The sequence below is a fragment of the Balaenoptera ricei genome, chromosome 1 (genome assembly GCF_028023285.1).
Source record: "Balaenoptera ricei isolate mBalRic1 chromosome 1, mBalRic1.hap2, whole genome shotgun sequence".
Taxonomy (NCBI): Eukaryota; Metazoa; Chordata; class Mammalia; order Artiodactyla; family Balaenopteridae; genus Balaenoptera; species Balaenoptera ricei.
Window position 1 is genome coordinate 170059496 of NC_082639.1, and position 62170 is coordinate 170121665.

Here is a 62170-nt window from a genome sequence, read left to right on the forward strand (position 1 = left end):
CCAGTCTACTCGGCATCTCCATCTGGCTGTGCCGTAAACATCTCAAAGTAAAATATCTGAGATGAGACTAATTTTCTCCCTCAAACTTCCTTTTCCCTCTTAATGAATGACAACTCCATTTTCCCATTTATCAAACCAGATTTTTGGAATCATCTCTAATTCCTCTATTGATCTCACTCCCTTCACCCAGAGCATTAGCAAATCCTGGTGCCTTTACCTTCAGAGTATCCTCAGAATCTCACATTTCTCATCATCTCTGCCACTACTGCCCTGGTACAAATAGCCTTCATTTCTCACCTGGATTATCACAATAGCTTCTCAATGATCTCTCTGCTTCTATAATCTTACTTTCAATTTAACAGCTAGAGTGATACTTTAAGAGCATGACTCAGATCTCACTTTGTTCAAAACTCTACAATAGTGTTATTCAGAGTAACATCCAGAGTCCTTACAATGGTTTTGAAGGCCGTATCACTCCCCTTTTGTGTACTTCATTCTAGCCTCATTGGCTGTGTTGTTGTTCCTTGAATGCTCTGAGTTCATTCCTGTTGCGTTTTCTCTTGTCTCTGTCTAGAATGCTGTTGCCCCAGATAGCCACATGGCTCATTCTCTCACTTTCTTTAATTCTCTGCTCAAATGTCACTTGATGAGAGAGGCTCTCCTTGACTATGTATATTAAATAGATTACCACCACACCCATCCGCATATCTTATCCCCTTTACCCTGCATATCACTACTTGACATAATATATAATTTGTTCATTATTTGTCTTCCCCCACTAGAATGTAAGCTTCCTGAGGCAGGATCTGTATTCACTGTAGTATTCATGGTAGTATTCCAGCACTTGAAAAGTACCTGGCAAATAGTAGGTACTTAATATTTGCTGAATGAATGAATGGGTCCCATTGAAATAGCTGTATGATGTGGTTCAGAATGAATGTTCATAGTTTCCGCTTCAGGAAGATGCCGGCAATGCATTTTTCCTTTCTATTCCTATTTAGGTCTCTCTTTTCTTCATGTTGCAGATTTAATTGTCAACCTCCTAAGTTCCATATAACTTTGGAGAATACTACTCTCTTGTCTCATTTTATGGCATTAGAAACTTGTTTAGAAAGACTTACAGTTTTTATATTTTCTTTTCATCATTTGATCTGAGAATTTTTTTGAAATACATAGAGTGGGTTTGGGGGAGTGTACTTGGGCTTCTGCAGTGATTGGCTGGAACTCAGGGGGATGCTGGCAGAAGAGATGAGGCACCAGCTGCCAGCTGGTCCTAAAGCTGTTAAAGCTTATGTAGGTAGTATATTAAAAATCATACTTTTGTCTCCTCCTCTCCCCTCTTCTTATCCCTATCTACACTTTTCAAGATGTCACTTTTAAACTTGGGGCCACTCAGTGTTCAACTTGATACTACCTGTTTTAAAAAGTCAGAGGAAATGGGACCTTCAGAGTTACTAGATCTGAGCCCTGAATAGTCTTCTACCTTGACCCCTATTTCCTATTAGAGAAGGAGAAAGAGTAGGTTTTTTGTTTCTGTTTTTGTTTTTGTTTTTAACATTTATTTATTTATTTGGCTGTGCCTGTCTTAGTTGCAGCACGTGGGATCTTCATTGCCGCGTGTGGGCTCTTGCAGCATTCGGGATCTTTTTTTTAAGTTGCATCATGCAGTATCTTTAGTTGTGGCATGCGAACTCTTAGTTGTGGCGTGTGGGATCTAGTTCCCTGACCAGGGATCGAACTCGGGCCCCCTGCACTGGGAGTGTGGAGTCTTAGCCACTGGACCACCAGGGAAGTCCCGAGAGCAGTTTTAATTTTCACCCAAAAGGCAGAAAGTTCTTCTGTATATCATGATTAAGTATTAGGAAGAAATCGTACCTAGAATACATCATATAAAATGAGTTTTTTCTCTTAGTAGTTTCCATTTTTGCAATTCAACAAATATTAATTGAACACATACTATCTCCTTGTAACTGAAGTAATAAAAAGATAAGCTAGGTCTCTTCCTGCAAGAAACTTGTATTGTCTCATAAACAGTATTGAAAGAACCCCAAACTTGTCTCTAGGATGTTCCAGTGGAATGCTACTTTGTGAAATGCAATGGATCGCTCGTTAATACCAGTGACACAGTGCAGCATGGAGCTGTTTATAGTTTGGAACCCAGACTTCGTGGTGGAAAAGGAGGTAGGACATGAATGTTGATGGCTTAGTTGTGACACATCTGCGTTCTGTAGCCATATGTATTAAATTAACAAACTCCTTGGTGTCTGTAATGTACCATACTCGATTTGCCTTGTGAAATCCTTTGTTTGCTTATCTAATTTTGCATATTTTCTCTTTTATTCTTTTTGAGGTAGATACCGTATGATAAAATTCCCACCTTCTCCAGCTGGATCGCTCTTAGGCACCCTAGGCTCTCAAACTCTAGGGAGGATTAGATGAAGAGAGGTGATTGTTATTCTGTCCAGTTTGCAGATGAGTGTCAAAACAATCAAATCTCCTTGTGCTTTTCTCAAGATTTTTGCCTAGTTATTATAGTTCCAAGGGAGGTCTAAAGTCACTTTATGAAATACAACGGTTTACAGATTGAGGTAGATTAAGGTCCTGGTTGTAGTAACTCATCTTAGAAGAGAAAAAAGAAACTAAAAGAGCAAAAACGGAATATGAACAGTTCTTGGTATTTCTCCTGATGCACTAACATATAATCCTTAGGCTTTCTCAAAATCTGTGGTGATTCGGTTTGGTTTTCAAAGAGCTAACATTTCAGATTATAATCATCCTGCTGTTTGAAATTGTGTCAATAAGAATGAAGCTTGTTGTATCAGCCAGTGACAGATTAAAATTGCCTCCTTGCAAAATCTCACCATATAATTTTTAAAATTCTTAATCGTGGAATCTTGGGATTTCTGGCACTGGGTAAAGCCCTTTAAAATAGCCCAGTGGTGCAGGTATTGATACAATATTGCAGAAATATAAGAGGAAATGTAAAAAGCATGAGATTGAATCAGATTTATCAGTACTCTTACCTTTGCTACCTGGGTTAGAATCTTGATGTACATTTCCTTTAAAACTGAAAAGAAAGTAGACATCACCTGTAGTCTTGTGATATAATACTATTTTCACAAATTTGGCTTTTGTCCATCCTTGAACACTTTTTTAACCTGCTTTCTCCAAACATATTTGCTCAGGTTTTGGCTCTATGCTCCGAGCACTTGGTGCTCAGATTGAGAAGACAACCAATCGAGAAGCTTGCCGGGATCTCAGTGGAAGGAGACTGCGAGATGTCAATCACGAAAAAGCGTAAGATGCCCACCTGTTTTTATTTTTTTTTAAGAAACATACTTTTCTATCATTAGTGATTGTACACATGCCATGCATATCAGAAATGTAAACTTGAAATACTTATGCTCTAATTTGTTGTTATCAGATTTAACTTTTTCTGTAATTTAATAGTTATCTTTGGCTTTTAGTCAAGCCCATAACAGTATGCTAGTAGTAAGCATGGCACACCTTTCTGAGGGAATATCACAGTATGAACAAGAGTGCATTAATTTGTCTGGGTGGGGTGTTTTATATATAAAAATACATGTGCATAATATAGCCATTCACTTACATCTCTTCTCTCCCATCCCCAGAATGGCTGAATGGGTAAAACAACAAGCCGAGCGAGAAGCTGAAAAGGAGCAAAAGCGCCTGGAACGATTGCAGCGGAAGCTTGCAGAACCCAGGCACTGCTTCACCAGCCCCGACTACCAGCAGCAGTGCCATGAGATGGCCGAGCGTCTGGAGGATTCCGTCCTCCGAGGTGAGAATGAGGATTCCATAGTGCCATCAGCAGGCGTCCCTGAAGCCAGCTGTTCCACACAGAGGGCAGTTTTTAAGCCTTTTTGGGTTACAGACTTCTGAGAAACTGATGAAGCTGTGGAATTCCTCCCCTCAGTAATGAATACAGTATATCTTACAACCCAGGGAAAAAACCCATACACTCACACAACATTTGACATACTTGACCCCTGAACTCTGTGGGCTCATGGGCCCCAGGTAAGAATACTTTTTGTGCTTCATGGGAATAAGCTAAGTCTTCAGGAGGTGCCTAGACCCCAACATTTTGCTTCCAGTTTTAGGTCCCTTTTTTAAAAAACGGTTTTTAATGAGAATGATTTTCATTAACTTTTATGTTTTTAGCATCCAAAGCATTATGCTAGGGCTATTGTGCATTCAATTGAATAAGGAGTCTTTTCTATCAAAAGGGTTATGGCATAACAGGGGAAAGACAGTTGTATGCAAATAACAAGCACAAGGAGATGAATCGTTAGGTTTGAGGAGAGATAGGTATGAATCTGTCAGCCTCAAAATTACAAATTGGACATGGTGCTTTAAAAATGCGGTTCAAGAGCCAGAATGCTTATCTTAAATCTGTGTAGGCTTCCCTGGTGGCGCAGCGGTTGAGAATCTGCCTGCCAATGCAGGGGACACGGGTTCGAGCCCTGGTCTGGGAAGATCCCACATGCCACGGAGCAACTAGGCCCGTGAGCCACAATTACTGAGCCTGCGCGTCTGCAGCCTGTGCTCCGCAACAAGAGAGGCCGCGATAGTGAGAGGCCCGCGCACCGCGATGAAGAGTGGTCCCCACTTGCCGCAACTAGAGAAAGCCCTCGCACAGAAACGAAGACCCAACACAGCCATAAATAAATAAATAAATAAATAAACCCAAAGTTTAAAAAAAAAAAAAAAAAAAAAAAAATCTGTGTAAATTTGAGATTAGTCTCATTTTAACTGGATTAAATTTTGGTATGTTAAGAAATTTAAATCTAGAGCTTTAGATTGCAGCTGTTTTGCAATCCAGATTATTTATAAATTCTTTAATTGAACTTAGTCCTGATAGTAGAAACTGAGTTGTTAAAATGTCTGGTTAGGTATGCGGGCTGCCTCCAGCAAGACGGTATCGGCAGAAATCCGTGAGAGTCGGAAACGGCCTAACAAATCAAAAACAGACAGAGCAGCCAGTGCAGAGAAAAAGAAATGCTTTTGGTAAGTATGTTCATTTTCATTTCAAATAGATCTTTGAGGACTGAAGAAAAAAAAATTTTTTTTCCTTCTGTTTATCCCTCTGGAATATCTTGTTCTGAAACTTACCTACTCTATTTTTTTCTTATCTACCTGGAATAAACATACTACTATTAAGTAAAGTCTGATGGAAGCTCAGAAATTTTCCAGAGTGCTTCAGTTCAGGTTTCAGTGATTCTCACATTGTATACATTAGTAATGGTTTCTGCCATAAGTGCCATTCATAGAAACTAAAGGATAATTTTTTTCCTTACAGTAGGAAATCACATATTTATACTTGAATTACTGTTAGGTGTTGAAAGAGTTAACTTTCAAAAATTCCAGGTGGAAGCCATGGCTTTACTTTCCAGGTTGTTCTCTTTTCTCTGTGGTTTTTCGTAGTCGTCACTGAGGTCTTTGGTCACTTTGCCAGACCTCTCTTCACCACTTTTGCACTTGCAGGTGAAAAGCACAACAGTACTTTTTCTTACCCATTCTTCTTACAGTTCTCCCACCCTTCCCAGTTGGTCCTCTGGTTACCAGCTCAGTTCCCTTGGGCCGAGTTCTAGAATATGATAAGTGCAAATGGATCTTGGTTTCCTTGTTGGCCTCCCCTTTGGGGATAGAAAAATAATTATTAACTAAACACCATGTAACTCTTGTGAGTCCAGCATAGAATTTTTTGTGTTCTTTCTGAAATGTGAATTAAATGTTCCTGAGAGAAAAGATAGTAGTATTTCCTGTGGGTTTCTCTTTTTTAAGCCAGGTTTATTGTGGTATAATTTATATGTGGTAAAATTCACCCTTTTTGAACAGTTCTACAAGTTTTGAAAATTTTATAATATACAGTCATGTAACCATCACCAAAATCAAACTATGGAATATTTTCATCACCCTAAGAAGTTCCCACATGTCCCTTTGCAGTTAATTTTCTTCCTCCACCTCCATTCCTGGCAACCCCTGATCACTGGTGTGATGTTTGTTCATATGGTTTTGTCTTTTCCAGAATGTCATCATGTCTGCTGCTTTCACTTACAATAATGCTTTCGAGATCCACAGATGGTATTATATGTATCAGTAGTTCGTTCCTTTCTATTGCCAAGTATTGTTGCCTGGTGTGGCTGTACCACAATTTGTTTATCATCCATTCTCTAGTTGTTAGAGGTTTGGGTAGTTTCCAGTTTGGGGCAATTATGAATAAAACAGGATTTTCTTTCTTTTTTTTTTGGCCGTGCCATGTGGCATGTGGGATCTTAGCTCCTTGATCAAGGATCGAACCTGTGCCCCCTGCAGTGGAAACTCGGAGCCCTAACCACTGGACCGCCAGGGAATTCCCAGGATTTTCTTTTAACTGTTTATTATTTTATCTAATTTCCAACAGTTAAAATTCATACAGTATTGGGGGAAAAAGTTTTAAGCAAAACCAGTTTGTTTTAAGAGAGTCACAGCTTTTAAAAAGAGATCCTGTTGGATCTTTGGCATGTTGCTTCCAGTCTCACTGAAGTTTTTTTTCCTTTTATACCTCTGGAATATCTTGTTCTGAAACTCACCTACTCTCCATCTCAAGCTAGCCGATACCTTTATTCAGAGTCTGTTTCCTGGACAAACTGCAACTCTTTTTTTTTTTTTTTTTTAAGTAGAAGCTGTAAGTGGTGTTAAACCTTTTTGTTGCTTCTAATAGGTTGGGCATGGAAGGACTAGAGACTGCAGAAGGGTCTGGCTCTGAGAGCTCCGATAATGACAGTGCAGAAGCACCTAATACTTCAGGAGTGAGCTTTTACGTTCCCCAAAATGGCAGTGATGGTGTTGAGATGGCAGCCGAATTTCCTAGTAGCTCTCAGCAGGCAAGAGTATTGAGTGCAGACTCTAGATCACGAGAAAAACTACAGACCCCTGTGACGGACTCTGGGAATGATATTTCAGAAGACTTGTATGCTGAGCTGGGAGAGGCATCTACCCAGGAGTACATGGAAAGGAAGATGGCTATAGAAACAGAGAAAACCCAGGAGAAAAATGAGGCAGAGAGTAAAGAACCCTTAGAAAAGGAAGCAGCTGGAGTTGGACTGAATAAGGAGCAGGAGACCAAAGAAATGACTGATGGGGAAAGAGCTGCCAAGGGAGCACCTGGAGAAGATAGGGAAAACATACCTGTTGCCAAGCTGGAGGAAAGCCAGTCAGGAAGCACAGTAAGTAAATTTGGAGAGTTGATGTCTAAAGCCAAATCAGTTTAATCTCTGTAGTAAGTCATTAAAATGAAAAGATGTGCTTTTTCCCATCAGCTGCTTAGTGGAAAGGCTTGTTTAATAATCAGAAGTACAGATGATGGTGAAACTTGCCATGTCCCCCCAAAAAATCCTTAGTTTTTATTTTTTTTTAAAGCTCTGGAATTGGTACTATTTTGCCACTAGGTGGTGTCCTTGGTTCCGTGTTTCATCAATTCTAAGATGCACGTTTTTCACGTTTTAATACCTCTGAATTTGGATATATATCACGTTATAGTTTAATTGGTATTGTTATTCTTTCTTAATAATGCATGCACTAATAAGGCATATTATGATAGATGGCATTTTTAGCTTTGATAAAATTTACTTATTTTCCTATCACTAAATTTCTAGTTACTTAGTTTTTCTTTCTCATGTGAGTTACTTGTCAGTTGGATGTGAAGATCTTTCCTGTAGAAGAGGAGCAGCTTCTTTTTAATTTATCATTAAATCTTAAGCCCCACACTCAACATTTTGAAAATTTATTTTCATTGTGCATGCTTTTCCTTAAATAGTTATTTGCCGCCTTTAGTGGACTTAACTTCCAGCAAAAATCTTTAATGTTTACTCTTCAGTCTAATGATTTGCTTTTTAGGATAGATGAAACCTGAACTACTTGGCTTCTTTGGTAAACACAAAGCTTATCATTATTTATTTAACCAGCACCTTCCCTACTTGTGCCGGTTAAACAAGCAAAAATGCACATATTGCCCTTTCTAGGGAAGATAGTGACATTTTTTATGCTAAGGGCTTTAAATTGACCCTTACACCACCTCTGGAATTATAAGCATGTAGCTTTTATGTTACTCATATATGCTAGGAGTTTATCCTAACCAAAGTCTTGGAAAAATGAAGAAAGGAAAATAGAATAAAACCTGATTTGACTTTCAGTCTTTGAACTTTTAACTGTGGAAATTTTGTTCTTGATGTTGTTGTAGCTGTTGTATTCATAATAATCATGTACAACCATGTGTGATTCTCCAAAGACACACAAGTGGTGATTTAGGATTTGGCCATATATAAAGAAGCCAAGATTCACTCCAGATATCTTAACAAAATGGACTTTTTAAAAAAAAAAAAATCACCTAGAAAGATAGTTTGTCCCTAGAGTTCTTCAATATTTTTAAAAAACAACTTACTGTGAGAGAAAATTACTGACCTTTGAATATGTTTTTTAAAAAAAACCCCTAGGTGGTGAATGTTTTCATTCTTTGCAGAGCACCTGTCATTAGAAATATTTAATTAAAAAAAAAAAAGTATTTAATTTTGTCTTAAAGTCTATAAAGGTACTTGGTGGATAGAACAGTTGCAAGTCTTTTGAACAGCATTTAAATTTGTCAAGTTATGTAAGTGAGAACTTTGATAATCACAGTTATTTGATTAAAATGGAAAGCTTAGGATTATGGGGTTAGTAGATTCACAGGCATAGGAATCTCATTAAAATGAGGCTTTATAGGGTGCTTTTCTCTGGTCATAGTATGGGGGTAGGGGTAGGTGAGGTACATTTTGCTGTTTGAATTTTTACTGGAAAAATCAAAAAAGAAAAGTAATATTAATCTGTTCAAGAATTCTGTAACTTGTTACTCTTCTGAATACTTGTTTCTAAGTATATAGATAAAAAATTAATATTTATTAATTATATGTATTGACAATGTGTAGAGAATAACATGATTATTAAAATTCAGTAGTAAGATATGGCATAGTAAATGAAAATTTCTTGAAAAACAGAAGGTCGATGACAATTGAAGAAAGTTTTGTTCAGAGGAATGGACGTATTTAAGATTTTTCTTTCTTTTTCTTCTCAGAATATTGGTCAGGAAACTGTAGATTTACTGGCATTCAGCTCTGTTGCAGAAGTGGAGTTGCTGGGTTTGGAGAAGCTCAAGTGTGAACTCACGGCCCGGGGACTGAAGTGCGGGGGCACTCTCCAGGAGCGGGCGGCGAGGCTCTTCTCTGTCAGAGGACTGGCAAAGGAGCAGATAGATCCAGCTTTATTTGCCAAGCCTTCGAAAGGGAAGAAGAAGTGAATTTCATCGGAGCTGATTTCCTGCTTCTTTATAGGCTAGCACTTACAACCTGTATAATGTTGACTCTTGGACATTATTCTTGTTGCTATTAAAGGTGACTTTTTAATAACCAAATTCTAACTGTCCTCTTTTTCATTATTAGATTTATAGAATTAATTTGTGAAACCCTCTGGGCTTGAAGTTTTTTTTGTGGGAAGGTTTCTTATAACTTATTTCTTTAATAAATATAGGGCTATTCAGAGTTTGGGTTTCATCTTGTGTCGTTTAGGTAAATTATAATTTCAAAGAATTTATCCATTTGACCCCAGTTGTCAGATTTGTGGACATAAAGTTATTCATAATAGTCCTTTCTGTCCTTTTAACATCTTGTAGGAGCTGTAGTGGTAACTTCTTTTTCATTCTGATACTGGTAATTTCTGTTTTCTCCTTCTTGATCAGTCTAGCTAGGAGTTTATTGTTTTGTTGATCTGTTTTCAAAGAGCCAACTTTTGGCTTTGTTGATTTTTAATTGTTTCTAATTTCATTGATTTCTGCTCTTTATCATTTCCTTTCTTCTACTTAGGTTGGGTTTACTTTGCTCTTTTTTCTTTATCTTCTTAAGGCAAGTCCTAGGTCATTGATTTTAGACTTTTTTTCTAGTATAAATATTTAAAGCTGTAAGTTTTTCTTTAAGCACTGTTTTAGCTGCATCTCAAAAATTTTAACATGTTGTATTTTCATTTTCATTCAGTTCCAAGTATTTTCTAGCTTCCTTCTGAATTCTTTGACCCATGGATTATCTAGAAGTATGTTGTCTAATTAGCAAATGTTAAACTTTCAATTTATTTAAACTAAGAAAAAAAGTTCACCCATTTCTCCCACCCTGTACCCCCCGCCTCTGACAACCACCAATCAGTTCTCTTTATCTATCAGCTTGAGGGGATTTTTTAATTAAAAAAAATTTTTTTTTAATTCCATGTTTAAGAGAGGTCATACAGTATTTGTCTTTATCTGACTTATTTCATTGAGCATAGTGCCCTCAAGTTCCATTCACGTTATTGCAAATGGCAAGATTTACTTCTTTGTTACAGCTGAATAATATTCCACCGTATATATTTACCACATCTTCATTCATCTGTCATCCATCGATGGACACTTAGGTTGTTTTCATATCTTGGCTATTATAAATAATGCTGCAGTGAACATGGGGGTGCGTATAGCTTTTCAAGTTAATGTTTTCGTTTTCCTCAGAGAAATACCTAGAAGTGGGATTGCTATACTGTATAGTAGTTCTAGTTTTAATTTTTTGAGGAACCTCCATACTGTTTTCCATTGTAGCTGCACCAATTCACATTCCCACCAACAGTGCATGAGGGAGGGTTCCCTTTTCTCCACATCCCTGCCAACACTTGTTACTTCTAGTCTTTTTGATAACAGCCATTCTAATAGGTATGAGGTGATATCTCACTCTGGTTTTGATTTGTATTTCCCTGATCATTAATGATGTAGAGCATCTTTTCATGTACCTGTTTGCCATCTGTATGCCTTCTTTGGAAAAAAGTATTCAGATCTTCTGCCCATTTTTATTATTAGATTGTTTGTTTTTTTGCTGTTGAGTTATATGAGTTCTTTATATATTTTGGATATTAGCCCCTTATCAGATACATGATTAGCAAATATTTTCTCCCATTCAGTAGACTGCCTTTTCATTTTGTTGATGGTTTCCTTTGCTGTGCAGAAGCTTTTTAGTTTGATGTATTCCCATTTGTTTATTTTTGCTTTTGTTGCTTTTACTTTTGGTGTCAGATTGAAAAAAAATCATTGCCAAGACCTACGTCAAGGAGCTTACCGCTATGTTTTCTTCTAGGAGTTTTATGGTTTCAGGTCTTAAGTTCAAGTCTTTAATCCATTTGAGTTAATTTTTATGGATGGCGTAACATAGAACAAATGTTTGTTTTTTCTCCTAAATATTTTATTGTTACTGGTTTCTACTTTTAATTCCACTGTGGTCAGAAAATAGCCTGTTTATGATTTCAGTCCTTTTAATTTTATTGAGACTTGTATTATGACACAGTGTATGGTCTGTCTAGATGAATGTTCCACGTAAACTTGAAAAAGCAGCCTTAGAATCCTTGTCTGCTTGTTCTGACACTTGGATCATCTCAGGCTCAGTCTTTGTTGATATCTCTTGAAAATGGATCTCATTTTCCTGATTGTTCACATGTCAAATAGTTTTAGGTTGTATCTTAGATATGGTGAATGATGTTACAGAGATTCTGGATTCTGTTATATGCCTTCAAGAGTATTGCTCTTTGTTTGTTTCCTATTAGGCATTTAACTTGGCTGGACTCAAACCCTAAACTCCTTTTCTAGGTGGGCAGCACCTCATATCTCAGTTGCTGCTTAGAGTCTGCCCTGTGCCTGTGTGGTTCAGGGGGCAGAGTTAATGTAGACAGAATTTTTGGCTTACCTACTCTGGCTCTGCCTTCCAGGACCTCCTCCCTCACTTTCCTGCAGCAGTGATTTCCCTGAATTCTTATCAACAATACTCTGCAATTTTTCCATCAGAGTTCTAGCTGCCTGGCAAGGTATAGAGTAGGGACTAAAAACTGTAAAAGTGGAAGACTTTCGCAGTGCTATTCCTTTCTTTGAAGTGTGAACTCTGCCTGCTTCTGGTCATTCTCCAGTGTATTCAGTTAGTTGTTTTTTGTATTTTGTCCAGAGTTTATACCTATTAACAACAGGAGGGTTGGTCCAAAAGAAGCTGCTCAGCCGTATTAGGAGCAGAACCTCTAGTACTGCATTACAGATGTGTGTGTATCTATATCTTTATAAACTGAATTGCAAGGGTCCATATATTTTGAGTTATGAAGGGATGATTTTATGTGATGAAATTGTTCATACACATGTATTAATGGTTCCTAACAACTCAGTAGGGTTGTCTATAAAACTACAAGTAAAATTATATGCACAATTTTGTGTGTATGTGCTTTTATTCTGGAGAAAATGAAGCATTTTAGTGTAGTGATGGAGAACTTGGATTTGGAGATATTTCCAGCCCTAGCTCATACACTTCACAAGCTATGTGGCTTTGGAAAAATTATTTAACCTCTCTGGGAATCAGTCTGTTCAGCTGTAAAAGGAATAATGGTAGGGTTGTGAAGATTACATAAGGCATAAAAGTAATGGGCTAAACTCTGCACAGCATTTATTAGACGTGCTTAGCTATTGATTTTGTCTGATTTTTCAAACGGTGTTCCTGTAAAGGAGAAAGCCACTGCCATAATTCCCTTCACGGTATTACCAGGGGCTCTCTGTTTATATAGAAGTGTGGTTATTACACAGAAAACAGCTGTTCAATGAAATGCCTTGGGCAAAACTGGACAGTAAATAGTTACCTAAGGAATCAAAAAGAAGTGCGTTTTTTTCTTTATTATCTTCTTTCAGGAATATTTTGGACATTACCTTGTTTCATGATGATAGAAACAACCTTACGGAGACACCACTCTGTTTTTCCTGGTTTCCATTAGTTGCTATTTTTTTTACTGTATCTTCACTCCACTCCCTTCCCTTCCCCTTGTAATGTGTCAGTTTTTATTTGGGCCCAAATTAATGTTCCAGTATCATACTACATAGTCTGGCCAGTTCTTTAATTATCACTATTTTTTTGTCTTCTACTGGTATTCTTAATTTCTTTCTTTCTTTTTTTTTTCTTTAAATAAAGAGTATATGGGTGGTGCACTTTCTGAACCCTCACATACCTGGCAATGTTTTTCTGTTAACTTTGCATATGTGATACCATGACTGGATGTCAAATCCTTAGTTTACAATCTTCTCCTTTAATTTGCTTTTGTTTTCTGGGATAGAGTATTGCAGAAGAGAAGCTTTCTGTCTGATTTTGACTTTCTTTTGTATTGTGTACGATGTGAATTTTTCTCCTTAGATAGATACCTCTATATCTTTTTCTTTATCCTTTAAATTTTAAAATGTCACCATGTTATTTCTAGGTGTGGTCTCTTCCTTAATATTTCTTGGTGTTGGGTAACCTTTCTGAGGTCTGAAGACTAGCCTTTTAATTTTAGACCATTATTTTCCTATTATTTGATTCTTGCCTTTATTCTCTGCTCTGTTTCCATGGAACCTGATATTTTGCCACATCCAATCTGCTGTTTACCACTCCTCCTGTATTTGTCAACAATTAGGCTTTTCCCTTAGAGAATCTTTCTCATTCTCAGATTAGTCCCTCTTCATGCTTCTGTTTTTGGGTATGTTCTCTTGAAACTCGGTATGCATATGCCTTAGGGTCTTCTATGTTTACTGTTTCTCTTTCATAAGGGCACCTTTCCTCTAATCCCTCAAATTGATTTCTTTACAATTTTTTGATTTTTTAATATGTCTGCATGTGCATGCATTTAGGTCTGCTAGGATGGGATTAGATATACAAGAGATTCATTGAGGGCTGGGGGCTGGTGCCAGAGAAGGTAGGGAGGGGCTTCAGATCTAGGATTGACACCCATGGAAGGAGAGGGAAGAAAGGAGATAGGAAGAATCTCGGACTATACAGTTCCAAGAAAGATTTGGCCAGGCGGATGGAGAGTCCTCAAGCCAAAGTCATCTGTTGGAATCCAGCATCTCGCTGAATGGGCCTGCCTTAGTACCCCACCATGCTCATTGGCTAGAAAGAGTCCCCGGGAAGTGTAGGCTGGGGTGAACTTGGTGGATCCAGGGGGCAGCCAATGGGACCATCAGTCAATGATGCTCTCCACCAGGGGATCTGAAGGGTATTTATTCATGTTTGCCACAGTATGTTCTTCTGTTGCTTAGGATTATTTTTCTAGTTCAGGTAGTTGAAATCCGTTTTCTTCAAATTATGTGGGTACCTGTGCAAATCTTAAAAAGCACACTCACAGGGGGAAGGGGAGAGTTTAGATTTAGTGGAGGTTTACTTTGTCAGATTAGAGGTTCTTTGACGTGTGCGAGATTTGGGCAGCCATGTCCAAAGAAATTTCTGTTGTGGCAGCATGAAGTTGGCTGGGTCAGTGCCCCTTTCCCAAGTGACATGGTGATGCCCTTCAGTTGCCAGCTCGAGCTGTGCCCTGCTTCACTGAGTGTGGAAGTGTGAGCAGCCCTCACCCTGCTCCCCAAAGCAAAATGACCTTGACTGGCAAAGTAAGAAGATCATAATTCTGAAATTGCCCCTTGTAGCATTAAAGACCGGAAGTAAGGAGGTTCACAATGAACAGAGACTGACCATCTTGACGTCATTATATGTGGCTGTAGTTTGTCCAGCTCTCACTGGTCCACGGGTGGGGATGTTAATGAGCTTCTGCTGGGGTCCATTCCAATGGTTCACACTTTTATTTTTCCCGCTTTATTGAGAAATAGTTGACATACATCACTGTATAAGTTGTAGACGTACAGCATGATGATTTGATTTACATATATTGTGAAGTGATTACCACAATAGGTTCAACTAACATCCATCTTCCCAAATGTATACAATAAAAGGAAAAGAAAAAAGGAAAAAAAATTCTCTTTGTGATGAGAACTCTTAGTATTTACTCGTAACAACTTTCCTACATGCCACGCAGCAGTGTTGGCTATAGTCCTGTCATACGTTACATCCCTAGTACTTAAAAATTTTTTTTTTGATTTTTGATTTACAATGTTGATTACTTTCGGGTGTACAGCAAAGTGATTCAGTTATATGTATACATTCATTCTTTTTTAGATTCTTATATAGGTTATCACAGCCTAGTACTTTTTAATCTTATAAATTTGTACCTTTTAACTATCTTCCTCCAATTCCCCCTCTCCCACCCTCCACCTCTGGTAACCACAAGTCTGATCTCTCTCTCTCTCTCTTTTTTTTTTTATGAACTTGATTTTTTTTCCTTATATATAAGTCAGATTCTGAATTTGTCTTCCTCTGCCTGACTCATTTCACTTACTTGCTCACACTTTGATTTGAAGGTAGCAGCCTTTCTCTCTCCTCAGTTTCTAGTACTAATACAGAGTTTTCTTGTTACATTCCTTTGGTGACTTAAGTGGGAGTTTGCAAGAAGGAGTTAAATGTATGTTCTCAGATTACCATCCTGAATCAGCCCCTGTTAGTGGGTTTTCTAAATTAAAAGTGCCTCCCAGAAAGTCCAATATTTTAATAGCAGGTATTAACAAGTCTAGGCTGGCTCTGATCAAAATCAGGAAGGTACCAACTGTTAAACTTCATGACACTCCTTGTGTGTCTGAACTAGAACACGGGGAATCCAGGTGTCTCTGTGGCACACAGGCCCTGGCTCTAAGCCATCTGTCTGTCAACCTGTTTCTGGGGAGAAGTCCGATTCAGGTAAGGAATCAGGACTAGTAAGGAAGAGAGTGAGGAATTAGGAGTGTAGACAAATACTCAATGAAAATGGGCATTCAGTACGGAGAAGGCCCCCAGTGCTGGATACCTCAGTTAACCAACTAGATCACTTGCTACACTTCGAGGTTTAGCATAGGAATGACGATTAGTCTAGGAAGGCCTGTCATGTCTGCTTGTTGAAGTTCTCATCTTTCAAGACAGCTCAGGTTGCCTCCTCCAATGTGGGTCTCAGTGAAAAGAAACGGTGGGCTGATTTTAGAGTTCATTCTGCAGACCTATAGTTTCCAAACATTAATTGTGCACGTCTATCAGTAAAACACTTGGGGGTGTGTACCCCAGATCATGTCACTTATCTATTTAGAGCCCCATCTGCCTCTGAATAAAAAGCCCAAGTGCTTGCTTACAATCCCCCGCAACCCCTTCACAGTCTGTGCCCTCGCCCCTCTCTGACCTCATCTCCCTGCCTCACTCCACCTCAGCCAAGGCGTCCTCCTTGCTGTTTCTTGGACAAACCCAACACACCAAAGACACTCTGCTTCCAGAGCTTTGCACTAACTTCCCTCTGCCCGGAACATTCTATCTCCAGATATCCACAGGTGTGTCTCCTCACTTCTCTAATTTAAAAAGGCAACTACCCCTCCCCCATACACATCCCTACCTTTCTTTCCTGCCTATTCTTTTTTGTACTACCAATTTCATGCTATTTATTTTACTTGTTTATTAAATATCCCTCTCCCCCCTCCCCCCATAGAGAGAAGCTCCATCAGGGCAGAAATATTTGTCTGTTTTCTAGTACCTGGTACATAGAACCTGCTCAAAAAATATTTATTGAACGAATGAATGTACTACTGCCCTAATATGATGTATTTTATAAAAACAATAAGCATAGAATTCCGAATATATTCATCATCCATCATATGGCATATCCCATGGAGTGCCTTTGAAACCTTTGCTTGTAAACGTAGGTGCCTTTGAAGGTCGCTGTGGAAAATGACTGGAACTTAATATTTTATCAAAATAAAATCTGAGAGCAATCTGAAGTTGGGCAGGAAGGGCAACCCTACAGAAAGGGATTCTGTTGCTCACCGCCTGCCAAGCAACAAAACACTGCCAATTTCTGGAGGAAGAAAGACTTTTCTTGTTGCCAGTAGGGGGTGCTGGGCACCAACAAATGTGAGCAGGGGCAGGGGCAGGATGGGAACCTGCTCCGAGGTGAGGTGATGGACAGAGGGTCAGGTGCAGCTGGCCTGGATTTGGCCAGGCTCTATCCGTGCTGATTCTGAGATTCCCGTATTGCATTTCAGCTTTCACTCTACCAGGTGTTAATAAATCATTTACAGGCTTGCTGAATATCCCAGAGCTACTTCTCAACAAACAGCTCTCTCCTAATCATTTGCTGTTGTTTTCTGCCAGAGGAATTGGAGTATCCTTGTGTAACAATTGCTTTATTTTTGTGTTATAAATCAAATTAGGGGAGGCGGGTACAGCTGTATTTTGTACACCTCTGACATATTTATTTCTGCCTGGTGCAGAGCCGGCCTCCTGTCCTGAAACGCAGAGACACAAGAAAATATGCCATCTTCTCTTCCTTCTCTCTCATCTCTGCAGAAAGGTTGTTGGAAGGTTCGACCACAGATTTTTTTTTTTTAATTAATTTATTTTATTTTTTGTTGCATTGGGTCTTTCTCGCTGCACACGGGCTTTCTCTAGTTGCGGCGAGTGGGGGCTACTCTTCGTTGAGGTGCTTAGGCTTCTCATTGCAGTGGCTTCTCTTGTTGCGGAGCATAGGCTCCAGGCGCGCGGGCTTCAGTAGTTGCGGCACGTGGGCTCAGTAGTTGTGGTGCACGGGCTTAGTTGCTCCGCGGCACGTGGGATCTTCTGGGACCAGGGTTCGAACCCGTGTCCCCTGCATTGGCAGGCGGATTCCTAACCACTGCACCACCAGGGAAGCCCTCGACCACAGACTGAGTGAGAGGGGACTGCAGGAGAGGGACAGAAGGGAGAAATTAGGCTGGGGGTGGGGAGGACAAAATCCCAGCCTCTGCCCTGGAAAATCAGAGATAAGTGGCTGCCTTTGTTTAAAAGGTAATCCCCCAAGTCACCCTATGTGAGTGTTGAGGTAGATAGGGTTCCTCAGAGATGCCTCTTCCTCTCCTCCTTTCACTTGGTGGAATTAGGGAGGTTTCTGGAACTGCCTGGAAATCTTGACTGGTCACAGCCTGGCGTGGGGAGGGAAACCCATCTGCCAGGCTCCTGGGGAGCTGGCAGGTCTGTCCCCTTCTCTATGGAGCTGCCACAGAATCCCAGGGTGTTCAGGGTGCTGTGATTCTGTGGGTGTGGCTCCTCAGAGGCTGTAATATGGCCCCAGGCTCCAATTTTGTCTTCATCTAAATAGCCTTAGTGTGCGAATTGACTGACGTTACCACAAGCAAATACCAGGCTTTTGACTTAGAAAATGATTTTACTTGAATAAAGTGTTATCTCTTTGTATATTGGAGTTCTATATAAGATTCAATTTATAAAAACAGGGTTTATTGGTAAAGCAATTTTGAAAGCTTCAAGACATTAATTCTTTATATTGTTATTTTGGAAACATGACTTTTGGAAAAATGGATAATCCAGAACAAAGTGGGAAAAAAGAATGAAAACTGACCTTGAGATTTAAGAATGAAATATTGTAACAGTTGTAATGTTAAAAGAGGCCAGATTTAAAAACTGCATGTATAAATTACAAAATTGTTATGTAAAAACAGAGCACATCTAGGAAAAAATGACTGGAAAGAAATACAGGTTGGGACTTCCCTGGTGGTCCAGCAGTTAAGACTCCGCCCTCTCAATGCAGGGGGCCTGGGTTCAATCCCTGGTCAGGGAACTAGATCCCACATGCCACAACTAGGGATCCTGCGTGCTGCAACTAAAGATCTCGTGTGCCAAAACTAAAGATCCTCCACACCGCAACGAAGATCCTGCGTGCCGCAGCTAAGACCTGGCACAGCCAAATAAATAAAAATAAAATAAATAAATATTAAAAAAAAAAGAAATACGGGTTAATGTTTACCAAAATTATCACGGGGGGAAGTGAAAATGGATTACTCCCCTTTTTTCCCAATCTCATATATTCCCTAAATATTCTATGATCTATGATAAGGTTACTTTTTTTTTTTTTTTTTGGCAACTACTAATCTGTTCTTTGTACCTACAAGTTGTTGTTTTATTTTGTTTTAGATTCCATATATAAGGGAGATCATACAGTATTTGTCTTTCTCTGTCTGACTTATTTCACTTAGCATAATGCCCTCAGTGTCCATCCATGTTGTCAAAAATGACAGGATTTCCTTCTTTTTATGGCTGAATAATATTCCATTATGTATATATGTGTATATGTATATAATTTTTTAATATAATTTTTAAATTTTTTATTTATCTGTTTTTGGCAGGCTTCAGTAGTTGTGGCATGTGGGCTCAGTAGTTGTGGCTCATGGGCTCTAGAGCGCAGGCTCAGTAGTTGTGGTGCACAGGCTTAGTTGCTCTGTGGCATGTGAGATCTTCCCGGACCAGGTCTCGAACCCGTCTCCCTGCATTGGCAGGCGGATTCTTAACCACTGCGCCACAAGGGAAGTCCCATGTATATAATTTTTATAACAATGAAACATGTTATGGCTCCTTTGCTGGAACGCCACTTTGGTTTATTTCGATTTTATTTAACAAATACTCGTTGAGCACCTGCCCTGTTCTCTACTCTCCCCGGCCCTGGGGATACCTTTCTCACAGAGCTCAAATCCAGCAGCCAAAGTAGGTGTCTATAACATGGTTTAGTAGTTTTTTATCAATACAAAGAAGGTGCAATAATGAAGCGTATTCATAGGCGACACAGCACGAAGAAGGAGGACTCATTCCATCCGGTGGAGCGAGGCCAGGTCACTGGGGAGGCGACTGGGGGCCTGGGTTTTAAAAGATCTTCCACGCCAGACAAAAAATGGGTATAAAATGACAGCGTTCTTACTAAGAAGTAGCACGTGCATGCCACACAATGATTCATAAAATCCTTCCCTGTCCAGTGGTAGTGACAAGGCTGGCTGAGGTGGGGACGCTTAGCTGCTGTTCTTTGCCCCCGTAACCTCCAGCAGACCCTCCCAGGCCTTCCCAAATAAAGAGACAATCTGAGTTGAAAATGCTGTTCAAATACTTTAATTTGCTCCTCACCACAACCCTTCAAAGGATATTGTTATCATCCTTGTTTTACAGACAGGAAACTAATGCTTACAAATACGAAAGGCCCAGCACCAGGGCACACAGCTTGGAGAATGCCCAGCCCCAGGGCACACAGCTTTGGGACGCCCAGCCCCAGGGCACACAGCTTTGAGAATGCCCAGCCCCAGGGCACACAGCTTTGGGACGCCCAGCCCCAGGGCACACAGCTTGGAGAATGCCGAGCTGGGGATGAAGCTGAGGACTTTGAGGCCATGCTCTTTCCACCCACCTTCCGGCCTCTCCTGTTGACCCTCCCCTCGCCCAGCCTGACGAGGTGGAGCTCCCTCCGCAGGGCGGCCTGGAGCGTCACTAAGCCAGGCCCACGCAGCTTCGCCAGACACACCCACCATAGGAGAAGGTGCCAGAAAGGCCCAGGCCCTCAGGACCCCTGATTACTCTCTGCCCCTGTTGGGCCCAGAGGGTTGCAGGGTGAGGCCCCGTCCACACCTCCTCCCCCTCCTCCTTTGCTATGAGGTGGCCTAGTGTCCACCTGCCCCCCTTGCCCTCAGGATCCACCTTGTGCCGCTGTGGGACAGAGTCGCATTTAGCTGGTGAGCAGGGCCCATTCTGCCAGCTGTAGACAGCAGAGATTCACCGCTTATTCAACCTCTAAAGGCTCAGTCCCTTACTTTAAAATAGGGACTGTAGTCCCTGCCTCATAAAGTGGTCTCCAGGATTCAACGAGATCGTCTCCCTAAAGCACCCGTCAGGGTGCCTCGTGTTTTCTAGTGCTTGGGACTGCACTTGCTCCCCTCTGCTGTCAGACAAAAGCCGGGAGTCAGGAGAGGCTGAGCTCCTGAACCAGACCGCACTGGAACACAACCCTGCGGACGGGGGTCTGATAAAGTGTCCTGCGTGCTGAGACAGGCCGGGTTTGGAGACTGTAAGTGGCCTTATGTGTGGGTTTTAAACTCTTGTTGAAAAAAAGATACATCGTTTTTGAATACAACGACGTTAAAGACAATTCTGAGAATGAAATACTACGCTAGTACAACTTATTTTGGAATGCTTTCTTGTTACTGCATTTCGTATTCTGTTATTGTCATTTGTTGTTAAGTCACAGACATATTGACCTCTCTCTCCCTCCCCTTCTCCCCAGTCCAGTCCATGGCCAAGTCCGGAATGACCTGGACGGCACATCTGCCCGCTCCTCCTCACCCCCATGGCCACTGCCTAGTCAGGCCTCCACCCCTCCGACAGGCTGCCCTCAGCACTTTAGTCTTCGAAGGCCTCTCAGCTTCGTCTCTGAAGCCCCAACCCTGCTGTTCATCCTCTACACAGCAGGTAGAATTATCTTTAAAATGTTTTTCTTTTATTGTGGTAAAATATACATAACATACAATTTACTATTTTAAGTATTTTTAAGTGTACACTTCACTGGCATTAATTACATGCACATTGTTGTGCAACTGTCACCACGGTCCGCCTCCAGAACTTTTTCATCTTCCCAAACTGAAACTCTGAATGCTTTGAACGGTAATTCCCCATCTCCCCTGCTTCCAGCCCCTGGCAACCACCATCCTACTTTCTGTCTTTATTAACTTGATGACTCTAGGTACCTCGTGTAAGTGGAATCACACAGTAGTGGTCCTTTTGTGACTGGCTTATTTCACTTAGCATAATATCCTCAAGGTTGTAGCATGTGTCAGAATGTCTACCTTTTTTAAGGCTGAATAATATCCCATTGTATGTGTATACCACACTTTGTTTATCCATGAGAATTATCTTTTAAAATGCAAATCAGATCGTGTCCCTTTTTTGCTTAAGACTCCCCAGTGGTTTCCCATGGCTCTCAGTCAGAGCCTTCCCACGGCTGGGATGCCCTCCTCCAGCTCCCGCCCCTCGGCCTCTGCGCTCTGGCCACGCGGGCCGCTTCCTAATCCCGGAACATGCCAAGCCCTTGCCCAGCCCCACACTCACATTGCCCTCTGCCTGGAATCATCTTCCCTGCTCCCTTGGCGCTGGTTCATTCTCACTCCAGATGTTGCCTCCTTGGTGAGGCCTCCCCAGTCACTCTCTCTTTCATCACCCTGTTTACTTCCTTCACATTATCTGGCTTCTTTGGTGGCTTGTTTATTGTCTGTCTCCTCTCCTTGGAATGGGAGCTTCACAAGATGTAGGCCTGGCCCTCTGCGTCACTGCCGTGGGCTCAGTAAAGATGCTCTGATGAGCGCCTGGCTGAATGGGTGCTGTCGGGCTGTCTGCAGGGGGCGTGACCTGCCGTGATTTAGTGTCACTTGCTCACTTGTCCTAAATGCGCTTTTATAAAAGTACTGATATTAGAAGGTGGTTGTGACCTTGCAAGGGGATGCACTTGACTGTTAGGAACCCAGGTTTTCTCCCTCTCTTCCTTGTACCCACAGCCTCCTGATCATGTAGCTGGACTGAAGGTCTCAGTTTCTCCTTCTGTCAAATCAAGGTGGGGCATGCTGACAGCGTGTGTCTCCTCCTGACTTCCTAGCACTTTGTGACGATGTAGGGAGGGAGAGAAGCTGAGAATATCGGGTAAAGAGCTTTAAAAAGAAATATATCAAATCTTTTAACTAGAGGAAGAAAGAAACCAAGAACAACATAAATAAATTATTTGAAAAATTTCCCCAGAGAAAGAGCAGAATTTCCACTCATCTGCATTTAAAAGTTTGTAATGAGGGAAAATCTGTTCAATAAACACAAAAAATAATTTATTTTCAAATTACACATATCTATAGAAACACATAAAAATGCATAGTTAGAGAAGGATGAAGAGATCTTAAAAGGAAAAGCCCTTAATTTAACATGCTGGCAAAGAGTTAAGTGATATATGTACCGGCATATTTTTTTCTGTGTTGCAAATATCTCCTCCTACTCTCAGCTTGCCTTTTCATTAATGGGGTCTTAAAATAAACATACATACATTATTCATACATTATTGAATATAACATACATACAAACAGAACAGTGAATACATCATACAGTACAATGTGAATTTTTTACAAATGAACCGTGTGACCAGCATCCAGATTGAGAATCAATATCACCAGCATCCCCAAAGCCCCTTTATGCCGCCTCTGGTCACCACCCCTCCAAGGTAACCACTATCCTGACTTACATACATGGGAGATGAGGAAAGTTCTCTTTGGTGTGTGCTTGTGTGTGGGATTCAGTGCATTGATTTGGGCAGTTGTTATGAACTCATGTTTGTTGCATTATGGCAGTCTATTACATGACAGTTTATCCATTCTATGATTGATGGACATTTGGATAGTTTCCAGTTTGGAGGCATTACAAATAGTGCTGCTGTGAACATTCTCGTACGTGCTTTTGTTGAGCACCAGGACACGTTTCTGTTGGGTATACACCTATGCTGGTCACAGGATGTGTATATCTTCCTCTTTAGGAGACACTGGGAGAAATACCAACACTTGGTACTTTTTGTCTTTTTCATTACAGTGGAAGGATGCTGGTATTGTATTGTGGTTTAACTTGCATTTCCCTGATGATGAATTGAGCATCTTTTCATATGTTTATTGGCCATTTGGATAGCCTCTTCTGTGACACACCTGTTCTAGTTTTTTGCCCATTTTTCTCTTGGATTGTCTGTTCTTGTCTTATTGTCCTTTCCTTACTGACTTTTGGGAAGTCTTTCTGTATCCTGAATACAAGTCCTTTGTCAAATATATGACTTGTGAATATCTTCCCCCACTCTCTGGCTTGATTTTTCACTCAGTGGTGGCTTTTGAGGAACGGAAATCTTAAACTGAATATAGTCTAACTTATCAATTTTTTTCCTTTGTGGTTAACTCTTTTCTGTTTCTGTTTAATTAAAATATCTTTGATAAGTAAACATCTCCAATTTTAATATAGTCAAATTGAGCCATCTTTTCTTTTATGATAGTTCTTTTAGTGTCTTATGTGTCTTAGGAATCTTGCCCTACCCTACGTTCATTGAGATATAAACCCTATGTTCTCTGCTAAAAATTTTTTAGTTGTGCCTCGCACATTTAGGTCCATAATCCACCAAGAATTGATCTGGGGGGTTGATAGGGAGAGGGATGGACTGGGAGTGTGGGGTTAGCAGATGTAAACTATTACATATAGAATGGATAAACAACAAGGTCCTACTGTATAGCACAGGGAACTATGTTCAATATCCTGAGATAAACCATAATGGAAAAGAATATAAAAAAAGAATGTATGTATATGTATAACTGAATCACTTTGCTGTACAGCAGAAATTAACACAACATTGTAAATCAACTATACTTCAATTAAAAAAAAGAATTGAGGGACTTCGCTGGTGGTGCAGCGGTTAAGAATCCACCTGCCATTGCAGGGGACACGGGTTCAATCCCCGGTCCGGGAAGGTCCCACATGCCGCGGAGCAACTAAGCCCGTGCGCCACAACGACTGAGCCTGCGCTCTAGAGCCTGGGAGCCGCAACTACTGAGCCCACATACCACAACTACTGAAGCCTGTGCGCCTAGAGCCCATGCTCTGCAACAAGAGAAGCCACCACAATGAGAAGCACACGCACCACAACGAAGAGTAGCCCTCGCTCACCTCAACGAGAGAAAGCCCGTGTGCAGCAATGAAGACCCAACACAGCCAAAAATAAAATTAATTAATTAATTAAAAATTTTAAAAAAGAATTGATTTGTGTGTATGATGTGAGATAAGGATACGAATTTACTTTTTTCCATATGGATACTTCAATGATATGGCACTATTTGTTGAAAAGAACATTCTTTCTTTATTACAATGCTGTTGTACATTCGTGATAAATCAAGTGTTCATACATTCATGGGTCTGTTTCTGACTCTCTCTTTTGTTCTATTGCTGTACCGTCTATCCCTACCAACACCATGCTGTCTTAATTCTGTGAAAGAATTTACTTTTTAATGTTTTATTTTAGAACAAAAATGTTTTTAATTTGTATGGAAACACAAATGATCCTGAATAGTGAAAGCAATCCCGAGAAAGAAGAATGGAGTTGGAGGAATCAGGCTCCCTGACCTCAGACCACAGCACAAACCTACAGTAATAAAAACAGCATGCTACTGGCACAGAACAGACAGGTACATCAATGGAACAAGATAGAAAGCCCAGAAACAAACCCACACACCCATGGTCAATCAATCTATGACAAAGGAGGCAAGAATACACAATGGAGAAAAGACAGTATCCTCAACAAGCAGTGCAGGGAAAACTGGACAACTAAGCACAAAAGAATGAAACCAGAACATTCCCGAACACCATACACAAAAATAAACTACAAATGGACCAAAGACCCAAATGTAAGATTGGACACCACAAAACTCCCTGAGGAAAACAGGCAGAACACTCCCTGACATAAATTATAGCAAAATCTCCTTCAATCCGTCTCTTGTGACGTGTGATGAAGAGGGGGGCTTCGACTTTACTGTTTGTTTTTTTTTTGGCTGCACATGGTCTTAGTTGCGACATACGGACTCTCTAGTTGTGGCATGCGGGATCTTTAGTTGTGGCATGTAGGATCTAGTTTCCTGACCAGGGATCGGACCCAGACCCCCTGCATTGGGAGCGTGGAATCTTAGCCACTGAACCACGAGGAAAGTCCCTCAGCTGTACTGTTTAAAGTTTTTAAAAATCACAACACAAATATCAGCGAGTTTCCTGGACATTCCTTAGTAGATTTGTCCTTTCGCCACCTTTCCACATCTGGTATGCCTGCAGTGCTTAACCCTATGCAAACGCCACTATCTTAGGTCTTAGATGAGCTCTAGGGGATCCATGAAAAACTTTAAAGACAAGTTGCCCCTCCAGATATAAGTGAGGATATTACCTCTTGATATTTTCTGCAACTGATGTCTAAAATTATCCTTTTTCAACATAAGAGAGTCCAGAAGAAATAAAACACTAAATATGAAAAATAACTAAAATTATAAGGAAGGACAACTTAAACAATCCTGAGGTGCTATTATAGTGATAGCTACTCAAGAAATCTACTTTGAAAATCCCCTGCACTCTTGAGAATTCTGGGAAACAGATACACTCATTTCATTGCCGGAGACTTAGAAAATGTGAGCATTCCTTTGGAGGGCAACTGGGCAAACAGAGCATCAAAAATGCCAGTACCACCTATAAATCTACACCTGCCTCCTGTCAGTAAAAAGAAGAAAAGTGCTGCATGCATAGAGATGTTTATAATAGCAGTGCTTCCAACAGTGAAAACTGGAAACAAACTATGGTGTCCCCATGTGACGATAACATGGAGCAATCAAAATGATGAGTACAGTAACTACATAAAACAGGGAAGAGTATGAAATTCTATTAAATTAAAAACAAAATCCATCTCAAAGAGCTATCTGCACCTCCATGTCCACAATAGCCAAGGGAACAACCCAAATGTCCATCAATAGATGAATGGACAAAGCAAATGTGGTCTAGACAACAAAATATTATTCAGTCTTAAAAATGATGGAGAGAGGGTGGGAGGGAGATGCAAGAGGGAGGAGATATGGGGATATATGTATAGGTATAGCTGATTCACTTTGTTATAAAGCAGAAACTAACACACCATTGTAAAACAATTATACTCCAATAAAGGTGTTAAAAAAATAAATTAAACAAACAAACAAATACAAAAACAAAATCCATCAAACTTGGGTATAGATTATCTACTAAAATTTGGGGTATATATGGATCCAAATTGTAAGGGAATAAAAGGAGGAATGAAAATTGTAGGATTATAGGTACAATTAATTTTATCCCCCCACCCCATTTTCAAATTTCAAAATGATCATCAAAAATCTGGCTGTTTGAGGACTTCCCTGGTGGCGCAGTGGTTAAGAATCCGCCTGCCAATGCAGGGGACATGGGTTCAAGCCCTGGTCCAGGAAGATCCCACATGCCACAGAGCAACGAAGCCCGTGTGCCACAACTACTGAGCGTGTGCTCTAGAGTCCGTGAGCCACAACTATTGAGCCCACGTGCCTAGAGCCCATGCTCCGCAATGAGAAGCCACCGCAATGAGAAGCACGTGCCCTGCAAGGAAGAGTAGCCCCCGCTCGCCGCAACTGGAGAAAGCCCGCGTGCAGCAATAAGACCCAACACAGCCAAAAATAAATTTTTAAAAAAAACCTTTAAAAAAAATCTGGCTGTTTGGGTGTTTTCAGCTTAAAAGTAAGAGTGGGGAGCAATGAGTCCCCAGCCTGGAGCAGGTAGCCTCTCTTTCCACTGCCCTGCCTGGCTAAAGCCTACTCATTCTCCATGTACCGTATAAAATGTCAGCTCCTCACAGAGACCTGACTCCCTGTCTCCCTAAATTAGACCCCAGATACGCACTTTCATTTTCTCTCCAAGTGTTCTATACTTCACCTTCTCAGCTCTTCCCCCTTCCCTCTAGAACCAGATGGCTTGAGTTTACTTCTCAGCCCCAAGTTACTAACAAGTTGCTCACCACTCTGTGCCGCGGGTTCCTCATCTGTGAAGTGGGGGTAATGACAGCACCTTCCTGAGAGGGTCGTGGTGAAGAACTGCCGAACTGGTACTTGTAAAATGCACTGTGTTCTGGGATCGCAGTAAGAACAGCTGTGGACTGAATTGTGTCCCCCCAAAATTCATATGTGCAAGCCTTAACCCTCAGTGTGATGGTATTAGGAGTTGGGGGTATTAGGACTTGGGGGTCTGTTTTTTTTAAAACAGCCTTATTGAGATATCACTGACATAGAAAAATTGTATATATTTAAGGGATACAACTTGATGTTTTGATGTACTTATATATTGTGAAATGATCACCACAATCCAGCTAATTAACGTATCTATCACGTCTATGTACTTACCATTTGTATGTGTGTGTGTGGAGAAGATTTAAGCTACATCCTCTTAGCAGATATCAGTTATACAATACAGTATTATTAGCTATAGTCACCATGCAGTACATTAGGTCTCCAGAACCTATTAATCTTGCATAACTGAAACGCTGTACTTTTTACCAACATCACCCCACTTCCCCCTCCCCCAATCCCGGCAACCACCATCCTTCTCTCTGCTTCTACAAGTTTGACTGTTTTAGATTCCCCATAAAGTGAGATCATGTGGTATTTCTCTTTCTGTGTCTTGCTTATTTTGCTTAGCATAATGTCCTTCAGCTCCATCCCACTTATTCAAATGGCAGGATTTTCTTTTTTGTGGCTGAAAAATATTCCAATGTGTCACCCAATTCTTACCAACAACAATCCCCAACCCTTGAACAGCTCTTGACAACTTTTGTCTGCAAGACCGTTTTACGAACGCTCTTTCAATCGAATGCTTGGAAGGAAATTTCTTTGTGTGGGTTAATGAATATAGCTTATGCAGCCAAGAAGCACTTCCTTCTGAATGTTTTTCAAAATTGTAAGGTCAGCAAAGCCAGTCTGTAAACTCTCAGAAGGTCTATTCTGACATCCCAAGGGAGGATGGGACTCTTCCCCAGCAGCACCCCCCTGGCGTAAGGTGTGGTGGACGGAACCGCAGGTGCTGGCTTTACTTCATTTTCTCATCCTCCAATCTTCATGAAGTAGGTTATTCTTTCCCCCATTTTGTGGTGGATCAAACCGAGTTATCAAGGGTGCTTAAATAACTTGCCCAAGCTCCTAAGCAGGCAGGTTATCGTCAGAATTTATCTGTTTTAACTACAGAGATTGTGCATTAAAAACAAAGCAAAGCAAAACAAAAATCTCATTTTTCTGATTACTAAAAAAAAGCCTTCAGAAATTCTGGAAAATACAGAAGAAATACAAAGATGATACTAAAAATCACCCAGATTTCTTCAGCTCAGTAGTAATCATTGTTAACACATTGGTAAATTTCCTTTTTTTTTTCTTCTGTGTGTGTTGACTGAAATCATACATTTTATTTTTTTCATATTCTTTTCCATTACGGTTTATTACAGGATATTGAATATATTTCCCTGTGCTATACAGTAGGGTCTTATTGTTTATCCATTCTATAAATAATAGTTTGCATCTGCTAGTCCCAAACTCCTAACCCAACCCTCTCCTGTACCCCCTTCCCCTTGGCAACCACAAGTCTGTTCTCTATGTCCATGAGTCAGTTTCTGTTTCTGTTTCGTAGATAAGTTCATTTGTGTTATCTTTCAGATTCTACATACAAGTGATATCATATGGTATTTGTCTTTCTCTGTCTGACTTACTTCACTTAGTATGATAATGGCATTATTTCATTCTTTTTTTATGGCTGAGTTATATTCCATTGTATGTATGTACCACATCTCCTTTATCCATTCATCTGTTGTTGGACATTTAGATTGTTTCCACCTCTTGGCTATTGTAAATAGTGCTACTATCAACATCAGGGCACATGCATCTTTTCAAATTATAGTTTTGTCTGGATATATGCCCAGAAGGGGGATTGCTGGCTCATATGATAACTCTATTTTTAGTTTTTTAAGGACCCTCCATACTGTTTTCTATAGTGGCTCCACCAATTTACATTCCCATCAACAGTGTAGGAGGGTTCCCTTTTCTCCACACCCTCTCCAGCATGAAATCATACATTTTAATGATGATACATATCCCTTTTTAACTGACATTATTGCATAGTGTGGGCTTTCTTTATGCCATTTAAAATTCTTCTGAACATGGTTTTTAATGACTATTTAACAATCTATTTTGTGTATTTATCTTTCTTTTGTTGGGCATTTTCATTTTCTTAATGTTTTTGGTAATTGTATGAAATGCTGTAGAAAATCTTTGTGTTTCAACTGTTGTCTAAATCTCAAATTATCTCTGTGGGACAGATTCATTTAAAAGGAGACTTACTGGGGCAAGTTTATGAATATCTTTAAGGCCCTTGATACATATGACCAAATTACTGCTGAAAAGGTGGCACCTGTAAATGCACCTGGCACCTTCTCACTGCTCTCTGCAACATTGACTATTAACTTCTCAAAAGAAGTCTTTACTAATTTGGTGCCTGAATAATGCTACCTTCCTGTTTTTTGGGTTTGTTTTTGTTTACCGAAGTTAGTTGATTTACAATGTTGTGTTAGTTTCAGGTATACAGCAAAGTGATTCAGATATATACTCTTTTTCAGATTCTTTTCCATTATAGTTTATGACAAGATATTGAATATAGTTCCCTGTGCTATTCAGTAGGTCCTTGTTGTTTATCTATTTTGTATATAGTAGTTTGTATCTGCTAATTACAAACTCCTAATTTATCCCCTCACCTTTCCCCTTTGGTAGCCATAAGTTTATTTTCTATGTCTGTGAGTCTGTTTCTGTTTTGTAAATAAGTTCATTTGTATCATTTGTATCATTTTTTAGATTCCACATGTAAGTGATATCATATGCTACTTGTCTTTCTCTGACTTCCTTCACTTAGTAAGATAAGCTCTAGATCTTTCCATGTTGCTGCAAATGGCATTATTTCATTCTTTTTTTATGGCTGAGTAATATTCCATTGTGTATATATATACACAATGGAATATTATATATACATATACACTGTGTATATATATATATACCACATCTTCTTTATCCATTCATCTGTTGATGGACATTTAGGTTGCTTCCATGTCTTGGCTATTGTGAATAGTGCTACTGTGAATATTGGGGTGCATGTATCTTTTCGAATTATAGTTTTCTCTGGATATATACCCAGGAGTGGGATTTCAGGACCATACGGTAGCTCTATTTTTGTTTTTGAGGAACCTCTATACTGTTTTCTACAGTGGCTGCACCAATTTACATTCCACCAACAGTGCTACCTTCCTGTTGATTAAGCCTGTCCTCTTTCGACTGCTCCATGCTCCATGGATGGGATCTTGGCTGAAGGTAATGGGGCCACTGCCTCTTGGATCCCTTCTTTTATTTTTTTTAAAAAGCCCTTCCATAGTGCTTTCCATGTCCTGGGAACTGTTTCAGTGCTTAACAAATACTAATTCAAATAACCCTACAATGAAGGCTCTATTGTCATCCTCCTTATTCAGTAGATGTGGAAACTAAGGCACAGAGAGCAGCTCAAGGCCACCTGACTTGTGACAAGGTAGAGCTGGGCTCGGTCTGGGAGCAGGCGCTGGGGCCACTCAGAAGCAGGGAAGGGTTCCTGCTGCGCGAAGAGGATTTGGGTCTGATTTGGGTCTCAGCCACGCATTCCCTGACTCATCACCCTTCTTTCTTTTAGGCCCTGTTGTATTTCTTCAGGTGCCTTGAGCACAGTTCATGGACACTGTTGCCAAGCCTGGTCACATTAACGGGCCTACAGGCAGCCTGGCCAGTATCCTTGGCGTGTCAAGAATGACACTTGCTTTGTAGTCAAGGCTGTGGCACAGACAGGTCATAAGGAATCACAGCCGTGAGTCACTGTGCCAGGGCCTTTTCCAACCCCAAAGCTCAGTGGATGGCAGGGCTACCTCTGCCAGTCAGCATGGAAGTGTCCCAAACCCCAGAGGAAGGGAAATCGGACATCGACTGCTCACTGGGAAGCTGGGGAGAATCCACATTAGCCTCACCTCAGCCCAGCCACACTTATCACCCCGTGCAGCTGTCTGTTTACTAAGGGTGGACTTCCTACTGCTGGGACCCTGTCTTTGTCTCCCCAGCCCTGAGGTGTCTGGTGATTGATAGGTGCTCAGTGAATGTTGATTGAATGAATGAACTGCGGATGGGATGAGCTGGCTGGCAAGAAGCGGCCCACCTACTGAGATTAAGAGATTGTTTACCCATGAGATTAAGGTGCTGTGGGCACAGCCTACCCTGGTCAGGGGCCCTGCATTCAAATCCCAGTGGTGTCCCTGACATTCAGCCTCATGGCCTTGGGTGATATTAGTTTGTGTGTTTTGGCCTCAGTTTTCCTTCTCAAAGGCCCCCATTGTTGTGAGGGTAGAAATGGAATGTATGTGATGGCAGGAGCCCCAGGTAGATGTAAACGATGGGCGCTGAGCCTTTGGACCGGGATCTTGGAGCCACAGGGTCTGCTCTCAGTCTCGTTCCTTCGGAGCAAAGGCGGCACCATTAGGGGTTCCAGGGTTGATTTTCCTGCGCTCCTCATAAATGCTTTTCCTGAAGGGGGCTCTGCCCTCTTGACAGGGCTTCAGCCTCTGGGAGGCAGGAAGCTGATATGCCAAGACCTCTGGGGTCTGGCTGGACACGTTTCACATCGGCTGAGGCTGGACTCCAGAAAGTTCTAAACTTCCCTCCCACTGTTCACAAATTAAGAAGCGGCCACGGGGGCTTCCCTGGTGGCGCAGTGGTTGAGAGTCTGCCTGCCAATGCAGGGGACACGGGTTCGAGCCCTGGTCTGGGAAGATCCCACATGCCGTGGAGCAACTAGGCCCGTGAGCCACAATTACTGAGCCTGCGCGTCTGGAGCCTGTGCTCTGCAACAAGAGAGGCCGCGACAGTGAGAGGCCCACGCACCGCGATGAAGAGTGGCCCCCGCTTGCCACAACTAGAGAAAGCCCTCGCACAGAAACGAAGACCCAACACAGCCATAAATAAATAAATAAAATAAAAAAAAAGAAGCAGCCACGGTGATGTGATGAAGGCAGAGGAAGGAATAGGGGACCACAGAAGCAAGGGCCCATCTCTGCTGCATCCTTTGTGAAACTCCTCCCTCCACCCTTCCCCTGTTTCTCTTTCCTGGCATTCTCCTACGTAGGCCCAAAGGGGTGGCAGGGGCTCAGCCTCCCTCAGCCTCCCTCCTCTGGCCTCCCTCAGAGGGAGATGGTTTCTCATTCCGGGACAAGGCAAACAAGTCCTCAGGACTGAGAGACCCGCCTTAGGGCTTTGGCCTCAGGGTCCTGTCCCCAGACCGCCTGGCAGAGGTCATCCCACCCACTCCAGCTGGAGCCTTCCTTCTTGCAAGGACTCTGAAGGCTTTGAAAAAAAAAAGTATTATTCTGTTTATAGATACCCAGTAACAGGCCATGTTAAGATACGGCAATAGCAACATCTTCCTCTGAGAGGCTGCCCGCTGTAAGTGGTCGCGAGCAGGTTAAGGGGCAAGGGCTGCGCTGTGCTCTTTTGCAAACAGCATGTCAGTTTCAGCCCCGAGTCTCATTCGCAATCTCACTGCCTCTTCAGGCTTCTGTGGGGCACACCGGTTGCTTTCCTTCTGCAGGATTTCGGGCAAAGTGTTGGGCTCCTACATCCCACTCCTTCAGTTTGTCCACCTCAGAGGCTTCTCCAGGCTCTGGGGAAAGTTGGGGAGGAGAACCCTTTTCTTAGAGAAATCTTCCTCAGGAAAGAGTCAAGGGGCTGCACAGTTCTGTGGTTAGTGCCCCTGGGGGAGCCTAGAAGCTGCCCTTGGACAAGGGACTTGGGTGATGTCCAGGGATGTCTCTTTTGCTCACAGAGCCCTGGTCAGCCTCCCACTGAAGATGAGGCTGAAATGCATGCATCCTCGTACACAAAGCACGCTGACCTAAATTCACAGTGAGGAGACATGGCCTCAGGTCTTTGCCAAAGAACAAATTCTGATAGTGAAGACCCACGGCTCTACTTTCTCCAAAGTAATAGGTGATTCCTTAGGTTGGTCCCCTTTGAAGGACTGACTCTAGAGCAAACAAATATTATTTAGGAACATAAAATGCTCAAAAATTATAATTAGTATTCTCAGAATGATTTTTAATTGAATATATAGTTGATTTCCAATATTGTGGTAGTTTCAGGTGTACAGCAAAGTGATTCAGTTATACATATATATATATTTTTCCAGTTCTTTTCCGTTATAGGTGATTACAAGGTATTGAATAGAGTTCCCTGTGCTATACAGTAGGTCCTTGTTGTTTATCTATTTTGTATATACTGGTGCGTATCTGTTAATCCCATCCTCCTAATTTATCCCTCCCCCAGTCCTTAGGTTGCTTTTCGTTTTGTTTATGATTTCCTTTACTGTTCTAAAATAACATTTTTAGAGAATTTCCTGAAGGTCCAGTGGTTAGGACTCTGTGCTTTCACTGCTGAGGGCGCCGGTTCAGTCCCTGGTCAGGGAACTAAAATCCTGCAAGCCATGCGGTATAACTAGAAAATAAATAAATAAAATAAAATAAAATATTTATTTAAAATAAGAAACAGCAACAGAAAGCCTAGGCTACTAAAGTCATGAATATTTCAGAATGTGAAGCCACGGGCACTGACAATAAATATAAATAAACAAACAAATAAATGAATGAAATGAAATGAGAAATGTAGAGGTTCAACCAGGTCTGGATATAGAGAACAAAGACCACAGAGTGGGGATGGACAGGGTTGGAGGATGAAATTTTATTAAAAGAAAAAAGAAGAGGAAGAGATTTCCTAAAGTTAACTTCAGATGAGAAGGGCTCACAGATCTTGGAGTAAAGAAGGCATTCCTTTTTTTTTTCTTAATTGAAGTATAGTTGATTTAAAGTGTTGTGTTAGTTTCAGGTGTACAGCAAAGTGATTCAGTTATACATATACATATATATATATATTCTTTTAATTAATTAATTAATTAATTAATTTGTTTATTTATTTATTTATGGCTGTATTGGGTCTCCGTTTCTGTGCGTGGGCTTTCTCTAGTTGCGGCAAGTGGGGGCCACCCTTCATCGCGGTGCGCGGGCTTCTCACTATCGCGGCCTCTCTTGTTGTGGAGCACAGGCTCCAGATGCGCAGGCTCAGTAATTGTGGCTCACGGGCCTAGTTGCTCCGCGGCATGTGGGATCCTCCCAGACCAGGGCTCGAACCCACGTCCCCTGCATTGGCAGGCAGACTCTCAACCACTGTGCCACCAGGGAAGCCCCCATATATATATTCTTTTCATATTCTTTTCTATTACAGTTTATCACAGGATATTGAATATAGTTCCCTGTGCTATACAGTAGGACCTTGTTGTTTATCCATTCTATATATAATATTTTGCATCTGCTAATCTTAAACTCCCAGTCTGACCCTCTCCCACACCCCCTCACCCTTGGCAACCACAAGTCTGTTCTCTATGTCTGTGAGTCTGTTTCTGTTTCATAGATAAGTTCATTTGTGTCATATTTTAGATTCCACACATAAGTGATATCATATGGTATTTGTCCTTCTCTTTCTGACTTACTTTGCTTAGAATGAATGGCCCAGGGTTTATTTTGGACCCACAGCTTTTTTTTTTTTGGCTCTACAATAAAGAATATTTACATAATAATGGTAACATAAATGTCACTTACTTGTTTTCAGCAAAGGACTAAACAGAATGTTAAGGTTACTAATCTTGCCATTGCAAATGCCAAGGTGTAGCTAGTACAGAGTTGGGAGACCAGGGTGGGTGAGGAGGTGCAAGACATGGTCGCTTCATAGTCTAGTTTTATGTGATGCAAAAGTAAGACACTGTCTGCAGCTCAGGGAGCAAGAAATAGAGGTTTTCGTATATTGTTTAAATTTGCAAAAGTGATGAAAATAACTAAAATTACCAATGCATTTATTAAAAATTTGAGAGGAGGATGGAATGCAGAATGAGGGGGGAAAAGAGCTAAATGCTTGTTTTTCATAGCAGGGAGTCAACAGATACCTCTAAGGTAAGAAATCAACCATACTGTTTATGGTTTGGGAGGTAAACCGTCAGAAGTGATGTTTGAAGAGTGGGGAAGGATGGAGTGGAAGACTATTACTTTTCATTATAAATCTTTCTTTGCTATTTGATTTAGTACCATAGATATGTCTTTGAATACACACACACACACACACACACACGGCTCTTCAGAAAACTCATCAGCTCCCACCAGGAAACTCTCAGAGCTCCAAGAGCAAGCAGCAGGCCAAATGCTCAAAGGACAGCTTAGAGCTGCATTGCAGAGGAAGCAAAAAGTGTTTCCAGGAGGTGTCGGGGCTGCTTGGTGGCTGGAGTGTCACATTCCCTAATGAACATGCAGGAAGCGGGTAAAACACGCCAGTGGCTTCTCACCAGAGTGGATGGCAAAAGCTCGTTTCCTTTCCATGACAGTTGCAGTGCTGAGCTATTAACAAAATGCTGAAGTATCTGGGAAAAGGATCTGGCTCAGCAGGACAGAGCTAATCCTAGGGATTCCCAAATGACTCCACACTCGTTGTTATGTATTTTGTTTACTCAGGCCACCTTTCCAATTACCCTCAGAATGTGCAAATGCTTCCTCCCTGCTTTATCAGGTATGAGAGGTAGAGAATCAGGTAGAGAATAGGATAATGATATCAGTACCATAATAATGATTATGATAGCAAATATCAATTAATGATGTCAAATATCAATACCACCGCCCTCCATTAACACTCTCCCCTGGACTGGTTAGAACTCTGGCTCCACTAGGATGAACTTAGTACTGACAGCCTAGAAAATATGATCTGATCCAGGCCTTAAAGAATTTTCCATCTAGAACAGGTGATCCTAAGGAAAAGGCCAAGGGAGTCCGCCTGTGCCCCTCGGCCTCGCCACCCATCTCTGACTGTCCTCGCTCGTCCGCCTCTGCCCAGTCAAGCCGGGCGGCGGGCCCGAGCAGGCCTAACAGCAGCCCCTGCCCCTCCTCAAGCCCCTCTGCCGGAACCCTGGCTGCCGCCATCCTGAGGCTGCAAATCCTGAGACTCCAAACTCAACCACCTCCAGAGAGGCCAGCACCCAGCCTTCATCAACTACGACCAGCCAAGGCTATGTTTTACCAGAAGGCAAAATCATGCCAAATACCTTTTTTTTTTGGTGGTGGAATTGATGTTAGGATGGATGAAACCGAAATTACAAGTTTCTTTGCTAGATATGGTTCAGTAAGAGAAGTGAAGATAATCACGGACTGAACTGGTGTGTCCAAAGGCTATGGATTTGTTTCATTTTATAATGACATGGATGTGCAGAAGATAGTAGAATCACAGATAAACTTCCACGGTAAAAAGCTGAAACTGGGCCCCGCAATCAGCAGACAAACTTTAAGTGCTTATCACGTACAGCCACGTCCTTTGGTTTTTAATCCTCCTCCTCCACCACAGTTTCAGTGTAATCCAAACACTGGAATAATCCCAACACTGAAACTTACATGCAGTCTCCAACCACAATGAATCAGTGTGTTCAGGCTTATCCTCCTTATCCAAATTCACCAGTTCAAAACGTATGGACACCAAGGGGGGAAAACCGCGGTGGGGTGGGGATGGTGGTGTGCTGAATTGGGCGATTGGGATTGACATGTATACAATGATGTCTATAAAATTGATGACTGATTAAAAAAAAAAAAAAGAAAACAAACAAACAAACAAAAAAACCAAATTCACCAGTTCAGGTTATGACCAGATATCAGCTGTGGGTTTATAATTATCAGATGCCACCTCAGTGGCCTACTGGGGAACAAAGGAGTTAACGTTATTCCTGTGGATTATACAGCTGTTAACTACCACTGTGATGAAGTTGATCCAGGAGCTGAAGTTTTGCCAAGTGAATGCTCAGTTCATGAAGTTACTCCATCCTCTGGAAATGGCCCACAAAAGAAATCTGTGGGCTGAAGCATACAGACGGTGGAATCGTGTCTATTTAATCCAGAGAACAGACTGAGAAACTCCCTTGTTACTCAAGATGACTACTTGAGTAGGATAAGAGTTCATCACTTTATTTTTATTTATTTATTATTTTTTTTAATTTTATTTATTTATTTATTTATTTATGGCTGTGTTGGGTCTTCGTTTCTGTGCGAGGGCTTTCTCTAGTTGCGGCAAGCGGGGGGCCACTCTTCATCGCGGTGCGCGGGCCTCTCACTATAGCGGCCTCTCTTGTTGCGGAGCACAGGCTCCAGACGCGCAGGCTCAGCAATTGTGGCTCACGGGCCTAGTTGCTCCGCGGCATGTGGGATCCTCCCAGACCAGGGCTCGAACCCGTGTCCCTGCATTGGCAGGCAGATTCTCAACCACTGCGCCACCAGGGAAGTCCTAGAGTTCATCACTTTAGAAGTGAAGTGTTCTTCATCACTTTAGAAGAAGTTGGGCAGTGCTTAAGTCTGTTTGATCTTCTCTGCTGACTTTCTAGTCTCACAGGAAGTTGCAGATTTTGAATAGTAAGAAGAGACTGAAAGTTTTTCAACTATTATAGAAATTTAATTCTGAATTTTGAGAAATCACACTCAGACTTTTCTATACAAGTTATATTAGATTGCCTAGTATTATTTTACATTGAAACTTTTTCATTAGACATTTACTTAGAAACTGATTCTGTGTTCAATATATAGTTAAAAGTAAAAAAATAATTGAGACTGAAAGGAATAACTTTAAGATTTATCTGTAAGGATTTTTTTAAATTGACATTTTAAGAGTTTAAAAGCAAATGCTGATTTTCAAAAAAAATTGTTTTAGAAAACCTATTTTGAAAGGTCAGAATTTTGATAGTTTAAATACAAGCACTTCACTTCTCCAACAAGTACCTGTGAACAGTACAATATCTACGATGTTGTGCTTTTATGATTTGTCCAGAAATTTACCACAAAAGCAGAGTTTTTAAAACTGCATTTTTAATCAGTGGAACTCAGTATATAGTTAGCTTTATTGAAGTTTTCCTTATCTAAACCCAGTAAAACAGATTCCAAACAAACAGTCCAATCAATGGGTTTACATGTATTAGTTCAAAATATTTTATCTTATCTAGAATCCACACATAGAGATATCTGATTGGGATGGTAATTAGGATAATTAAATTCTGGGCCTAATTTTTTTTAAAGACTCCAAAACAAACTAAACTTTATTAAGTACATAAGCTTCCTGATAAGTTACTATTCTCCTTTTTTCCTTTTACTTTTTTTTCCTTTGGAATGCTAAACTCAATGGCTGTATCTTAAGTTGTGCAAAATATTGGTATTAAAGAAGGCTGAAACTTTTTTTTGTTTTTTTTTAAATTTATTTATTTTTGGCTGTGTTGGGTCTTCGTTGCTGTGCACGGGTTTTCTCTAGTTGAGGTGAGCAGAGGCTACTCTTCGTTGCGGTGCGCGGGCTTCTCATTGTGGTGGCTTCTTCTTGTTGCGGAGCACGGGCTCTAGGCACACGGACTTCAGTAGCTGTGGCATGTGGGCTCAGTAGTTGTGGTGCACTGGCTTAGCTGCTTCGCGGCATGTGGGATCTTCCCGGACCAGGGCTCGAACCCGTTTCTCCTGCATTGGCAGGCGGATTCTTAACCACTACGTCACCAGGCAAGCCCTGAACCTTTTTTTAATGTTGCTTAAAAGTTACTCAGAGTACCTGAAAGGAATTGTTTTTATAAAAACATTAAAATATTAGTTATTTGTTAAAGAACAGATAGATTTTTATTTTTGTTTTTTAGCCTATTATATTTCCTTTTTTAAAGTAAAATATGTCCAGGAGAGTCAAGGAAGTTTTGGTGTTTCTAAACCACAAAAGTTGTTTAGCAATAAGCATATCCCAAAAATATACTAGATTTAGAGTTAACAGTCCATTTTTAGATCAGCTAGGTTCCTCGTTAGACAGTGTAAACCGTGACAAACAACTAGAGATCCAGAGCTCCTTTGCTGTATCCACAGTCTTGCTTTTCCAGTCTGTAGCACAATTCTTCCAGGAGGTTTGCTCCTAGAACAGGTGATGTGAAGAAGAGAAGTATCAGTATAAACAATCTGAGGGCTAAGCCTTGGAAAGGTAGCAATGGGATAATACCTTTCTAAGGGAAACACTTGTATCAGCATCATTTGACCTGCCATGGACATGAGTTTAAAGTGGCTTCCTGGGTTTTCTTTCACTGGCCAGCCGCTTCACTAAAACATGGAAACTCCATTTTTCCCTAACCTAATGAATCTTCCATCGGCCATATCATCAGTGCCCATTGTCTTACAATTCCTAATAATCTTCATTCTGAATCTGAAGGAAAGAGTCTTTTAGCTTAAGGATCCCCAAGAGTGCTTTCTTATGCCTCAGAATTTGAAAGTGCCCTGAAATTTGTTCTTTTTCAAATTCTCTGTACTTTTGTGTGTGTGTGCTATAACATTCTTACATGTATTATTCTATGATGAAATCTCCAGTTTACTATAAATGATACCTAAATTCTAAACAGCCAATTCTAATTATCCCAATATGACCTTAAGAAAAGTAAGGGAATAAATTTTTATTTGTGTGCTGTTTTGTTGGACTGAAGTATTTAAAAAGGTAGAAAGAAGAGACAAAATTCTGAACCTTTCAAAATGGAAAATTAAACTTAAAAGTGTGTTCCTATTACCTATGTTGATATTGTCTTTGCATAAATGAATAAATAGAAATAAAGAAAAAAAATTTTTTTTCAAAAGGATTTTGACCTACTTATTCATGTCATGTTATCTAAAAAGATGGTGGGGATTTGGGTGGGGAGTATGTGACAAGATTTAGATCCTTGAAGTTCAGAGGTGTAAATATTGTTCAGTTTCTTAATCTGGCCAAGTTAGTTTATAAAAGCAAATCTTGACACACTGAAAAAAAATAAAGAAAAGGCCAAGGGAATCACGTGAGATCAAGAGAATCAGGACCCAGCTCTGGCCCTGATGACTCCTGGCTGTGTCTCCAAGGGCAGGGAGGCAGTGGAGGATGTGTTGTCAGGTGAAAACAGAACATGTTACCACACGGATGTTATCACACACCTGGGCTTGTGCAGGTCCAGACGTTCTGGAAGCTCATACAAGATTTAGTATTGCTTTGGGGAAGCAGAGCAGAGGTTAGAGGTGAGCACAGGAGACGCTTCTCATTGTCTGTCCATCTGCCAAGTTTGTCAACTTTAAAGTTGTATGTGTTGGTTATTAGTTTCCTGAGTCAATAGTGGCCTCAATCTGGACTAAGATCTCATGTGTCTAATTTCCATCCATCTACTCTTCTCTTTTTCCCCTGCCGCCCACCCCTTGCCTCTCTCTTTTTTCAGCAAGTGCAGTTCGAGCACAAACTATCTGCCGGGCACCATGTTAGGCATGATTACACCTAGAGGGTGTCCGTCCCTCACTGAGCAGGTGCTCTATCGGGAAAGCTGCACCCCAGCATCTCTTTCCAGAATGTCACAGGGAGTGTCATCCCCCTGTTTTCACGAGGGACCAAGGGCATCCAGAGAACATAGTGATGAACTGGGCAGGGAGAGATGGGGCTGCTCAGAACATTAGGAAGGGTTTTCATAAAGGAAGTGAAATTTATGCTGAGACTTGCCAGATGAGAACATTTCAAAGATAAAAGAGAGATGAAGAATGAGCCACTAGATGACCCTCCAGGGGGTGTTCTGTGAGAGGCCTGAATGCTGAGTGGAGGGCGGCTGTGAGGGGCAGGACGCGGGGGTGGGAAAGCGGGCTGGGCCTCGGGGGAGGAACCTTTGTCTGTGCTCCGTGTGGCCACGAGAGTGACAAGTTAGGCGTCACCTGGGCAGAGAGGCACGGTTCAGAATCAGCACCCTGGGCTCCTGGGTCCTATGTCACGGTTCTTGAATGTGAAAATATTCAGAAGTACTGAAGCTGTGGGGAAAGACACAAAAGGGCTTTTTGCCAGAGGGAGAAAAAAAAACCTTTCTGTTTGCCTGCTCTTACTCTCACATGTTCAGGGAAAGCCCACAAAAAACCTCAGGGAAAAAATTCTTTTCCCTTTTTTTTCTGGTCACTTTATTTCCTCTCATCACAGGCAATCAGGAAGCTGAGGAACCCTCTGGAAAGGGCTGGGTTACGGTTCTCCTTAATGGTAGGATGGGATGCTTTTCTCCCACAGGACTGCTATCGCACTGCCACCCAACCCTGCTCTCCTCCACCCTCGTGTGCACGTGCAGAAGCTCTAACATTCAGATTCCTGGCCCCAGGCCCCCATCCAAGACCTTTAAGGAGGTCTGGGCTGGGGTCCAGGAATCCGTAGTTACACCAGCTCCGCAGATGATTTGCCCCCAAGAGCCTCCTGTGGAAAAACACCCAGACCTGGCGGAAGGTGGGAGGTGCCCGAACAGGGGTTGTAGAGAAGCTGTCTGGGGCTGAGGGGAGGGGAGGCATGGGGGGGGGGGCCACCCCTGACACTCAGGGGCTGCGGGCTTTGTGGCTCCATGATGGCCAAGCTGTGCTGGATGGCCGGGTCGGGTGACTCCAGGTCAGGGAAAGCGGCTGCAGGAGCCGTGGACTGGTCTGGGGAAGACAGAGCAAGGCTGCCAGTCTGGGTTATCTAAAGGCCACCAGGGGCGGGGAGGAGACTGGTCGTAAATGTCCCCAGTCCTAACGCATGTGCATGCCAACAACATGCCAACCAAACAGACGGGAGGCGGAGTAATTGCATGCTTGTACAGAATTCACACGATTACACTTAGAGCATTCACAACATACTATCTCTGGGAAAAAAAGTCTTCACAAACTTTTCAAACCCCTAACAACACAGGTTCGTAAACAGTATGCACTCCTTCTACCTTAGAAAGGTCTGATTCAGACAGTTTTGTAAGTAGTCTCCCCTCCCACAAGGTCAGTGGAGGCTATGTTACAATTTTTCCACTTTTCAAGCCCAACCTGACCCCACAGACTGCCTGACCAGACTCTCCCCCAAGATCCACAGTCGGAGGGGAGGCCTGGTTCCCAACTCTGCATGACAAAGGGCAGCTGCCCTTCCTCCCTGCAACTAATAGGTCCCTTGAAAAAAGTCTCCCAATCCACATTCACCACTAGCTAATTGCTCAATTATTTTATTTCCCCAACAAAACTCTTCAGTCCACTTGGAATCCACATTCAGGACTAGGAGCCTGTGTCCAGGAAGCCTCAGGAGTCTGGGGGGCTCGCCCTCTGTCTGTCTGCCTCCCTTGCATCCCCTGCCCAGCCCAGACTCGACCCTGGATTGACTGAGTCCCCAGCTTGCCTGGGGCTTATGGATGCTCCCAGCCAGCTTCAGGGGGTCCTGCAGGACCATGAGCTGGAAACAGTTTGAAGGTGTGGAAAGATTTGGGGCCGGGAATCGGAAGACCTGACTTTATGCAGGCATCCGTCATAACCTGTGTGAGCTTGGAGATGCTGTCACCTCTCTGGGCCTCAGTTTTCTTAGCTCTAAAAACCAGGGGGCAGGAGAATGGATGGGATGGTCCACTTCAGCCTTAAGCCCTCTGATTCTACAGAGTAGCCAGGAAAAGGCCGGGGATGGGGCACCTTGCTGGACAAATCCTCTGAGGGTGACAAATGCTCCCGGGCTCTCGCGCCTTAAGGGAGATTGGGAAGGATTTTCAGTTTCCAAACCGTGGACCATCTGCCCAGGCACCAGTGGCCCTAGGAGCTCCCTGACCACCGGACCCCAGAAGCCCATCCACGAAGACAGGACTGGTCCCGGTCAGTTCCAGTTCCCATGAAGGACTCAGCTCTAGAGTTGGCTCCGTGCTGGGAGGCCAGCCCAGGAGCCCAGTGAGACACCTGGGAAAGGCAGAGAATCCTGCAGAGGAGGGTGCTTCCACTTTACTTTCTTATCTGAAAAACTAAGTTTCAGTTTAACTGGTCAGTTACCCCAGGTGCAGAAGCGGCTTCTGGGCAGAGAGGCACGGTTCAGAATCAGCACCCTGCGCTCCTGTGTCCTATGTAACGGTCCTTGAATGCGAAAATATTCAGAAGTACTGAAGCTGGGGCTGGGGGACTTGCCCTCTGTCTGTCTGCCTCCCCTGCATCCCCTGCCCAGCCCAGACGCGACCCTGGATTGACTGAGAGGTCCTCAGCCCTGAGGCATCTCCTCGGCGCACTGGCTTGTCAGGGAGCTGCAGCACAGGGGCCCCGCAAGGCCCCATCGTGAGCTTCCAGCCCCGGGGAGCTCCGGGGGGTCTAGAAGTTGGGGGCCTGGAGAGGGGGCCTCGGCTTGCAAGGGCAGCCTGGGTGTCATATCCTTGGCACCACCCTGGCCAGTGATAAGCCACATCTCTTCCTCTCACCCAGCAGCGAGCGTGGTGGGCTACTGCATATTTATGGAACAACTTCCAGGGACTGAGGGCCACAAGTCCTGGGTCTCCTGTAAATGTGACACTTCTGCACCTTTTGGCCTGACTTAAGGCCCAAATGTTTGCATCAAGTAAGTCCTTTCCTTGCTAATCACTTGCAAAGAAAGGCAACAGCTCTCCTTTTGAAGAAGGCTATACTTTTCACAGGGAGAGCAGGAGGGCCCCCTCAGGCCGGACCCACAGGTGGCGCCTTATATTTCAGGGGGTGTTGGGACAATGTGATATATGAACTCCAAGATGGGATTTGAATTCTGCCTTGTGAATTACACAAATGCTGAGGAAACAGAGGTGCAAGAGGAGGAAAGGGGAGCAGAGAAGCAGTAAAGGTCATGATTGTGTTGCCCCCTGAGAGGCTCCCAGCTCTCCCCCATCCATTACCCCTCCCACCCCGTTCAACTGTCAGGATTTCTGTATTTCCTCTTACCTTGTCCTGTGAGCGCGTTTGACAGAATCCTTGTTTCCTTCCCTTCAAGTAACCCGAGCTCTGCAACTTACTAGCTGTATGACCTTGGGCAAGTCAGGTACCCAGTTTTATGCCTCAGTTTCTTCATCTATAAAATGGGAACAATAATGGCAAATTGTGAGGATAAAGAGTTAATGTATATAAAGCACTCAGAACAGTGTGCAGCCCATAAACAATATTAGCCATTATGATTATTATCAGCATTATTATTTCTCCCCTTCCTCGAATTCAAAGCCCCCCCCCCCACCTTACTGCTAAAACCCAAGCAAATGCACACACGCAGGTATATGCATATGTCTATATATATATATGTACGGACATAGGCGTATGGTGGCAATTTGTGCTCTCATCCGGGGGAATTCCGCCCTCGAGCATCAGAAGGTTCTCTCTTCCTCTGCCTGGGACATGTGAGAAGCACAGAGGCAGGGGGATGGCATGAGAGACCTGTCAGTGACACAGCATACCCACAGAGGAGGCCAGACTGCCCCCTGCTGGGAAAGGGCTCAGGGGTTCTCCCTGCGCACTGGGCCCCTCGGCCCCCAACCACCGTCCTTGTCCTCTTCCACCGTCATTGCTCACCTCCCACGTGACAAGACAGGGGGAGGTAAGGCTGTCTCGTTTTGGGAAAGGCTTCCTCCTGCGCATACTCAAATCCCCTGTGCCAGGAGGGGCATCGGGGACTTGCTGAGCGAGCGCAGGCAGTTTCCTTCGTCGTGTGTGTTCTGACTTCGCATCTGGAAGATCTGTGGATGCTGGCACCTGCCTCCTAGGGCTGTTGTGAATACACGTTCAGGGCCCAGAACACTGCCTGGCACAGAGCAAGACTCAGGAAATGACTGCTCTTCTTGTCATCGTAATTTTTAGAAAGGTGCCCCCGAGACTGCAAGAGCAGGCAGATGGTAACCAGAGCAAACCCTCTAGGGTGCTCACGACACGGGGCGCTGCACCCAGCGTCTTACGCGTGTAATCCGTTCAATCTTCACACTAGCCCGTGAAGTAGACTTGTCATCGCCCCCTCCTTCAGAGGAGAAACTGAGACACTGAGAAGTTAGGGGACTTGTTAGCAGGTCAAATAGCCAGCGAGCAGCAGGCCCCCTACTTGAGCCCAGCCAGCCTCAAATGTGTGTTCGAGGAGGCACTGGGGGCTCCCACCCACGTGACTCTGGGCAGCTCTGTTGTTCTGAATCTGGGCATGACCTGGGCTCAGACTGTGCTGGTGCTGTGAGCCCGCGGCAGGCTCACTGTGCAGAGGGCTCTCCGGAAGGATGCTGCACTCGGGGGCTCCCTCACTGCAGTCCTGTGGTTGCAAAGACATTTGCAGAAATCGCTTCTCCTGGGACTGGCAGAGAGCCGAGCTGCCAGCTTCCCTGTCCTGATAGCGTCTAGCTTCCTTCTGTCACGGGGAGGACAGGGTCACCTGAGGGACTGTGGAGATGAGCGGGAGGGGGCTTGCAGGGACTGGAGAATGGAGGGAGGCAACTCAAGGGGCTTCTGTGAAAGTGCCCCGAATGGGTCCTGGACCGGAACAGGCAGGAGTGCAGAACACGTTCCCTCCTTCCTCTCAGTGAGCAAACCTAGACCCAGACTGGCCTGCAGGAAAGAGATTTAAACAGCCGGCTAATGGGACACTTGTTTTCACAGAAGCGGCTCACTTTTTCATAGACTAGGACTGGGGTGGGGTCAGGGAAATTCAATAGGCACTAAAATTATTATTGAGCTGCCAGACAGCAGCGGTCAGAGGCCCCAGGCCCGTGTGGCATCCAGACAGCCCTTTGTGCCCTTTCCAGACAGCCCCCTCCTCGGGGCTCAGGGACCTGTCTGGCCGCCGAACTCCCAGGAGGTCCGAGGGGTGTGACCTCCCTCCCTCCCGGGCTCCCTCCCTCCCACCCCCCAGGCCCAGCCCAGGCCTGGCTATAAAGCTGGCCCAGCCGGGCCCTCAGCACACCCAGCTGGGACCCTCCCGGAGCCTCCTCCGGGGACACGTCCTCTCTGCCCCTCCCTCTCCCGAGCAGCACCATGCGGCCCCTCTGGCTCTGCTGGGCGCTCTGGACGCTGCCCCTGGCCGGCCCCGGGGCGGCCCTGACCGAGGAGCGGGTCCTGGGCAGCCTGCTGCGGCAGCTGCGCCTCAGCGAGGCTCCCGTCCTGGACGGGGCCGATGTGGAGAGGCTGGTCATCCCCGCGCACGTGAGGGCCCAGTACGTGGCCCTGCTGCAGCGCAGTCACGGGGCCCGCTCCCGGGGGAAGAGGTTCAGCCAGAACTTCCGAGGTGAGGCCCTCCCTCCCTGCTGCAGCCTGGTCCTCGTGGTGGGGGTGGGGGGAGGGCCTGCTCTGGGGAGGCGGTCTGGGGGCGCAGGGTCCACAGGGCGATGGGGAGGGACCACGGACTGTGAGGAAGGCTGGGCCCGGGCCCCTGGTCTCTGTCTGCACTGAGGGCCCCACCCCTCGGGGCCAGGAGGAGCTGGACCAAAGCTAAGGCATCAGAGAAGATGAGGATGGAGAAGAGAAAGCAGAGCCAATGGGAGCGTGTGGGTGTGGCCGAGAGCCCTGGCGCAAGTCTCAGGGAGCGGCGTAGAGTCAGGGCTTCCGGGGTACCATTTTCACATTGCCACTAGTAGCCTGACCTTGAGCAAATGGTTTTAGAATCATCTTTTTGCTTCTCTGTTTGTTCCTCCGGAGCACTGGTGTGACTGTAGCTGACCCATCTCCCAGCGCTGTGAATATTAAAGTGCGTTATTGTGGATGAAAAGGTGTAGGGACAACACTGTAGCGTAACGCCGAGCTATTCAGCTGTCAGGGATGCAGCCATCCTGAGTCCTATTCAGCCTGTTACCTCCCTGGGCCTGGACTCACCTCCTCAGTGGCCAGAGCTAGACCCAAGGCCAGGTGTCCCCAGGTGAGGATTCTGATCTTCAGCATCTCAGCTGAGGTAGCCCTGTCGGCACTGCCAGCCTTCCCGCTGGGCGGGCGGAGATTGTTACAAACAATGCCCAGACCTATAGGAGGATTTTCAGGTAACTGGGCTTGGCCCAGGGAGACAGAACAGGGGCTGGTCTCTCCCCGCCTCGCCACCGCCTCAGTGGCCCTGCCGCCCTCAGAGCTCCCCTGGTGCCCGGAGGGGCCCCGCTGACCCCGCTCGTGTCCCCAGAGGTGGCCGGCAGGTTCCTGGTGTCCGAGGTCTCCTCGCACCTGCTGGTGTTCGACATGGAGCAGCGGCTGCCGCCCCACAGCGAGCTGGTGCAGGCCGTGCTGCGCCTCTTCCAGGAGCCGGTCCCCAAGGCCGCGCTCCGCAGCCACGAGCGGCTCTTCCCGCGCAGCGACCGCGCCCGGGTCACCGTCCAGTGGCTGCACGTCCGCGACGACGGTTCCAACCGCACCTCCCTCATCGACTCCAGGTGGGGAGGTGGCGGCTGGGGTGTGGGGCGGGGATGAGGAGGGGGGCTGGGCCCGGCGCGGGAGGAAGGGTGGCCTGGGGGAGGAGGGGCGGCGCGGTCCCGGCAGGGCCCGGAGGGGGGGGGAGGGGGGAGGGGGGAGAGGACCCCCTCCCGCCCCGGGGCCACCCCAGCCGTCCCAGTCCCACCCCTCAGCGCGGGCCTGTGTCTCCGTGTGGTGTCGCAGGCTGGTGTCCGTCCACGAGAGCGGCTGGAAGGCCTTGGACGTGACGGATGCCGTGAACTTCTGGCAGCAGCTGCGCCGGCCCCGGCAGCCGCTGCTGCTGCAGGTGTCGGTGCAGCGGGAGCATCTGGGCCCGCTGGCCTCCAGCGCCCACAGGCTGGTCCGCTTCGCCTCGCAGGGGCCATCGGGCGCCGGGCAGCGGGAGCCCCAGCTAGAGCTGCACACCCTGGACCTCAGGGATTACGGGTAGGTGCAGGGCCAGGACTCTAGTAGACTGGGTGGTCCACGCCCACCGCGGCGGGGTCCAGCTGGGGGGCAGATGCAGATAGCCCCAGGATGCAACTGATTCCCCACTACATGTTAAGAGTTTCTAATGGTAGAAATTTTTATTATTCAAATATTTTATTGAAAATATCTTCAGGGAATTCCCTGGCAGCCCAGTGGTTAGAACTCCTCGCTTTCACTGAGGGGGAGCGGGGCGGGGGGCAGGTTCAGTCCCTGGTCGGGGAGCTAAGATCCCGCAAGCCAACCGACTGGCAAAAAAATCCAAACAAAACCAAAAACCGAAAACCAAAAACCAAAAAACTTCAGATATTTTCAACGAGCTTTATGTTGTCATTGATACATATACATTATTGTAATTATCTGTTTTCACTCTACCTTTTTCCCTGATTAATTCTTTGAAAAATATTAGCATTAGCGGTTACTAAGGTTGAACAGCTTTCCTCTGGCATTAGTGAATTCTTTCTTCTTGGGACAAGTTAGCTATTTGGAGTGGATGGAGCTGTGCAGTAGAGTGATTAATAACAGGCCTTTGGAATCATACAGCCTGGGTCCATGTAGCTTTGCCGTCTACTGCTGCAGGAACTCTGGCATGTCAGTTAACACCTTTGGGTCTCTGTGTCCTCATGTGTAATAGGAATAATACTGGAACCTCTTCAAGGTTCATCTGAGGATGAAATGCAGGTATCATCTGAGATAATATATGTAAAGTACTTAGTTCAGTGCCTAGCATAATAGGAAACCTTTAGTAAACAGTAACTGATTTATAATTTATATTTGGATATGTTTATTCATTCACCACTTATCACAAATAACCAGTTCCTTTTTAATATGAGAGATGAATCATAAATCTCCCTCCAGATGCCCCACTAAGCCCCGCCCTGGGCCCCCTGACCTATGCCCTCCCAGCTGACCTCTGACTCTGCCTCTCCTTCCCCCACAGAGCTCAGGGAAACTGTGATCCTAAGGCACCAGTGACCGAGGGCACCCGCTGCTGCCGCCGGGAGGTGTACATTGACCTGCAGGGGATGAAGTGGGCTGAGAACTGGGTCCTGGAGCCCCCAGGCTTCCTGGCCTATGAGTGTGTGGGCACCTGCCAGCAGCCTCCAGAGCCCCTGACCTTCAAGTGGCCATTTCTGGGGCCGAGACAGTGCATCGCCTCAGAGACGACCTCGCTGCCCATGATTGTCAGCATCCCGGAGGGAGGCAAGCCCAGGACCCAGGTGGTCAGCTTGCCCAACATGAGGGTGCAGAAGTGCAGCTGTGCCTCGGATGGGGCGCCTGTACCAAGGAAGCTGAAGCCGTAGGTGTGGGGTGCAGCCATGGAGGCCTCTGACTAGACACATGCATAAAGCAGGTCTTAACATAGGTCTTAATTTTCTACTTAGCAAGTTACCCCTGCCCCAATTGAGTGCCCCTATTTTACCTTTCTCGTGTGTTCTTCCATTTCTTGCTCTCCTGTCCGTCACCCACCCTAAGCACTTACATGAGTAATTAATGCAACCCGATTGCAGAGCTGTAGAAGGAAATCCCAGCCTACTTGTTAAAGGATATAGCTGAGCATGGACAGATTGTCAGCTAGGAGCTTCTGTTCTCTAGCAGATTCTCAACCGAGTATGGGACAACAGACCCTACAATGAGAAGTGGGAAAATAGACTGATTTACTCTATTATGTGATGAATTAAAACAAAACAAAAAATCCCTCTGTTTCCCCTAGGTGGGGAGGAGGTCTAAAAAGAACCCCCATTCACCAAAATGTTGATCCACTCTGGGCTTTTGTACATATACTTGGGTCCCCAGTCCCCTGAGAGAGTGCTAGAAGGGAGGATGAAGGGCTTTAGGCTAGGGGCAGTGGACAGGGTATCAGGACACCTGGTTTCTGGATCTAATAGGGCCATAAACTGTGGCCTCAAACAAATGCAGAAGCCTTTGGGCCACCATTTCCTTTTAAAAAGGAGGATTTGGGATTCAGCTCTAGGACTTCATTGCCCTGGGGATCAGACAGCCCTAACCTCACCCACTCCTCTGCTCCTCCAGAGACAGAGCATTGCCTGTGCATATTTAGGTTATTTCCCCCACTGTTTTAGAGAACTTATCACCAGAACCCACATGTATTTACGTGTTTGTTTTTTGTAACTTAGCAAAAAGAAAACAATCGAATGTAGATAATCTGCTGAAATAAAAGTGATGTTTCACTCTGTGTCTCTGTATTTAATTTCTAGTGTCCTTTACGTAGGAGAGAGGGAGCAATAATGGGGAATGAGAGCGACATAAAGATCTGAAGAATCGGCGTGACCAAGGTCCTCCAACCCCTAGGTGGCGCTGAAGACTGTAATAACGGTTTAGATTCTGCTTTCATTTGTAATATTTATATCCCTCCAACTCTCATTCCAAAAATAGTATTGTAAACAATCACTCACATATGCCATCTCCTTAGAAAGCACTTCAACCTTTGCAATAGTGGTTCTGGGGACAGGGCAGGCAAGCGAATGTTTACTGAGCATTCACTCTGAACCTGGGAGCTATGCTAGGCAACCTCATATATATTATATGACTTAATTCTTGCAACTACTCCTTGAGGTAGGTATTATTATTCCCATTTTTCAGATGAAGAAATCAAGGCTGAGGCAATGCAAATCTATGGGGTAGAGATCAGCATGCCCCATGCTCTGCTGATGACACAGGCATTAATTAACATGTCATTTGGAAGCTGCCACATCTGGCAACTCCTCTACATTTACCTTTCCCGCTCAGCGGGGTTTCCTTATGCCTGACTTATTGAAGTTCATGGATTTTCTATTTTGGCGTACAAAGCTAATTAATAGCAAGTGAATAGCTAAGGGGAAAAGGAGCTAGTCTATGGACAGCCAGGACTTGAGGACTTGGCAAGAATATTGTTGGAGATGGGGAGAGAAGATTTGTCTCTGACTTTTAAATGGCTGTTTTACCTCTCTAAGACATCAAAATGAAGAACTGCCACTTGGCATGTTGTGAGTACCAGCGCATACAGTCGCTTTCTCTACAAGAAGGATATCAAAATCATCTAAAGAATTCTACCAGCTTCTCAGTGATGTATCTGTGGCTCTAAAAGCTCTGTGGACTCCCAACCAGTCCCATGCAATCAGTGGCAAGGATGGGCCTGCTCACATCATCCCATGCAAGCTAAAAATATCTAGGAGATCGGCTTCGTTTCAAAATGTAAGGATGTGCTCATCCGCACAGGGAGACAATGTGGTAGACAAAATGTTCTCCCCAAATACGTCCATGCCCCCCAATCCTTAGAAACTGTGACTATGTTCTGTTACATGGCAAAGGGACTTCGCAAATGTAATTAAGTTTACACACCTTAAAATAGGCAGATTGGTTTGGATTATGCAGCTGCACCCGATCTAATCACATGAAAGCAGAGAACTCTCTCCAACTGGAGGCAGGAGAGATGAGGCAGAAGGGGAGGTCAAAGAGATTCAAAGCTTGAGAAGGACTCAATCTGCCATTGCCGGTTTGAAGATGAAAAGGACCATGAGCCAGGGAACGTGAGTAACTTCTAGAAGGTGAGAATGACTCCCAGCTGACAGCCAGCAAGGAAAAGGGACCTCAGTCCTACAGCCACATGGAACCAAATTCTTCCAACAATCTGAACGAGACTGGATGCCGATTTCCCCCCAGAACCTCCAGGTAAGAACCCAGATCAGCTGACACCTTGATCTGGTGCACAGAAGCCAGCTGGGTCCACTCAGATTTCTGACCCACAGAATGTGAGATAACAAATCCCTTTTGTTTTAAGCTGCTAACTTTGTGGTGAATTCTTATGGCAGCAGCAGAAAACTAATACGGACAGTGAACCAAATCCCATTAGAAGTGAGCTGTAATTACAATTTTTTTTCCACTGAATAGATAAAGGAACAACATTAAAGATAATTTTGAATGAATTGAAAACCACCCATAATCCCACCATCCTAAAACAAAATTGTTTCGGTTTTTGAATCTCCTGTTCATACACAACCTGACCTGTTTACATACAACATCAGTACGTACCTGTTTTTAAAAATCAAGGTTAAGGGAATTCCCTGGCGGTCCAGTGGTCAGGACCCAGCGCTCTCACTGCCAAGGGCCCCAGGTTCGATCCCTGGTCGGGGAAAAAGCCCGATCCCGCAAGCCGCATGGCATGGCCAAAAAAAAAAAAAAAATCAAGGTTAAGGTGTGCCTTACCGCATATGAAAAAGAGGTGTAGAGTCATATTCCAAAAGAGTCACATTGATTCTCTTTAGGTGGTAGGATTACAGGCAGTGTTTATTTTTCCATTTGATCTAATTTCTAATTGTTCTACAATATAAACATGGATTATTGGTATAAGAGCAACAACAACAAGGGAAAAATGCATGCAAAGTGTGACTCCCTGGAGATTCCTATATCAGGAAGGACTAGGAGTCCAGGGGACCTGCCGTTTGACTGGCTGGGAGCAGCTCAGGATTCGCCTCCTTCCCTGGATCATCTCCATTCTTAGGAAGATAAGCCTGCTATCCGGAGACAGACCAGGAAGGATGCCCTGAAGCCTTGAGAGTGAAGACCCTGGACAAGTGAAGGCAGAAATGAAGCACTGTCCACTTTGTTGGGACAGCTGGAGGTGAAGAGGGGGCAGGACCGTGGGGTGGGGGGTGAGAAGGGAGGAAGGGCAGGAACAGCCGAACCCATCTGACTGGTGGATGAGAGGATCAGAGGAGAGGAGTGAGGTGGTCAGTCCTGGAAGCTTAGTGAGCTCCCCGTTTTCTTTCTGGACTTCTCTGTCTGTTCAGATGGAGTAAAGTGATAGAGTAGGCACCCAAGAAGACAGGTGCCAGAGAAGGAGAGTATATGTCCATGGCAGGATGGCAGCACCAGGCTTCCTGAGGGTATATCCTAAGTGGCTGGGTGGGGAGGACGGGTCTTCTCGTCTCATCTCGTCTCGTCTCGTCTCGTCTCGTCTCGTCTCGTCTCATCTCATCTCATCTCATCCATCCAACACTTGTACCCAAAGGAACTTCACAGGCATCAAACGTAATGGCCATGGGAGCCACAGCAGGGGCCGCTGCACAGACGAAATGAGCCTTTAGAGTCAGCAAGGTCATTACAAGAAAATGAAACGGGATTGCCTACAATTAAAAAATATATTTAAAACTTCGTACGCATAAACTTTAAACTTTGGAGATGAAAAAAAGATCACAAAGTACCACAAAAAATAGCCAGTTTCTGTTCAGGAGTTCACATGTTCAAGCTTAGTCAGGAGGACCAAGTGCTTTGGCTGCTCCCTGTCTTACGTGGCCTGCCCTGGCTGGGAATCAAGCCAGCACTGGGGGCCACCGACTCGGCCTCCTTTCCCAGGCTCTCCAGTCCTCCTCATGTTTCACCTCCACTCCTGGAAGCTGAGGCAGGAGTTACCAAGGCAACCAGGGAAGGGATGGATGTGTGTAAGGGGACTGACAGGTGTGAGATACTGGTGTCTCCTACACCTCACCCCACTCCAACACACACACACACACACACACTCACGTGCACACACACACTCGGCGCACAACCTTTTGTACTGCAGGCCAGAGCCAGACAGCCAGGGGGCCCTGCAGCCTCCCAGTGGACCATGGGGAAGCCGAGCATCCCTCAGAAGCACAGGCACCGTTAGGGAGTTCTGGTTCCCGTCCCCAAGGTCCTCATGGTGTAGGTGCTCCTTCTGTTAGTGTGCTCCTCGGCACCTTTCCTAAGGGCTGTGTCAGAAGTCCCCCTCTTCCTTCAGCTAGTTTGAGCTGTAGGGTTTCTGGTGTCAGAGCCCATGCTGGTGACAACTAGGCTGGGCTGCAACATGGCCACTATGGGAAGCATTTAAGGCTTCTACACACTGAACCACGAGATCGCACTTTTAGGGATCCAGGCTAAGGAAATAGTCAAAGAGTTAGGCAAGGACATTCTCACAGTAGTATGAACAATAATTTTAAAAATTGATATAGGTTTTATGAAGATAAGGACTTTTGTCTGTTTTGTTCGTGGCTGGATCCCCAGAAACTGGCTCAATAAATATACATTGAATGAATTAATAAACCTAATGCTGATCTTTGAGAGCATGGCTAAATTAGTACAGTGCATCCATTTAATGGAACGCTAAGTAGTCACTAAAATCTTGTTTTGAATAACTTTTCAGTGACATTGGAAAATATTTATTGTATATCTAGTATAGAAATTTCAAAACCACATGTATATCATTTATTTCCAACGATGGAAAAGGTATGTATGCATACAAAATAACGTGTAAGGAAACACACCAAAAAATGTCTGCAGAAAATGATCCTTAGGAAGTATGGCTATGGGTGATTTTGACTTTTACTTTTTTTGTATTTTCTAAATTTTTTCTCAATATACATGTATTACTTTCCTAATCAGAGAAAGTTATAGAAATGTAATTTTGCTTCATAGTAAATATTTGGTCCTCACTTTTAAAAAATTAATTAATTTTTGGCTGCGTTGGGTATTCCTTGCTGCCAAAGGAAGCGGGGGGGGGGCCTACTCTTCATTGCGGTGCGCGGGCTTCTCATTGCTGTGGCTTCAGTAGTTGTGGCACGTGGGCTCAGTAGTCGTGGCCCGCGGGCTCTAGGTGCGCGGCTTCAATAGTTGTGGTGCACCGGCTTAGCTGCTCCACGGGATGTGGGCATGTGGCATCTTCCCAGACCAGGGATCCAACAGGTGTCCCCTGCATTGTCAGACGGATTCTTAACCACTGCAACACCAGGGAAGTCCCTGGTCCTCACTTTTAAGGGTCCAGAAACTCAAGAACCAGGGACTTGTCCTCCTGGACGTGATCAACTAGAGGAACATTGCAGAAAGCAGCCCGCTGCTGGGGGTGGGGTGTGGATTATACGGAAAGGCCTGTAGAAAGACTGAGAGAGGCGGTGGGGAACCAACGGTCTCTCCTGCTGTTCTGAGACGCCTTCCTCTTGAGACGCCATCTCCTTCCTCTGTCACCTGTTCCCCGTAGTACTTATATTTACTACTGATGAAAAAGTAAACATCACATTTGTGGAGGGTTTTAAAGCAAGTGGCGGTGGTCGGGGTTACTTTAGTCAGGCTCTAAGGAGCCCATCATTTCCTAAACAGAGGAACTGACCATATTCGCAATCTAGTTGATAAGACCAATCGCGTTAACCACGGAAGTTCAAGTGAGTAACCGCGGCTCCCCCGCCGCCTCCCTGCGCGGGCCGGGAGGGAGCGGGCGGCAGCCGGGGGCCTCCCAGCTCCAACCCGGATAATCCCCGGGCGCACCGAGGCGCCTGGCTCGGAGCCCACAGGTCCCCAAGCTCCTGTCTGAAGCCCCGCCAAGAGCGTCGTCACATTCGTCCCCTCAAATCAGCAACCTGGAGAACTCCTCTAGCCCTCGAGGTGCGACTCACGGCCAGCACCAGGAATAACATTAGCCAGACCTCTACCCGGCCTCTACCCTGAGCCCCAGGCGTCTTCCAATGGCTGGGATCCCGGGCCCGCAGGGCTGGGGCCCACACGAGGCGGAAATCCCGGCTTCGCGCGCCGCGTCCGAGATTCCACCCGCCAATCCCGTGTGCAGGAGGCGGGCACACGGCCTCGTCCCGGCCGCGGATTGGTCGCCCTGGAGGGGCGGGGACACTTGGGCCCCTGCGGCGCAGTCGGTGAGTGTGAGTGAGGAGGAGTGGCGGGATCCGGCCCGGAAGCTGCGGGCAGCTCCCGGGATTCGGCACTGGGGCTCTGCGCCCGCTGGGCCCTCCGTTCTCCACTCTTCTTTTAGGGCACCTGTGAGCCGACTTCTGCGGCGGCCCGGCAGACGCAGAGCCTGGAACCATGAGCGTGGGCTTCATCGGCGCTGGCCAGCTGGCCTGTGCCCTGGCGCGGGGCTTCACGGCCGCAGGTAAGTGCCTGGAGGCGGGAGGCGGATGTGCGGACGGTCCCTAGCCTACCCTGTGAACCGCCCTCCACCCCACGAACGTGAATGAATGAAGAAAGGGGAATTTGTGTCTGCTGGGGGAGAGGAAACTCCTCTTGAGCAGCAAGAGAGTCATGCCCGCATAAGGGATTGAGCGGGGAGGACACTAGCAGCCCTCTCCACAACGGTCAGAACGTCGTGGGTTTTGACTCTGCTTTCCCAGGGGAAGCATGGGAACCGGGTGGGCCATGATCCCCAGTTGAAACGCCCTGTCTTCTGCAGGCATCCTGTCGGCTCACAAGATAATAGCCAGCTCCCCGGACATGGACCTGCCCACAGTGTCCGCGCTTAGGGTAGGTGGGGCAGGGGGGTAACTGGGGAAGAGGGTGAAGGCCCAGGAGAAGGATGGCCTGATGAGCTGAGCCCCTGTGCTGGTCCATGGTCGGCGCTGACCTACCCACCAGGAGCATCATAATCTTCCACCTTCCATGGTGCAGCTCAGGGTGGTGGGAGCACCCAGACAGACAGACTTGGGTTCCAATCCAGGTACTGGGGTGGTTAGAAGGTTAGTTGAGGTTTTATGTATGGAAAGCACCTGGCACATAGTAGGTATCCAATAAAATACTCACTTTTCTTCATCCACTGGCTAAGTGGCCTTATGGTACTCGGCTACTCTGAGACTCAGTTTCCTCATTTATAAAATGGAGATCACAGTAGCCACTTAGCTAAATTATTCTGAGGCGTAAAAGAGCGTGTTGGGAAGGAACCAGGCAGGTTAGTTGCTCCTCTGTATAAAAAAAGAATATCCCAAGTCTTCTCCCCAAACCTGAGCAGTGTGGGAGGGGACGTCTAATGAGGCGGGCGACAGGCGGTGTCTGTGCCGGGGACGGCTGATGTTACCAGCACTGGAGGGCCCTGCTTCTGTGTGGAGTCTTAGAGAGATGGGTGTCCTCCAGCCCACCCCTGGACCACACAGAGGCCGCACGCTGATGAACAAGTGTCTGGAGTTGGGATACGGCCTCGCTTCCGACCATTGGGCACTACTAGCATTTCACCTTTCCCTTTGCCACTTTCCAGCCATGGAGACTTCTTACCTGGCAGAGAGGTGCCTTGGGTGCCAGAGAAGTGGTGGGGATGGGGGACAGCTATTTCCTGGTTGCCATGGGGAAGCTTGTCCGCGTCCAGCACCTATGCTCACTTGCCCGGTAGCAACATTGGAAAACTTTGTTCCATTGGCGGTAGGGGCAGACCCTGAGGGGCTGGGGCAGGGAATTCCAGGCTTGTCGGGGGGTTCAGCTGCTCCTTGGGAGGCCCTGGGCCTAGTGAGGCTGCTGCACACCGTGAGCCCAGTGGTCTCCTCCCGCAGAAGATGGGTGTGAACCTGACCCGCAGTAATAAGGAGACAGTGAGGCACAGTGACGTCCTGTTCCTAGCCGTGAAGCCACACATCATCCCCTTCATCCTGGACGAGATCGGGGCCGACGTTCAGGCCAGGCACATTGTGGTGTCCTGCGCGGCAGGTGTCACCATCAGCTCTGTCGAGAAGGTGCCCATCTCGACCCTGGCAGTCCTGTGTGAGGGGAGGAGGGGTGGGTGCTAGTGGGACTGGCAATTCACTCGGCCCTCTACCTTAACCCCAGAAGCTGATGGCATTCCAGCCGGCCCCCAAGGTGATCCGCTGCATGACCAACACGCCCGTGTTGGTGCGAGAGGGCGCGACAGTGTATGCCACGGGCACCCACGCCCTGGTGGAGGATGGGCAGCTCCTGGAGCAACTCATGAGCAGCGTGGGCTTCTGCACTGAGGTGGAGGAGGACCTGATTGACGCCGTCACGGGGCTCAGCGGCAGTGGGCCTGCCTATGTGAGGCCCTCATATACTTACGCAGCCTTCCGGGGACCCAGGGGCGCAAGATGGGCTGGCAGGCAGGCCTGGGCTGGGGGGGTCTTGGGCAAGGCAGGCTGGTGGAGGAGGTCAACCCTTGGAGCTACTTCCAGTCATCAGGAGAAGTAGACCCTAGGGCGTGCCCCTGAGTGCCTGCTGCCCCAGGGCTCAGTGAGTGTCTCCACAGGCGTTCATGGCCCTGGACGCGTTGGCCGATGGTGGGGTGAAGATGGGCCTGCCCAGGCGCCTGGCTGTCCGACTGGGGGCCCAGGCCTTGCTGGTCAGTATCTTCCGCCTGCGTGTTCTGGACCACAGTGTGGGGATGGGGTTCTTAGGGGTCACTGGGCCGGGGCAGGGCTTGGTGGGGAAGTTGGGATAAGGATTGGGGAGGAGCGGTGGGTGTGGAGAAGCTCATCTCAAGGGGCACCAGCAGTTTTCTGCTCTAATACTTCCTTCCTGCCCTAGGGGGCTGCCAAGATGCTGCTGGACTCAGAGCAGCATCCGGGCCAGCTCAAGGACAATGTCTGCTCCCCTGGGGGGGCCACCATCCACGCCCTGCACGTCCTAGAGAGTGGGGGCTTCCGCTCCCTGCTCATCAACGCAGTTGAGGCCTCCTGCATCCAGACACGGTGGGTCTCTCTCCTTCTCTGCCCAGGCTCTCTACTCTCAGCCAGCCCCAGTATGGGCTGCACACCGTCTTGCAGAATCTGCCATCTTTGGTCCTATTACCAGTGCTGGAGTCTGTGCTCTTGTTAATAACCACGATTTATTAGACTTTGTTAGCTAAGGGTTTGTAGGCCTTCATTTAATTCTCACACAGTTCTGATAGCTGGGGTTAGCTTGATTTACAGATGAGGAAGTTGAGGCTTAGAGATACAGCTTTCCCAAGGTCAAACAGCTAGTAAGTGATGGAGGCAGGATTCGACCTCAAGTCTTTGACCTCCAGTCCTGTGATTTTTGCACACTCTCTCTCCCCATCTGATCACAGATAACACTTAAAGCTCTACATCTATGTAGTAACCCCTAATTAGTTAAATAGCACTTCTAGGAAGCTTAGGGGAGTTTTTGGTTTGGGGTTCTAAGTTTGGCTGGTACCAAGTCAGCAAGGGTTGGGGGTTAAGTGGATGGGGAAGCCTCGTGCAGCTCTGGCTCCTCCTTCAACCTCTTGGGGCTTTGTCTGCAGAGAGCTGCAGTCCATGGCCGACCAAGAAAAGGTCTCCCCAGCTGCCCTCAAGAAGACCCTCCTGGACAGAGTGAAGCTGGACTCCCGCACAGTGACCTCACTGACCCCCTCCAGCTCAGGGAAGCTCCTCACAAGAAGCCCAGTCCCAGGAGGCAAGAAGGACTAAGGCAGCCTCGGTCTGCCCTTCTCTCTGTGACCGGAGCCCTCGGATGAGGGGCGCTGTGCAGTGCAGGGGTGGGCTCAGTCAGTCTTCGGGTCCTTGTGATAAAACCTCCTTAAGTCTGTTCAGACCAAGCAGCACTAGTTTCCCCTCCTGTCTCGGGTTAGAAGGTGCTCTGAAGGGGTGGTTGATGCTGGAAACCAGATGCACACGGTTACAGGAGAGAGAGGCTGGGACTCCAGTCAGAGCCCCAGCTCCATAGGGAGGTCTGGAGACCTTCAGCTGATGACCCCTTCACCTGGGGTCCTCCAGCTGGAGCCCGAGGCAGGGTCAGTTTGTTGCCAAGTCAAGGAGGTGAGAGGTACAAAACATGACAAGAGCTTTTCTCTTTGAATTGGTAAATGGAAAAGAAGTGAATGACTTAGAATTATCACAGTTAATCAGAAATGCACATATTAGACTGTTACATTTAACTCTTGCTTCAGAGGTATACCATTGAAAGTGTGTTATTCAGTGCTGCTAAGCTTAGCTGCTTCAATAAAGCTTTATTTTTTACTACCCTGCTTTTCTTATGCTTTATCTTAAGTCATCATTCTAGAGAACTCGAGGCCCTCTCCAGGTGCTCCAGCTTCAGGAGAGTACTGCCTAAAGGCAAGAAGTAGGGATGAGAGGAAATAAGGGGCCAGGCCCTGAGAGCTGTAATGACACCCTGCTCCAGCCCGGCCCCTAGGGTCAGGGTCAGGGTCAGGAGATTGTGTTCTAGGATGGGCCAAAGCTCAGGGCAAAGAAGAGCCAAGTGGCCTTGGTGGGGGGCTGGCCGCAGCCCAGACACAAAGGAGGAAGCTGCCTGCTTGTAGTGGGCCAGGCACCACATCGGATCCAGACAGGTGCCCTCCAAGGGAGGAACTATTCTTTTTCTCACTTTATAGAAGATGCTGAGGCCTGAAGGGGATAAGCAGCTTACTCCAGTTGAGTTGTTCAACAGTCGTGGGGCCGTCTACACAGCTGGACTGAGCCTGCAGTCTCCCCGTGCAGGCCGTGTGCCTGGCGCTTGTCCCCACCAGCTCCTGCCTGTGGCATTTGCTTTAGCGTCAGCTGTGAGTTCACATCTTAGTTCCCACCACTTTCAACTAGGCGACTTTGGAGAAGGTACTGAATATCTTGGACCTCAAGGTTTCATCCCTAGAAATATGGAGGTCATGCTTCATCAAAAGGTTCTGGTGGGTATGAAATGAGATCGTGTGGAATTGTTCAGCAGAACATCTAGAACATGTGGACTCTTGTGCCAGTGGAGCTCATCCTTCACCCTCCCCTGAGGAGGGAGGGCAGCTGGGCCCCAACTCCAGCATATTCCTAGGGGGCTAAAGTGACAACGAGTACGACAATACTAAAAGCTGTCATCTTTAAGCCCTCATTATATGGCAGCCCCTTTGCAAACCCTCTACATAAAGTCTCATGGTCTTAGGAGCTGGGTATAATTAAGAGTAAGAGGTTAAGTAAGTGGCCCAAAAAGATGATAGACATTTCACCAAAGAAGATTTACAAATGGCAAATGAGATGCTCGACATCATTAGTTATGAGGGAAATGCAAACCAAAACCCAGTGAGATACCACTTCACACCCACTAGTGTGACTTCTAGTTAAAAAGGATAATAACGACTGTTGGCAAGGATGTGGAGAAGGGAGAACCCTTGTGTATTGCTGGTAGGGATGTAAAATGGTGCAGCAACTCTGGAAAACAGTCTGGTAGTTCCTCAAAAGGTTAGACAGAGTTGCCATCTGACCAGGCAATTCTACTTGTAGATACCTACCCGAGAGAAATAAGAACAGATGTCCACACAAAACCTTGCTCATGATTGTTTGTGGCAGCATTACTCAACATAGCCAAGAAGTGAGAACAACCCAAATGTTGAAAAACTGGTGAAGGGATAAAATGTGTTATACCCACACGATGGATATTATTCAGTGATAATAACATACAACATACGAACCCCAAAAACATCATGTTAAGTGAAGGAAGTTGCTTGCAGAAGGCCACAGATTATATGATTTCATTTATATGAAATGTCCAGAAAATGCAACGCTATAGAGATAGACTGGTTGCCTAGGGCTGGGGTGGGAATGGGACGAGGACAGGGTTTCTTTTGGAGTGATGAAGTGATTTAAAATCAGATTATGGCGATGGTTGCACAACTCTGTACATAGTTATTGAATTGTAAACTTAAAAGTGCATGAATTTTATGGTATGTAAGTTACACTTCATAAAACTTTAAAAAAAGGAAATAAGCAGTTCCCTTGTGGCATAGTGGTTAGGATTCTGGGCTTTCACTGCTGTGGCCTGAGTTCAATCCCTGGTTTAATTAGCTAGGAAGTGGTACCAGGACTCAAATCCAAGTCTGATACCAAATTCTGTCCTTTCTGCACCAAGCCTGCTGGCAAGCTGTCTTAGGTGACAGGAGACTGCCCTTCATCTCCGCCCCCCTGCAAGGCCACCTCCTTCCCAGGCCTAAATCCACCAACATACATTTACTGAGGACCTACTAACTGCCAGGCCCTGGCTCATGCTTTGGTGTGTAGGGTCCACCTGGCTCAGGTGAGTCCTCACCTGCTCAGGACCCCCTGCCCTTTGCTTCTGAGCTTCGACCAGGTGTGGTCAGGACTAGATTTCACCCAAGGTGGCTGCGGCCCCAGTCCTCCAGGGCGTAGGCGAAGAAGGCCACCCCTTGGAAATCAGTTCCAGTCGCCTTTCTGTGGGGCCTCAGGCCTGCCTCTCTCAGCTGCCCGCCTCCTCACAGGGCTGATGGGCGCGGGGGCTGGAGCTGCGGAGGACACCCTGGACAGAGGGTCTAGAGGCTGGGGCCCGAGCCACCAGGAAAGCCCGTGAATGCCTCCTGATGCCT

The 62170-nt window shown here is 45.2% G+C and overlaps 3 protein-coding genes and 1 pseudogene across 5 annotated transcripts in view; all 4 read left to right on the forward strand.

The window, feature by feature from the left end:
- The window catches only part of SDE2 (SDE2 telomere maintenance homolog), a 13148-nt gene extending 3703 nt beyond the window's left edge, over window positions 1-9445 (forward strand). Inside the window, exons 2-7 of the mRNA XM_059905468.1 lie at window positions 2064-2181; window positions 3186-3297; window positions 3633-3802; window positions 4914-5028; window positions 6725-7229; window positions 9110-9445. Coding sequence (XP_059761451.1) covers window positions 2064-2181; window positions 3186-3297; window positions 3633-3802; window positions 4914-5028; window positions 6725-7229; window positions 9110-9331 — 1242 coding nt within the window. The 3' untranslated portion in view covers window positions 9332-9445. The remainder of the gene's footprint in view (window positions 1-2063; window positions 2182-3185; window positions 3298-3632; window positions 3803-4913; window positions 5029-6724; window positions 7230-9109) is intronic.
- A 10533-nt stretch (window positions 9446-19978) lies between these two features.
- Window positions 19979-40768, forward strand: LOC132372915 (deleted in azoospermia-like; annotated as a pseudogene).
- A 5486-nt stretch (window positions 40769-46254) lies between these two features.
- LOC132353974 (left-right determination factor 2) lies at window positions 46255-49439 on the forward strand. Of its 2 annotated transcripts, XM_059905482.1 has the most exons (5): window positions 46255-46504; window positions 47384-47412; window positions 47515-47630; window positions 47854-48096; window positions 49076-49439. In XM_059905482.1, exons 1-5 carry the CDS (start codon window positions 46255-46257, stop codon window positions 49437-49439), a joined length of 1002 nt encoding a protein of 333 aa, XP_059761465.1. The 2 variants fall into 2 exon arrangements, with proteins under 2 accessions (XP_059761465.1, XP_059761458.1); XM_059905475.1 differs by having other exon boundaries at window positions 47384-47630.
- A 6335-nt stretch (window positions 49440-55774) lies between these two features.
- On the forward strand, window positions 55775-59828 carry PYCR2 (pyrroline-5-carboxylate reductase 2). Of its 2 annotated transcripts, none has more exons than XM_059941629.1 (7): window positions 55775-56029; window positions 56327-56397; window positions 57411-57590; window positions 57685-57906; window positions 58115-58207; window positions 58393-58556; window positions 59111-59828. In XM_059941629.1, exons 1-7 carry the CDS (start codon window positions 55963-55965, stop codon window positions 59274-59276), a joined length of 963 nt encoding a protein of 320 aa, XP_059797612.1. In that variant the 5' UTR covers window positions 55775-55962; the 3' UTR covers window positions 59277-59828. The 2 variants fall into 2 exon arrangements, with proteins under 2 accessions (XP_059797612.1, XP_059797617.1); XM_059941634.1 differs by having other exon boundaries at window positions 57688-57906.
- Window positions 59829-62170: the final 2342 nt, after the last annotated feature.

Bases quoted from the DNA above. Each gene is read 5' to 3' on its own strand.
- LOC132353974 (XM_059905475.1), top strand. From the start codon at position 46,255: ATGCGGCCCCTCTGGCTCTGCTGGGCGCTCTGGACGCTGCCCCTGGCC. The intron at 46,505-47,383 runs GTGAGGCCCTCC...TCGTGTCCCCAG, and splicing joins GTTCAGCCAGAACTTCCGAG to AGGTGGCCGGCAGGTTCCTG. The intron at 47,631-47,853 runs GTGGGGAGGTGG...GTGGTGTCGCAG, and splicing joins ACCTCCCTCATCGACTCCAG to GCTGGTGTCCGTCCACGAGA.
- PYCR2 (XM_059941629.1), top strand. From the start codon at position 55,963: ATGAGCGTGGGCTTCATCGGCGCTGGCCAGCTGGCCTGTGCCCTGGCG. The intron at 56,398-57,410 runs GTAGGTGGGGCA...CTCCTCCCGCAG, and splicing joins CCACAGTGTCCGCGCTTAGG to AAGATGGGTGTGAACCTGAC. The intron at 57,591-57,684 runs GTGCCCATCTCG...CCTTAACCCCAG, and splicing joins CCATCAGCTCTGTCGAGAAG to AAGCTGATGGCATTCCAGCC.